Source organism: Lissotriton vulgaris, chromosome 7, assembly GCF_964263255.1.
Source record: "Lissotriton vulgaris chromosome 7, aLisVul1.2, whole genome shotgun sequence".
Lineage (NCBI taxonomy): Eukaryota > Metazoa > Chordata > Amphibia > Caudata > Salamandridae > Lissotriton > Lissotriton vulgaris.
Window position 1 is genome coordinate 179,917,983 of NC_141695.1, and position 72,089 is coordinate 179,990,071.

The 72,089-nt window shown below is 44.7% G+C and overlaps 1 pseudogene; it reads left to right on the plus strand.

Moving 5' to 3' along the window:
* Window positions 1-8,446: 8,446 nt before the first annotated feature.
* Window positions 8,447-21,659, plus strand: LOC147701137 (E3 SUMO-protein ligase KIAA1586-like; annotated as a pseudogene).
* Window positions 21,660-72,089: the final 50,430 nt, after the last annotated feature.

Here is a 72,089-nt window from a genome sequence, read left to right on the forward strand (position 1 = left end):
GCGTCAAAATATAGCAGCATTGATACTAGGCAATGCAAAAAGTGTAACTTTCTGATGATTACCTATCTATCTATCTATCTGTCTGTCTGTCTATCTATCTCTCTATCTCTCTATCTATCTATCTATCTATCTATCTATCTATCTATCTATCTATCTATCTATCTATCTATCTATCTATCTATCTATCTATCTATCTATCTATCTATCTATCTATCTATCTATCTATCTATCTATCTATCTATCTATCTCTATCTATCTATCTCTATCTGTCTGTCTATCTATCTATCTATCTATCTATCTATCTATCTATCTATCTATCTATCTATCTATCTATCTATCTATCTATCTATCTATCTATCTATCTATCTATCTATCTATCTATCTATCTATCTATCTATCTATCTATCTATCTATCTATCTATCTATCTATCTATCTATCTATCTATCTGTCTGTCTGTCTGTCTGTCTGTCTGTCTGCCTGCCTGCCTGCCTGCCTGCCTGTCTGCCTGCCTGCCTGCCTGCCTGTCTGTCTGTCTGTCTGTCTGTCTGTCTGCCTGCCTGCCTGCCTGCCTGCCTGTCTGCCTGTCTGTCTGTCTGTCTGTCTATCTATCTATCTAAATCGAATTAAAAACAAAGGTTAATGTGACGTGTTTGTTTGGTAAACCACTGCTAAGTGGATCACCACTAGGTTCTTCATTATTCAACGATGTATAATGGCTTAAAATCTTGAGTGCATTTGAGAAATAAACATCCACAACTTATAAATGGCATCTTTACAGAGTACTTGTCCAGAGCACTGTATTACTACTATGCATCAAGGGAACATGCCCGGACATCTAGTCAACAAACACTAGCTATTCTCACAGATTTTTTGTAACTGGCTTTGACATTAGGGCACCACCAAATTTGAAACAAGCCCCTGAAGCCCGTGTCAGGTGTACTCATCTTTTACTTTGTTTAACAGGTTTGTGAAAGGTATGCCATATAACTTTCAAAATATGCAACCAAAAATGCCCGTAAGACTTAAGCTATTTACATTCCATGAATCCATACGTGCATGCACAGTCACTTCTGCAGTATGGGAATCAACGCTGTTTACTAACAACTTTTTTTTTCAGAATTCTTTATTGAAAATGAAATAGTCTATAACCATTCCATTCCATTCAATAACTTGTTTTGGCCGCTAGGGCAATAAAAGGACATTTATAGAATAACAAAACCAGCAATAAAACACATAAAAATATATATGCTTACAATCATATATTACATATCTCAAAATTGGCTTCTTCAGCAGAGAATATGCAAACTCTGCAGAGATGTAAATATGAAAGTGATGGGGTCCTCAGACAATTTTAAAATCCAATAAAAGCAACTATCTGTTAAAAACACAAGCCAACAAGTTTACAAGATTAAAGGTATGTAAGCTGGGACAATGTACCCTAATCATGTTTACAATAATATTGACCTATGCAATTTCGACGCTTAATTCTTCCCAAGGGTACTACTTTAACAAACCCCGCCGTATATGCCACATAATCTTTAAAAAACGTGATACCACAAACACAATTGGAGGATGTGTGTCATATTTTTGAACTCTATAGGCCTCTGCACACCGCACAAAGCCTACATTTTTGCATAATTGGATTAACCAGCATTTGTGCGGCAGTAGGTATGCAGGGCAAAAGAACAGTACATTTATTTCAGACTCTACCTTGCAATTACAAGCAGGACAGTCACCCATATACCCTGTGGCCCATTTACTAATTTGTGCAAATAATGGAAGGTTCCCTAGTCTAATCATACAATTTCCTGACCATTGGAGGATAAATCACATCCAGGAAGTGTTCCTTACAACATATGTCTTTTACTTGTAGGAACTCTGCAGTCAACAGACCACTAGTGGGACTTTCCTGTATGGATAGTAAGTTGGATTGTCTATAATATAGAACTAGTTCCAAACTATAAATCATTGCACATGATGTCTCAGGTGTTCTCCAGAGGTCCAACCTACCTAGCCTTGAGGAGAGATCCCTTATGTGGCAGAGCCATGGTATTTTCTTAGTTGCAGAAATGGACAAAATCTCCTAAAGATCGGCTCTATAGGTGGACAGCTCCAGGATCACCCATACCCGGCACCAGAATGTGATGGGTCTAAGGGCAATCTCTAGATCAATAGGCCTAATGTACTAGTCCATGCGGAGGGATATTAGGGGGGTTACTACGGGGAAGGCCTAATCACTGCCTCATAAAATTGTTCTCCACGTTCATAAGATTAGAGGTAGAGCAAGGCCCCCACAGTTCTGCCCCATATAGTGTACCCCCCCTTGCTTGGGCTTTATATATTTCCACAACAGGGGCGGCTAGCTTGAATACAGAGGATCTGTGCAGTTTCATAATACCACCCACAGTCTGAGTTAACCTGAGTTTTGCTTTTGCCATCTGTGACCCCCCATTCAAAGTGCTCTGATAGGGTAACACCCAGATAATCAAAAATCTTCACCCTTTCCAAGTGTATACCATATAGGGAGTGATTTGGGCGGGTCGTCTGGAGGGGGATTGATGACCATATATTTGGTCTTTATTAAGTTGATTTCCAAGCCCCGCAACTTACAAAAGTCAGCAAAACCATCAAGGATGCGCTGTATACCCGTTGGCGATTTTGACAGTTAAAGGGTATCGTCCGTGAACATCAAGGCGGGAACCTTACCCGAGACTAGCTTAGGGACATTGTTATCCTTGATGTTTTTAAGATGATCGATGAGCCCGTTGATATAGAGAAAGAATAAAGTAGGGGCTAAAACACATTCCTGTAGTACCCCCTTTTTAACTGGGAAATGAGAGGAGAGCTCCCCATATTTTCCACATCTTTCTTGTGCATAATTTTCTGCCTGAAGACTCACTATAACATTGAGAAGGTAGGGTGGAATACTAAGGTCACTGAGCACTTTCCAGAGTTTCTCCCAAGGTACAAGGTAAAAAGTTGACTTCAGAACAACAAGTATTAGGTAGAGGCTGCCATCCTCTATAGTCACCGTTTTCCAGAAAAGTAGTTGTAATCTAAATATCTTGTCTACAGTTGACAGATTTGTTCAAAAGCCGGCCTGGTAGGGACTTAATATCTCCTCTTCCTCCATCCAACCTTGCAGGCGGTCCAAAAGGGCCCGTCCCAACAGTTTTTGAGTGATGTCAATTAAGCTGATTGGTCTATAATTTGAGGGTAGAAGAGGGCAGCCTTTTTTAAATATGGGGACTATCTTTGCCCCATGCCAGTTATTGGGGGGATCCATGCACTTCAGGATGGCATTAAATAGGACACACAAATATGGTACCCAAATTTTGGGTTCCTCTTGGAAGAGGTCTCCCTGAATTTTATCTAAACCTGGCGTTTTGTTGCGATAAAGTTTGTTGATAGCATTTCCCACTTCGGTCATAGTAATCTCCCTACCCCCCTCCAGTTGGGACTCCAGGACTAAACTGGGAGTAACAATAATACCACTGTCGCCATCCTCAATGGCGTACAGTGACCCGAAGTGTGTCTCACAGGCTCCGGGCGCTAATTTGGGCTCTAAGGCTGGTCTCCCTTTCCTATCACCTGAGCTCACTATTGCCGAGAAAGTTTTCAGATCTTTATATTTCAGAGCTATCCTGAGGACTTTCCACCTATCTAGTTTCCAGTTTTGCTTTTCGTGATGGATGGTCCCTTTATACCAGCCCCTTGCAAGTTTGATTTGTGGCTTATCCTTCTCCTTCACCGCATCCAGTAGGTTCTGCTTGGCTTTACTACAATTCTCATTAAACCAGGAGCATTTGGGTCGTTTTTTTTGTTACTGGTGCCGGTTTTGCAGCAGACCTTCAATATTGGCCCTCAGTAACAAAAGCAAAGTGCTTCACACTTCCACTCCCATTCCCTCTCCCCCCAGGGTGTAGGGGCGCCGGCTGTACAACATTTTCAGGGCTGCTCTGGATTCCCAGTCCAACCCTGGTTAAAGTTAATGATTGGCAGGGCATTACGCCTCATGTACGTGATTTTTCTATGTGACTGAGCTGCAAGACATTGCTGAAGGTGTGGCCGACATAGGAGATGTCCAGTGCTGCAAACAGGGTTCTATGGAAGAGCCTTTCAAGGTCCTGTTTGATTGAGGTTTTCGTAACCTGCTTTTTTCGGGTCTGAGAACGGCATGACCTGATTGTGCTTGTTCGCGATGTTCAGACAGCTAGTTGTCACTGCGAGCTGGGGTTCCATGGGAAGCCCTCCTCTTCAGAGATTGTTTTAAGTTGAGCTTGAGAGTAGACTCCAGTACCCCAGTGTCCTAATGTAGTATTTTCTAGGTCCTAGAGGCACGTGAGATCATGACTCCCAAGGACTAGCACCAGTCTCAGTCCTGCTCTTCTGGCCTGCCAAGAAATATTAAAGATTTTTTTGAATACAGCAATTTGGGGCTCCCTCGTTCTTCATTTTGTCAATGGACTCAGTTACTAAGGCCTCTGAGATGAAAGTAAATTGTTGGACCAAGAGAGGACAGGCTAGGCATTGATGGGATAATATGTTTGCTGTTCTTGAATCACTGGTGTAGAACTGCTTCACATAAGTCACCAACACCCAGTCTGCCATGCCAGTCTCCTCAGTGTGGACGAATTTGCTAAGGTTGGTTATGTACCTCCAGAGATAGAAATGGCTCTTCTCTTTTAGGAGGATGAAGATTTTAAGCTGTTCTGTTTCAGTTTTTTGTTTTCTACTGCCAGGCTGTCCATCTGTGGGTGGCTTTAAGTGCTGAGATCATTTAACCTTCGTGATTTTTGCCACCTCAGATTGAAGCCTTACATTGCTGCTTAACCCCTTCCATGCTCATGACGAGCTCAGCTCGTCATGAGGCACAGTTGAGCTGTGCTGATGACGAGCTGAGCTCGTCATGACACCAGCAAAATGGCAATTTCCAGCACAGGGGAAAAATAACCACAGCAGCAATGTGGTTAAAAGTCAGACATCTGGTACAAGACATTGGGTGATCATTTGTCTTCTTTGGCATCCTCCAATGCTTCTGATTTTTCATAGACTGCTTTCCAGATTCCAAGAAGCCTTTTGTACAGTTTCAGCAGTCTGTAATGAGCAGTCTAGTTGCTCATCATTTGCGGATCATCATTTTTCTGAATATACTTCTCTAATACCCAAGAACTATTTTTTACAGACAATAGGGTCTGTGTCCGAAGAGGAGTATTAATGGAGAGCACTGTTCCCAAGAAGCCGCGCGGCCGCGCGCGCGCACTTCTCTACCCCCGAGCACGCAGTCCCATGTTTGAAGCGCGCACAGAGGGCACAGAGGGCACATCCCGCGAGAGTATTCGCGCCGCCTCTTTTAAAAGGTGCGCGGCGCGAAAATCGGGCATTTCCAGATTGCAGGAGACGGCGGCGAAAGGAGCGAAGGTAAGTGTTTCCTTTGACCATTTGGTATTTGCTTTAAGTATTTCCCTGAAGCGCCTTTCTTTGCTGTATTGTTTTTGTAGTAACGAGAGGTTGCGGGGGAGATGGAGTGCTTTATTTAAGAATCCATGTTAATTGCAGCCCCTTCACGAGCGGCGATTAACATGGATATTTAAATAAAAGCACTCCATCTCCCCCGCAGCCTTGCGTTACTACAAAAACAATACAGCAAGTTTAAAAACACTGCGTGTATTTCTAGGCTAATCTGCCTTGTTTGCACACTTTCTGTATTGTTTTTGTAGTAAAGCGAGGCTGCAGGGGAAATGGAGTGCTTTATTTAAATATCCATGTTAATCGCTGCTCTTGAAGGGGCTGCAATTAACATAGATTCTTAAATAAAGCACTCCATCTCCCCCGCAGCCTCGCGTTACTTCAAAAACAATACAGCAAGTCTGCAAACAAGGCAGATTAGCCTAGAAATACACGCAGTGTTTTTAAACTTGCTGTATTGGTTTGGTAATAAAACGATTAAAGGATGTCAGATGCACTTCGCATCACACACACATTACACATAGACAATCAAACATACGTGTGTAAATCAGCGTATAGGAAATGCTACATAAGCCAAAGGACTTAAAGTGTAGGAGTCACATCATGTCATCCCTACTGGTAGGCCGTATAGTTTAGGAGTGCTTGGTGTGGAGAAGCACATACTCAGTCAATAAAAAAAACCAGCATAGTTTGGAGTTTTGTTTAATAAAAAGAATCGATTTCTATCCAAATTAACCCATTTTGTAACATTAATCTATGCTCTAATGTAAACTTTACAGTGTGTATGCAGTTCTATGATGAAAGTTAATGCCTCACTATTCGATATTACAACTTAGGTTTTAAATTGCAAGTAACAAAAGGATGTCTCTTTTAAAAGCAGTAACCTACTGATCTATTTACATTATATGCACTCTGTAACCTACATGGTACACGTTCTGTGCAGCAGGCATATTAACCCTCTGCACTACCTTCACAGAAGTTAAAACATGAACTATACAAAACTCCAATCTCTCTCCTGGAAGAAGATTAATCAAAGGAGTTAACTTGACTTTTTTGTGTGGCCTGGTAATTGCTGGAGGAAAGGAACATTGCTGCAGGTGCTTTAAAGAACATAATAAACTTGCAAATACAGCGCCCCCAGGAAGCCAGCACCCGGTGACAACATGCATTGCTTTAAGGTAGCCTAACTGAGTGCACAGTGCTAACCATGGGCCCTTCCCAGCCACATTCGCTGCTGCTGCTGTTCTCTACCCCAGCAAGTTTTTTTCTTCCCTGCCCCCGTGCACCAAGGTTTTCCATTTCTGCCACCTCCTGATCTGTGAGTGCAATACTTCCCTACCCACTTGTAGCAATGTTACCCGTTCCTGTCATCCCCGGGTCAGTCACTGAACTTCGTCCCTGCCTACCTGCAGCAATGTGTAGTTTTCCTGCCAGCTTTCATTTTTTTTAGCTGAAAGCCTTACACTGTTTGGTTTACTAAAGACATTTTTGAGACATTCAGAAAGCTGCAATAGGTATGCATTCTTCCCATTGCCTATCTTTGGCTAAGGGGTTTGTAACTAACATTGTCATGCTTTCAATTTGCTGGATTAATTTGGTTTAGGCTGTCCAGCTTGAGTTCGTCTCTCCGGTTGCCCAAACTTTATTGGTTCCAGAAACTCACTTTCTGTAAACAGGCCTTTACATCTTGGTCTTATCTTGTCACATTTGCGGTGCATTCAAAGACCAGGTCCAATGTCAAGCTCTCGCTTCAGAGTGGGCTTGGTGTTTACTTTTCTTTCTCTAACTTCAAAGTGAAAGAATGTATGCGACAATCCTGCTGAGCATCCATGTAAGAGGAGAGGGTGTAGGATTTTTTTCGTAGTACATAAAAACATTGACTGTTAAAACATTGCCATGGCAAAAGGTAAAGAAAATGCAGGAGAGTGGTTGGATTATGTGGGGAGGTGCAAATAAGTTTAGCCTAATCGATGCTTATAATGAAGCATAGGGGCATGTGCCTATTTGCCTAAACTGGAATCCCAGGTAACTATTTGGTTGTTTTTCCTATTGGAGTATCTGGGCAAGTCCCATTTATTGTTTGTAACTCTTAGAGCCTTTGCTAACCATCTTGTCTTCAATTGCAGGTTTGCAATCAGTAAGGTATTTGGATTTGAATGGTCAGGCGTGAGTACCCACAAGGCTAAGGTAATTCTGTTTATGTTCCACATTGGATTTGGGGGGTTCTGGGAAAATAGGGGTTCTGGGAAAATAGATTCACAATCTACACCAATTTTCTTTTGCAGGTTTGTGAGACCGTGCTACAAATACAGTTGTAAAGACAGACCTGAGTACAGGCAGAACAAACAGGTAATTGTTTGGGAGAGTTGAACTGTGGCACATGCTGTGTATTGTAGTATAACAACATACCGTACCCATGTTTTCTTGTGTTGTAGGTTTCAAAGACAGTATCCCTCACAGTTGAATGGGCATACGTGTGTACAAGCAGAGCAGGTAATTGTTTGGTAGAGTTAAACTGTGGTGCATCTTGTGTATTGTAGTATAACAACATACCTAAACTGTGGTGCATCTTGTGTATTGTAGTATAACAACATACCTTACCCATGTTTTCTTGTGTTGTAGGTTTCACAGGGAGTACCCCACACATTTGAACAGGCATACGTGAGTGCAAGCAAAGCAGGTAATTGTTTGGTAGAGTTCCCTTATGGTGCACATGGTATATTGCTGTATCACAAATTCACAATTTGCTAAAACAATCTTAACTTCTATTGCAGGCTCTACGGACAGTGCTACATTTAAGTTTGAAAGGGCAGGGCAGTGGACAGAAAAATCCAGGTAATTACACTCTACGTTTTTTCGGGGATGCCTCCGTATTATGTGACAGGTTGCAATCATGAGCATAGGCATCAACTTCAGACATGTTCCTTTATTTTGCAGGCTTTGTGGCATAGCAGGCTAAACCCAATTATCACAAATATGTTCAAGCGCAAAGCTGTACCTTCTGCAGAGTGTGATGCTTCACCACAAAGAAAGAAATGTTGCCTTGTATTCAAGGAAGAGTGGATGAAAGAAATTGTGGAGGCTGAGACACAGAAATCACGAAGCAAGGTTCGCGTGCAACTTGGGGAACTATTTCAATACAGTCCAGACGTGGGCTTGATTTGCAAAGCATGTGCCGAAGCCAAGATTGTTGGGGACTTTTCTACATGGAAGAAATGGAGTGATGGCTGGAAACTGGATTACCTGAAACGTCATCTAATTGGCAAAGTTCACGAGTCTGCCATGGTGACATTAAGAAACAGAAGTGCTGCTGCAAGGTTTGGTTTTGGAGTGCGGGCAATGCTGACAGAAACTGCCACTGACAAAGCCAATAGAATGGAAGTAGTTGAACGACAAAGATCCCTGCCTGAAATAAAGATAAAGATTCTCATCAACAATGTGTTGCTGGCAGTCAAGATGAATACGTCAATGTTATCTGTACAAGACATCCATGACCACCTAGCTTTGTATGTGAAGATACCAGACAGCTGGAGGAGTAAGAACTATTACAACAACAAAAAGTATCCAGGAGTCCCGACTCAGTGTTTTAACTCGAGACTTACCACTATGTGACTTAGACTGTGTGTTTATTCAAGTGTAAACCAACATTCAGTACGCAGCTTGGGTAGGAATTTTTCCCATCAGTTGCCGCTCTATACCACCATTATCACATCATTTGGGTCCTCCATACCCAGGAGTTTGTACACAGAACCGGTCACACTATGAATGGTGTGAGGACTATGTGAGTAAGGAGACCGATGTCATATGTGTTAGTTAGGTGGTGTCTTGAAAGTGATGTCGGCAAGGTTTACACCTGAGGGAAGCAGTGCAGTGAGGAAAAAGTGAAGGTGAGTAAAATTAGGTGGACCTGAGTAGAAAAAGTGATTTATTGGTTTCTCTCAGACCCCTAAGACTAAAAACAGGTGAAAAAAGTAGATTTAACAAAATATCTACAGGCAAGTGGTCAACATGTTTCTGCATTTACCAGGAGTGTTTCCTATGCATTCTTCAGGACCAAGATATTGCTACTGCTTGCTTACATAAGTGAGAGTAAAATAAAAAGGAAACATTTCACCTGAATATCAGGTGTAGAATCTCCGCCACAGTCTAAAACAAGTCACATAAGAAGAAAAGAAAAGAGAAAAACAACATGGAATTATGGAATGCACTACAGACATTGCGCTATTCCTGTGTTCACGTATATTCATTTTAGCACGAACATGGTAACACTCACCCAATGCTTGTGGGGAAGGCGCCTCACCTCAACTGGCAGGAGCTCAGGTAAAATAGGAGCACCGCTCTGTTAGCAAAAGAACAATGACAGGGACACTCAACCGATTCAATAGGACAAAGCAAGAAGAAAACAAGGTTGTTAAAAGTGTACTCGGTATCAGACCGAGATTAAGGATTTTACGTGTAACAATAGGGGCCGTAGCGGGATATTACAATTTACGCTGCCCGTATTGCTGCTCGAGAACGACTACCACAAGCACTCACCTCTCCGTCAGTGTCTCCAAACGTCCCTCTGGGCTCTTCTGGGGAGGCACCGAACAAGGGAAGTGGGCGGGTATATCAGTGGAGATTATCGGGCGAGTGTGGTGTATGATGGGAATTGTAGTTCCTCGATAGACGGTAAACAGTGGTATTGGTTTTTTGAGGAAGACTATGTTGTGTTATAATGACATCCATGGTATAGGTTCGTTAAGACCATCTTTGTCACTATTCAATTTGTACACCCATTTTTGCTCGATTCTGAACAGGAATTTACCGACATCTGGACAGTGATCAGGTATAGTGGGCTGTTCTAATATAGTCCATTGGAATTCACTCGGCCCATGTCCTTTTTCCAAGAAGTGTGCTGTTAAGCGAGTCGCTTGTTTTCGACAGCGGACTGTGCTTTTGTGTTCACCAATTCTTATTTTGGTTTTGCGGGTTGTCATACCAACGTACCTCTTTGAGCATGGGCACGTGATCATATAGATCGTATTCTCGCTGTTACAATTGGTGAACTTGCGCTGTTGCCATGGGCGCATGGTTCCGATGTCAACACTGGTGGATCTCGTGGTTTGAGGGCATGCCGAGCAGTTGCCACAAGGGTGGTGTCCTTGTACGGGTGGCATGTCCCATAAGGTACCGATCTGTCTTGGTGTTTTATTTCTCGGTCTAGTATGGACCAAGTGGTCTCTTATATTTGGTCCTCTTTTGAAGGCAAAAAGGGGCGGCGGTAAAGTATCTCCGCTGGTGTTTAGAATAGACCAATGTTTGGTTATAATCTTCCGAACTTCATTCGATCTTGTATGGAAAGTATTAACAAAAGTCATTCTCTGAGTCTTTTCTTTTTGAATGGCAACCTCCAGAAGGGCTTCTCTATTATTGTTAGAGGCCCTTTTCTTGGACTGACGAATGATCTTTGCCGGATATTTCTTTTCTCGCAAAAACTTGGAGAGTGTCTCTGAGTGTTTTTCAAAGGATTCCTTGGTTGAGCAGTTCCTTTTTAATCTAAGAAATTGCCCAAATGGCAAGTTTTCTCTTAGTGCTCTCAGATGGCAACTTTCAAAATTGAGCAGTGAGTTGCGTGCCATTGGTTTCCTATATAATTCTGTGTTTAGCCCGTCTTCTGTGACCACTATGAGAATGTCTAGGAAGGGCAATTCTTTCTTGCTGCATTCCAAGGTGAATTTCAAAAACTCATTACAATTGTTCAACCAGCTGTGGAATTCCAGAAGGCTGGTCTCTGAGCCCCTCCATACAACAAGGATATCGTCTATGTATCGCTTCCAAAGTCGGAGCGATACATAGTGAGGGTTGTCTTGATGTAGGATTTTTGTTTGTTCCAGTGCATGGACATATAAATTCGCCAAGATCGGCGCGAAAAGGCTGCCCATGCTGGTGCCAGACGTCTGGAGGTAGATGGTATCCTCGAATCTGAAGTAATTTTCCTTCATTGCCAGCTCTGCCAATTCCATAATGAAAGAGACCGGAGTGATTGTTTGTAGGTCCCTTTCTTGGAGGATGTTGCCCACTACTTCCAAGTCTCTGTTTGTGGGATCGATGTATATAGGGACTCTACATCGAAGGATACTAGTAGGTCCATAGTGGGATCAAAGTCTACAGTTGGAAGGAGTCGCAGCACGTCTTTTGTATCCTTAAGGTAAGTTGGCATTTCTTTAACAATAGGATTGAGGAAAAAATCCACAAATGTTGAAAGTGGCTCCAGAATAGACCCGATACCAGAGATGATTGGTCTCCCAGGGGGTGGTCTCTGTGGTTTGTGGACCTTTGGTAGGCAGTAGAAATAGGGGATTGTTGGATGGGAAGTGCACAGGAATTGTCCCTCTTGAGGAGTTATCCATCCTTGTGATGTGGCCTCTTCGACCAGATGGTTGATTCTGTTTTTTAATCTCTCTGTTGGATCGTCTTTCAGCGGTCGATAAGATCTGTGATCCTGTAGCTGTCTCAGGCATTCCTGTCTGTAGGTGTCTCTGTCCAAGATGACGATACCTCCACCCTTGTCTGCAGGCTTGATTATAATCGATTCATTGGTGGTAAGAGCCTGCAGAGCTAGTTTCTCTTTATTGGGTAGGTTTACATAAGATCTTGGTTTTTTGGTTTTAAAGAGTAAGTCAATGTCAGTTTCCACTGCCTCCTCAAAGGTTTGGACCCTTGTTGGTAGTCCAATTGTCGTGGGATTGAAGGTGGAGGGTCTTTTCAGACCAGTGTTGGCAACAGATCCAATGTTATCTCCAGGATTTTGTTTGGCGAAAAAGTAGTGGAGTCTCACTTTCCTAAATAATTTAGAGACCTCAACTTGAGTATTGAATTGGTCGCCTTCGTGGGTAGCCACAAAGCCTAGCCCACGATTAAGGAGATTCTCTTCATCATTAGAAAGTACATGGGAACTCAAATTGATCACGAGGCTGGTTGGTCGGTTGTCCCGCTCGTTCCAGCTCCCTCTTGTGGTATCCTCTTGCCACTCCTCAGGTCCATGGTCGGTTGTTGTACCGGAGTTGTCCACCGGACTTGGGGTCCTTGACCTTGTCTTCTTCTCCCTCTGTTGCTCCTCTGGCCATACCCTCAAAAAGGCTGTTGTCCTTGGATTTGTTGCATTTGTGTTGGGAAAAAGGGATGTCCCATTTGAGGGAAATTAGGGCCATACATCCACGGGCCCGGTTGCCAGAACTGTTGGAAGTTGTTCTGACCAAAGTTGTTGCCTCTGCGGCCTCTTCTGTTACCACGTCCTTTGAAAGGACCTCCACTTCCTCGCTGCGATGTATCGGAATCGCTGGAGTTGTCATCCGAGCTAGAGGTTGCATAGTTAGAGCCTCTTCGGCCTCCACTTTGATTGTACGTCGGTGGTACATACGAGTCGCTGGTATATGGATATACTTTCTCACTGGAGAATTTGGCCAAGTCTTTTTTAAATTTCTCCATTTTTGTAAAGAGGATTGATTCCTTGAACTCAGTGTTCTTCTTGTTGGTATCGTCCTGTCCAGATTTGAAAGCAGGATTTTTCAGGGTAGTCTTGATTTTTCCTTCTAGGAGTTGTATCTCAACCAGGATCTTGTCAGCTACCCCTTTGGCCGTTTTTATAATAAGAACTAACCAATCCCTGGTGCACCGCCAGGCAATTAGGGACCAGTCTTTAAGGAATTCCTTATCGTCCAAGAACAATCTTGGGCTGTTGGTCACAATGAGACCTGATGGTGCACAGTTCCCATGTAGATATTGTGCCATAATTATGCCGTGCACCATTGTTCTTGAATGGGATTTTTTTAGGACTAAGATCTTATTCCAGCCCTCGTCTGGAGTGTTTGTTACGAGGGGAACGTTCTCTAGTAGACTGGGATTTTCATCCAAAATATTTTGGATTTCCGCTTCCTCAAAAGCCAAACCACTGTTTGATGCCATTGTAAATGTTTATCAGTAGATCGCTTGCCAAGTTTCTACGTAAAGGGAGTGTCCTGTAATTGAAACTAACGTCAAAAACAGAGCTGGAAAACAGACAAAGAAGACGTATGTCCGTTATTTTTCAAAAGGAAGACCCGCAGCCGAGGCTGTACTTAATCACAAAAACACACTACTTAGGGGAGGGTCTAAGGGCTGTTTTATGACTCTACACTGGATACATGCCCCACTCGTACAGTTACAACAACAAAAAGTATCCAGGAGTCCCGACTCAGTGTTTTAACTCGAGACTTACCACTATGTGACTTAGACTGTGTGTTTATTCAAGTGTAAACCAACATTCAGTACGCAGCTTGGGTAGGAATTTTTCCCATCAGTTGCCGCTCTATACCACCATTATCACATCATTTGGGTCCTCCATACCCAGGAGTTTGTACACAGAACCGGTCACACTATGAATGGTGTGAGGACTATGTGAGTAAGGAGACCGATGTCATATGTGTTAGTTAGGTGGTGTCTTGAAAGTGATGTCGGCAAGGTTTACACCTGAGGGAAGCAGTGCAGTGAGGAAAAAGTGAAGGTGAGTAAAATTAGGTGGACCTGAGTAGAAAAAGTGATTTATTGGTTTCTCTCAGACCCCTAAGACTAAAAACAGGTGAAAAAAAGTAGATTTAACAAAATATCTACAGGCAAGTGGTCAACATGTTTCTGCATTTACCAGGAGTGTTTCCTATGCATTCTTCAGGACCAAGATATTGCTACTGCTTGCTTACATAAGTGAGAGTAAAATAAAAAGGAAAAATTTCACCTGAATATCAGGTGTAGAATCTCCGCCACAGTCTAAAACAAGTCACATAAGAAGAAAAGAAAAGAGAAAAACAACATGGAATTATGGAATGCACTACAGACATTGCGCTATTCCTGTGTTCACGTATATTCATTTTAGCACGAACATGGTAACACTCACCCAATGCTTGTGGGGAAGGCGCCTCACCTCACCTGGCAGGAGCTCAGGTAAAATAGGAGCACCGCTCTGTTAGCAAAAGAACAATGACAGGGACACTCAACCGATTCAATAGGACAAAGCAAGAAGAAAACAAGGTTGTTAAAAGTGTACTCGGTATCAGACCGAGATTAAGGATTTTACGTGTAACAATAGGGGCCGTAGCGGGATATTACAATTTACGCTGCCCGTATTGCTGCTCGAGAACGACTAACACAAGCACTCACCTCTCCGTCAGTGTCTCCAAACGTCCCTCTGGGCTCTTCTGGGGAGGCACCGAACAAGGGAAGTGGGCGGGTATATCAGTGGAGATTATCGGGCGAGTGTGGTGTATGATGGGAATTGTAGTTCCTCGATAGACGGTAAACAGTGGTATTGGTTTTTTGAGGAAGACTATGTTGTGTTATAATGACATCCATGGTATAGGTTCGTTAAGACCATCTTTGTCACTATTCAATTTGTACACCCATTTTTGCTCGATTCTGAACAGGAATTTACCGACATCTGGACAGTGATCAGGTATAGTGGGCTGTTCTAATATAGTCCATTGGAATTCACTCGGCCCATGTCCTTTTTCCAAGAAGTGTGCTGTTAAGCGAGTCGCTTGTTTTCGACAGCGGACTGTGCTTTTGTGTTCACCAATTCCTATTTTGGTTTTGCGGTTTGTCATACCAAGGTACCTCTTTGAGCATGGGCACGTGATCATATAGATCGTATTCTCGCTGTTACAATTGGTGAACTTGCGCTGTTGCCATGGGCGCATGGTTCCGATGTCAACACTGGTGGATCTCGTGGTTTGAGGGCATGCCGAGCAATTGCCACAAGGGTGGTGTCCTTGTACGGGTGGCATGTCCCATAAGGTACCGATCTGTCTTGGTGTTTTATTTCTCGGTCTAGTATGGACCAAGTGGTCTCTTATATTTGGTCCTCTTTTTAAGGCAAAAAGGGGCGGCGGTAAAGTATCTCCGCTGGTGTTTAGAATAGACCAATGTTTGGTTATAATCTTCCGAACTTCATTCGATCTTGTATGGAAAGTATTAACAAAAGTCATTCTCTGAGTCTTTTCTTTTTAAATGGCAACCTCCAGAAGGGCTTCTCTATTATTGTTAGAGGCCCTTTTCTTGGACTGACGAATGATCTTTGCCGGATATTTCTTTTCTCGCAAAAACTTGGAGAGTGTCTCTGAGTGTTTTTCAAAGGATTCCTTGGTTGAGCAGTTCCTTTTTAATCTAAGAAATTGCCCAAATGGCAAGTTTTCTCTTAGTGCTCTCGGATGGCAACTTTCAAAATTGAGCAGTGCGTTGCGTGCCATTGGTTTCCTATATAATTCCGTGTTTAGCCCGTCTTCTGTGACCACTATGAGAATGTCTAGGAAGGGCAATTCTTTCTTGCTGCATTCCAAGGTGAATTTCAAAAACTCATTACAATTGTTCAACCAGCTGTGGAATTCCAGAAGGCTGGTCTCTGAGCCCCTCCATACAACAAGGATATCGTCTATGTATCGCTTCCAAAGTCGGAGCGATACATAGTGAGGGTTGTCTTGATGTAGGATTTTTGTTTGTTCCAGTGCATGGACATATAAATTCGCCAAGCTCGGCGCGAAAACGCTGCCCATGCTGGTGCCAGACGTCTGGAGGTAGATGGTATCCTCGAATCTGAAGTAATTTTCCTTCATTGCCAGCTCTGCCAATTCCATAATGAAAGAGACCGGAGTGATTGTTTGTAGGTCCCTTTCTTGGAGGATGTTGCCCACTACTTCCAAAGTCTCTGTTTGTGGGATCGATGTATATAGGGACTCTACACCGACGTACAATCAAAGTGGAGGCCGAAGAGGCTCTAACTATGCCACCTCTAGCTCGGATGACAACTCCAGCGATTCCGATACATCGCAGCGAGGAAGTGGAGGTCCTTTCAAAGGACGTGGTAACAGAAGAGGCCGCAGAGGCAACAACTTTGGTCAGAACAACTTCCAACAGTTCTGGCAACCGGGCCCGTGGATGTATGGCCCTAATTTCCCTCAAATGGGACATCCCTTTTTCCCACCACAAATGCAACAAATCCAAGGACAACAGCCTTTTTTAGGGTATGGCCAGAGGAGCAACAGAGGGAGAAGAAGACAAGGTCAAGGACCCCAAGTCCGGTGGACAACTCCGATACAACAACCGACCATGGACCTGAGGAGTGGCAAGAGGATACCACAAGAGGGAGCTGGAACGAGCGGGACAACCGACCAACCAGCCTCGTGATCAATTTGAGTTCCCATGTACTTTCTAATGATGAAGAGAATCTCCTTAATCGTGGGCTAGGCTTTGTGGCTACCCACGAAGGCGACCAATTCAATACTCAAGTTGAGGTCTCTAAATTATTTAGGAAAGTGAGACTCCACTACTTTTTCGCCAATTAAAATCCTGGAGATAACATTGGATCTGTTGCCAACACTGGTCTGAAAAGACCCTCCACCTTCAATCCCACGACAATTGGACTACCAACAAGGGTCCAAACCTTTGAGGAGGCAGTGGAAACTGACATTGACTTACTCTTTAAAACCAAAAAACCAAGATCTTATGTAAACCTACCCAATAAAGAGAAACTAGCTCTGCAGGCTCTTACCACCAATGAATCGATTATAATCAAGCCTGCAGACAAGGGTGGAGGTATCGTCATCTTGGACAGAGACACCTACAGACAGGAATGCCTGAGACAGCTACAGGATCACAGATCTTATCGACCGCTGAAAGACGATCCAACAACGAGATTAAAAAACAGAATCAACCATCTGGTCGAAGAGGCCACATCACAAGGATGGATAACTCCTCAAGAGGGACAATTCCTGTGCACTTCCCATCCAACAATCCCCTATTTCTACTGCCTACCAAAGGTCCACAAACCACAGAGACCACCCCCTGGGAGACCAATCATCTCTGGTATCGGGTCTATTCTGGAGCCACTTTCACCATTTGTGGATTTTTTCCTCAATCCTATTGTTAAAGAAATGCCAACTTACCTTAAGGATACAAAAGACGTGCTGCGACTCCTTCCAACTGTAGACTTTGATCCCACTATGGACCTACTAGTATCCTTCGATGTAGAGTCCCTATATACATCGATCCCACAAACAGAGACTTTGGAAGTAGTGGGCAACATCCTCCAAGAAAGGGACCTACAAACAATCACTCCGGTCTCTTTCATTATGGAATTGGCAGAGCTGGCAATGAAGGAAAATTACTTCAGATTCGAGGATACCATCTACCTCCAGACGTCTGGCACCAGCATGGGCAGCGTTTTCGCGCCGAGCTTGGCGAATTTATATGTCCATGCACTGGAACAAACAAAAATCCTACATCAAGACAACCCTCACTATGTATCGCTCCGAATTTGGAAGCGATACATAGACGATATCCTTGTTGTATGGAGGGGCTCAGAGACCAGCCTTCTGGAATTCCACAGCTGGTTGAACAATTGTAATGAGTTTTTGAAATTCACCTTGGAATGCAGCAAGAAAGAATTGCCCTTCCTAGACATTCTCATAGTGGTCACAGAAGATGGGCTAAATACGGAATTATATAGGAAACCAATGGCACGCAACGCACTGCTCAATTTTGAAAGTTGCCATCCGAGAGCACTAAGAGAAAACTTGCCATTTGGGCAATTTCTTAGATTAAAAAGGAACTGCTCAACCAAGGAATCCTTTGAAAAACACTCAGAGACACTCTCCAAGTTTTTGCGAGAAAAGAAATATCCGGCAAAGATCATTCGTCAGTCCAAGAAAAGGGCCTCTAACAATAATAGAGAAGCCCTTCTGGAGGTTGCCATTCAAAAAGAAAAGACTCAGAGAATGACTTTTGTTAATACTTTCCATACAAGATCGAATGAAGTTCGGAAGATTATAACCAAACATTGGTCTATTCTAAACACCAGCGGAGATACTTTACCGCCGCCCCTTTTTGCCTTCAAAAGAGGACCAAATATAAGAGACCACTTGGTCCATACTAGACCGAGAAATAAAACACCAAGACAGATCGGTACCTTATGGGACATGCCACCCGTACAAGGACACCACCCTTGTGGCAATTGCTCGGCATGCCCTCAAACCACGAGATCCACCAGTGTTGACATCGGAACCATGCGCCCATGGCAACAGCGCAAGTTCACCAATTGTAACAGCGAGAATACGATCTATATGATCACGTGCCCATGCTCAAAGAGGTACGTTGGTATGACAACCCGCAAAACCAAAATAAGAATTGTTGAACACAAAAACACAGTCCGCTGTCGAAAACAAGCGACTCGCTTAACAGCACACTTCTTGGAAAAAGGACATGGGCCGAGTGAATTCCAATGGACTATATTAGAACAGCCCACTATACCTGATCACTGTCCAGATGTCGGTAAATTCCTGTTCAGAATCGAGCAAAAATGGGTGTACAAATTGAATAGTGACAAAGATGGTCTTAACAAACCTATACCATGGATGTCATTATAACACAACATAGTCTTCCTCAAAAAACCAATACCGCTGTTTACCGTCTATCGAGGAACTACAATTCCCATCATACACCACACTCGCCCGATAATCTCCACTGATATACCCGCCCACTTCCCTTGTTCGGTGCCTCCCCAGAAGAGCCCAGAGGGACGTTTGGAGACACTGACGGAGAGGTGAGTGCTTGTGGTAGTCGTTCTCGAGCAGCAATACGGGCAGCGTAAATTGTAATATCCTGCTACGGCCCCTATTGTTACACGTAAAATCCTTAATCTCGGTCTGATACCGAGTACACTTTTAACAACCTTGTTTTCTTCTTGCTTTGTCCTATTGAATCGGTTGAGTGTCCCTGTCATTGTTCTTTTGCTAACAGAGCGGTGCTCCTATTTTACCTGAGCTCCTGCCAGGTGAGGTGAGGCGCCTTCCCCACAAGCATTGGGTGAGTGTTACCATGTTCGTGCTAAAATGAATATACGTGAACACAGGAATAGCGCAATGTCTGTAGTGCATTCCATAATTCCATGTTGTTTTTCTCTTTTCTTTTCTTCTTATGTGACTTGTTTTAGACTGTGGCGGAGATTCTACACCTGATATTCAGGTGAAATTTTTCCTTTTTATTTTACTCTCACTTATGTAAGCAAGCAGTAGCAATATCTTGGTCCTGAAGAATGCATAGGAAACACTCCTGGTAAATGCAGAAACATGTTGACCACTTGCCTGTAGATATTTTGTTAAATCTACTTTTTTTCACCTGTTTTTAGTCTTAGGGGTCTGAGAGAAACCAATAAATCACTTTTTCTACTCAGGTCCACCTAATTTTACTCACCTTCACTTTTTCCTCACTGCACTGCTTCCCTCAGGTGTAAACCTTGCCGACATCACTTTCAAGACACCACCTAACTAACACATATGACATCGGTCTCCTTACTCACATAGTCCTCACACCATTCATAGTGTGACCGGTTCTGTGTACAAACTCCTGGGTATGGAGGACCCAAATGATGTGATAATGGTGGTATAGAGCGGCAACTGATGGGAAAAATTCCTACCGAAGCTGCGTACTGAATGTTGGTTTACACTTGAATAAACACACAGTCTAAGTCACATAGTGGTAAGTCTCGAGTTAAAACACTGAGTCGGGACTCCTGGATACTTTTTGTTGTTGTAACTGTACGAGTGGGGCATGTATCCAGTGTAGAGTCATAAAACAGCCCTTAGACCCTCCCCTAAGTAGTGTGTTTTTGGGAGTAAGAACTATGCCTTTGAGTTCCTTGAGGCTATCAATAGCATGATACACTGTGAAGGTATGGCAGAACTTCGTAACGCTTTGTATCACACATTGATAATTGATGAGAGCACTGATATTTCTGTTACAAAAATGCTCATCCTGTACTTCAAGTTCCGACCTGTAACCTCAACAGAGCACAAAACACTGTTTGGGGGCATAGTGAAGCTGACTAGTTGTAATGCTGAGGCTATCACTGCTGCTGTGAAAGAATTCTACACTACCAATGAACTGGACCTTATGAAAATGGTCATGTTCACATCCGATGGTGCATCTGTGATGCTGGGTAAAAATAATGGTGTTGCTACTCGCCTTAAACAATCCATTCCCCATTTAGTTGAGCAGCATTGTGTTGCTCATCGAGAAGATTTGGGAGTTGATGATGCCTGGAAGAGGGTTCTAAAGATTAAAGAGATGGAGACATTATTGAGGACTGTCTACGCTGTGTTCTGCAGATCTCCTGCAAGGAAGTCCAAGCTGGATGAAATGGCATCGGTCACTGATTGTGAAGTGGTCTCTTTTCGACCATTGAATGAAGTCCGGTGGCTTTCAAGGCATTTTGCAGTTGGTGCATTAATTCGGAATTACAAGGCTGTTCTTAAGTACTTTGAGCATGAGAAAGTTGAAGAGAATGATCCAGTTGCTAAATATTGTTACAAAAAGCTATCTGACTCTAACTACCATATTTCCCTTGCTGTACTTAATGACATTCTGAGTGAATTTGCATCTTTGTGCAAACTGTTCCAAAAAAGTTCTTTGACTACTGTTGAAGCTGTACAGTATGCAAGAGCAAAGATTGGCCAAATTAAGGAACAGTATTAAGGGGATACTGTCTTTTGGAGCAGCAATGTAAGAGATATGATGTTGTTGTACACGGAAAGGCAAGAGTTTGACAGTGCTTCTATTTTGCCTTTTGTTTCCCTTCTTTGTGAGCACATGCAAAAAAGGTTCCCTGAAGATGAGCTGAAAGAATGGGCAAGTTTTGAAATCCAGGCAATAGCAACACAATCACATTTTGATTTTGGGACTGAGAATATACAAAGACTTGTTGAAAAGTATAAAAATGTCTTGGTCATGGTTGATTGTGAAACACCAGAAGATGTTGTCCGACAATGCAGAGACTATAAATGTGGTGGCAGAACATGTAAAGGGTGGGTTATTTACCACCTTTCAAGACATGGTGAATTTTACTGTACGCAATGCTGCTCAGTATAGTGTGGTGTCTCAGCTTGTTGATGTCTGTGCAACATTTCAAGCATCTAGTGCAGATTGTGAACGCGGATTCAGCCTTATGAATACTATCAAAAGTAAATTGATGAATAGACTAGAGCAGAAGCATTTGGATATGCTGATGAGGACAAAGGCCTACCTCCTGAATGGGAAAGTTGACCTAGATAGAGTTTATCAGCACTGGAAAAATGGCAAGGATCGCCGTGAGAAGCAACCCTGTCACCCATCTAGTGATGCCACTTGACATGTCTGAACGGCCCTCTCCTACAGTCCATGTTTGCCTGGATGTCGAAGTTTCACAAACTATGTCTGGTGGGATAGCCCAACATTACTCTGTAGCTTTCAGATCAAATTGTAAATATGTTATGTAATTGTGTAACTTATGGTGCATATGTGATATTGTGTAGGCTCTCAACATTTCCCCACCCAATGAACAGTGCTTCAGTTAAGAATATTTAGTAAAAATCTTATGATTGTACCACCGTTGGAGTCTTTTGCTTTTCTAAACCTGAAGTGTACTTGCCTGTGTTACCAATTCATGTGATGGCATGCTTATCCAATTTTCAAACCGGCCTTAAGACCCTTAACGTGGCACTGTATGTGTGAAAATGCACCATCTTTTCACTTTTATAAGTAAACATTTAGAGTGACATTTGGGGCTGCACACGTGTGTGGTCTGGTTCTTGGCGCACATAGCCTTGGTTGCAGTGCACGGAGACCCTCTACTGCCGCACACAGAGGAAAATAATTAGAGGGAACATTGATGGAGAGTGATATGTTTTGCTCCCAGTGTAGTTCTAATGTTGGCCTATGTGTGCCATATGTTTTAAATTGTACCATATGCAACTCAATTATTGGGAGCAATGATGAGAGTGAAAGGGGACTGACTGTGCTCTGTACAGCTATATATTTTCTGTCTAGGTACATGGTTGGCAGTAGTTTGATGTTACACCTGTTGTGTATGCAGTCATAGTTGTTTTATCTTCTAACAATAGGTTGGTTCTTTTTATTTGAAATAAATGTGCTGTTTTATCTGGATGTATTATTTTTTCCCTTCTGTGCTTTATGTGTGTAATCTGTTAATTGGGGAAATATAAAAAAAATGGGTGTAGAGCTTCATGCTGATAGCCCAGTGGCATTTTACTGATGATGTGGGTGGACTTATTTTTGGCTGGTGGTGTGTGTAAACAGACGTTTGGCTGACACAGCAATTACAGCCATCAGGTGGTGTTGTTGTTACGTCAGTCCTGTGGGCATATGAAAATGAAGGGCCCCTAAATTGAGTCATTTGCTGATTTTGAGTGTTGTAATGTGTTTTGCCGGTGGCTGGTTGTATGAATTGTTTTGTGCTTCTGTGACACATGAAAGGTGTTTGAATGGCCTATAGAATGGTTGGTGTCTTAAATTTCTTTACAGCTCACAAGCTGTGAGTCACTGGTTCAGTACTGTCAAATTTAAATTAACTGTGATTTCCAAGTGTTCCTATTTTGAATTTTCACTTACCTTCATGCCAAATCCAACCAATATGTTTGTATGGGTGAGTGATAGATAGTTGGGCAGTTGTCTTTTCTGTCCCCCATCAACAGATTGTACATTGTCTCTTCCTATGAACCCCAGATATTTTTGTAACCTAGACACCGGAGGACTCTGGGGTGGTGAGTATTGAGAGGGTACTACAAGGTTATCTCGCCAAGAAGCACTTGCAAACCTCAAATATAGGCTGCAAAGCACACATTTCCTCATAGTTCTGTGAGTAAAAATACTGAAATCTGTGGGGAGCCACACATTTCCTACCACCTACTGTTTTCCACATGTCTTTCGAGGCATCTAGTTTTAAAACATTTACAGGTTTGCTAGTTTTCTCTAGGAGCTCATTGAGCTAGGAACCATAAACCCACATTACAAAAAAATTGTGTTTTCAGTGAAAACATGTGATGTGTTCAAGTTGCATTTTGAGGTGTATGTTCCTGTTAGGGGCACTAGGCCTACACACACTAGTTAGGTATCCTCCTTTTTGGGAGACTTGGGAGAGTGGTATGTTGTAGGATCTGAATGGTTCCCCACAGATTACAAAACAGTCCATAACAGAAATGTGCAGAAAGTTTGCTTTTTGAATCAAAGTTTGAGGTTTGCAAGGCATTCTAGGTAGGAAAACCTCGTGAGAGCCATGAAGGGCACCCCACTCTGGAGCCCCCCTAGGTTTCTTGTTTCTAAAATGTGCAAGTTTACTAGGTTTCCCTAGGTGCCTGCTAAACTAGTGCTCAGCATCCAAACTACCTACATTGCAAAATAAATGGTCAGTTTTCAGTAGAAAAATGTAATGTGTGCCTCTTGGAGCATTTACTACCGTAGGTACTAGGTCTATCCACACAAGTGAGGTATAATTTTTAGGTCGAGACTAGCGCAGTGCGCATACGCTGCACTGCTTGACTTTATGTAAGGGCTGTGTTTTTGTTAGTGTCATAGTGTATTGGGCTTTGTGTGCTTTATTCTAAGAAAAACAGCAAGCAATTGGGTAAAGGCGGGTGCATGTCCAGCCTTTGCTCCGTCCATGACCTATTGCTTGCGGTTACCTGCACAGGCCACATCTATTTTCAATTATCGTGCCCAGACACTGGCGTGACAAATGAAAACAAATCGCTCGCTGTGGCGCGTGCGCGCGCACGACTCGTATTTCGAACTCCGCTTTCTTCTTGTCTTTGCCGTGTTCGTTATTGCATATCTGATGATTATGCAACATAAAGGCCACTTTACAGACTCCTGCACAGATTTTTTTTTTTAAGTGGTTTGCATACTTCTAAACGTGCAGCCTTTACGTACTGTCCCTGAACTAGCAATAACTCAGGAATGTCGATTCAGTGAATCCAGCTAAACGTGTGGTCTGGCACCCCTGCTGCTCTTTAAGGCAACCGAAAAGGAGTTTGTGGCTTCTGACGTCAAAATTTATGGGGTGTGCGTGGGGAGCACTCCTACTCTTATAATACTTAAACTTCTAATCCAACGGTGCTGTGACTGATAAGGGTTGTCACTCCTTGGTTATACTTGGGTTAAGACTAGCCTGTGGGTTAGTCCAGTCATGCACTGTTCACGTGGTGTTATCTCACACCTTCTGATTTTCTCAAACTTAACCAATGAATATTACAAACACTTTTCATTCATTTAATTACTCTTATTTGCATCAGAGTTCATGTTTTCAATCACATGTTATAAATCGCTCATAAATCATTTTTAGAACACAGTGTTTACATGAGATCAGTAATCATAATTCTTTTTCAACAAATCCAATCAATATTAACACATAACACAACTTAATTGCGAGCCCGATGCATTTCGGTACCCGAGAGGTACCTTCCTCAGGGGCCTTTCTAAATGAAAAAATATAAGAGCATGATCAGTGTTGTGTATGCCCATGGTTGCTACAACTTGTTCTGAATATAATGTATGTCGTCATACCTTAATGTAGCTGATGTATATAGAGTGTTGTCTGTAATAAAGAGACATCTTAATCAGCCTTGTCATTATGATCCTTGTAAGTCATGCTAAGCGATGACTTATATATAATATAAAAGAACCTTACCGATATAACCTTGAAGGTTTCAGCTCTGTGTGCTGTAATTAAGAATACACAAGAGTAATCTATTGTTAATGTGCCTAGAGGCAAATTGCCACACGTACCGATAATATGAAAAGATTCTTTCTCAGAATATCTGTTTCCATACCTGATTAGCTCGGAAGGTAAGCTTTCACCTGAAAGTCAAGTGGTAAACAAGAGGTGCCTTAGATAAATTATCGTTTCATAAAGCTTAAATATCACTCTACCTTGCCGGAGAATGCGGCTGCATACCTGTTGTGTATTATGTTCGCGAATCTGCAAAAAATGCAAAAACCCGTTAAGAATATGGAATTTATTGCTCCAAGAGCGCATGAAAATCGTTCTGCCGTTCTGCCGTTCTGCTCCGTACCTGATTGGGCTGTCTGTCCGTCTTTCTCCGATCTCGAAACGTTTCAAACCGCTGTTGTTTGACGCCATTGCAGTGGGTTCTGTATATACGTCTGTTGTGCTACTCGCATAGAAAACGGACGGTTCTCCAAGGTGAAAATGTTAGAGGCAACAACACGGTCGCCATCTCAAGATGGTGTTTTAGAATAATGGAGTGGGTTACAATCCACATAAAAACACTGTGACAACGTATGTGGAAGATGGTGTTGATGTTCGTTATTTACCAAGAGATTAAGTATCACAATAATGTTGATGTATTTATTTAACCGCGGTACGGCTCGATTCTGTTAACTATCGTCGTATGTCTAGACGATGATATTGCGCCTACAACTTAAACTGAAGCGTAGTAATAATTACTATGGAGTGTGTCTATACATTATAAGACAACTAGGATCCAATATTTATGATGTGGATTAACTGAAATGACAATATAAAAATAGATGTTGCTGAAATGTGTCAATTGAGTAGTCCTAGATTTATTATGTATATGTATGTTGTATAGGAATGTAGAATGGTCACCAAAAAATAAGGTGTGTGTGTTAGATTTCCCTGTGAGCCTGCTGTGATTGTGTGTTGTTTGAACAGTATCACATGTTTAGCTGAATATTATGTTGTATATAATAAACACAATAACATTATGCATATGAAACTTTACATTACTGAAACATTATATGGATCCCGTTCTCCTGGTTGTGATTGTTCTCCTGAATTTGTTTACAAATAACATGATAAATCATATTTGTCATTGAGCCCTATTGAGGACATTGTTTTCAAATTTTTGGTCCAATAAAGTTCTCGTTGGAGTAATTTCTGTCGAATGTCCATTCCCTGTTTTGGTGTGACCGTCTCTATTATAAAAAATCGTAACTGAGAAAATGAATGATTTAAGTCTTTCCAATGTACCGCCAATGGGGATACCAATGATTGATTCCTGATTTTGCTTTTATGCTGAGTGATTCTTATTTTTAATTTACGTTCAGTTTTTCCCACGTACATCATGCCGCATGGACATTTGATGCCGTAGGTCACGTTCTGTGTATTACAATCACTTGTATGTCTCAATTTGACGAGGCTACCTGTTGTAGGGTGATCCAAATTGCATTCATTGTGATAATGTTATTACCGGCAATACGTTTAATCACCCTACAACAGGTAGCCTCGTCAAATTGAGACATACAAGTGATGTGTGATGCTAAACGGTTGTCGTACCTTGCAGCTTTGCAGTGTCTCGAAGAGGTGAACTCCTCCTTAATGAGCCAATCGGAAGTGGGATGTTTTACATTCTCATACTAATGCATTATGGGGCCTGGAGTCCATTCAAAATGCCCCAATGGTTGAACATTTTGTGTCTGCAAACCATAATGAAACAGACTTCACATGGACAGTCCTGGCCGGTATAGACCCACAGCACAGATCGCCTGATGTGGAGAAAGCGCTACTACTAAAAGAGGCCTATTTGATACTCCGGTTCAACACTATTAATATCGGTCTGAACTCTATGAGTGAAGTTTCTAGATTGTAATTTGGCTTCACAATTGAATGGACTCCAGGCCCCATAATGCATTAGTATGAGAATGTAAAACATCCCACTTCCGATTGGCTCATTAAGGAGGAGTTCACCTCTTCGAGACACTGAGGGAACCGAAACCACATTCACTTTGTGTGAAGGAATGAGGAAGTGAAGAACGCTGCAAAGCTGCAAGGTACGACAACCGTTTAGCATTAAGCTAACCGGCGGTTCTCGGCAGCGCGATGTCTGGACAACATAGAATAACTTGAAATAGCATGACGGCTTTCAAATCCTTGTTCGTAAAACCGACCCAGATAGTTTCAGGGCGCGGCTCGTTTAAAAACACTTAGCGCGCGCATCGTGCCCCTGTAACTGACGATATTGCTCCCGAGTGATTTCTAATCGCCGCCCGTGCTTTTTCCAAACAGAACCACGGCACCGGAGGGCGCTCCAGAAGGGCTACCGGCACATACCCGGTCTCTTCTTAGAACTAAGGCAACCTTGAATTTTGATGAGCAGAACAAAACAGAGTAAGTGATTACCTGCCAACATAATACAACATCTGGGAGCTCATTGGAATCCACATTGAAACAAGCGAGTAATATGCCTGCTTTACTTGCAGTTAACTATGTGGAAAATGAACAACCTATAATCTGAAAATTGCAGCAAAATATTGATTCTCCTTGCACCATACATCCAGGTATGAGAAATTTGGCATTTTTTACCGTCCATGTAAATTACAAAACCAATGCATATGATCGGCAACTCATAAAAATCCCCCCGGTTTTCTTAGAAAAACGCACAGACCCTACAAATCTTTACAAGTGGGTTGGATGAACAGAATCACCTCAATTCCCCAGAGGTATGTGTCATTTTAAAGTTGTATATAAGAGAAAGCGAGAGCAGGTTGAGGGGAGCAATTGGTAACGAGTGTCCCCCCCAATTTTTTTTTGTGTCTTTATTAATAGGTTTAACAAACGGGGAAAAGAATTCATTTGGCCCTGAAGAGAGTTTGAGAAGAAACCTCACAAACTCGAAACGCGTAGGCGGACAGGATCAAGTCCTCAGTTCTGATAAACAGTTTAGATTGCTAGGAACTATAAGCCTGCTAACATTTCTACCGAGAGGTCGTTTTGTTCTTTTGGAGACCCATTAATAGGCTCCTTGTTGGTCAAATTTAATAATTTTTCAATATTGTCATGAAAAAATATGGTTATAATTCCCCCTTTTTTGTGAAACAATATCACATGCTTTTTGTATATTATATTGTTTATTAGTTGTATGTCTCTACAATCTGTTTTGTATGTTGCGTTAAATTGTTGTGTTACGATGCACTTTTTGATTTAAGTTTCTTGTTGTACGCTCATGGTGAGTACGTTCAAGATATTGAGATTTCTCTAGACTGAAGTGACTTCTACTTTTTGATAAAATTGATAAATAAAACGGCGCAACTAATCGGCCAGATAAACATATTAAGCTTTGTTTATCTTCTTTCATCCCAAATTTAAATGGTGTGAAACTTATTGAAGTGTGGGTTCCTCTCTCTTTTTCATAATGTATAGGTAAACTAGCAGGACAAACGGTGGACACATAGGTAGTAACGAGCGTAGAACATCAACATCATCAATTAAATTAATGGCAGTGAGAATTGGATACGAATCCAAAATAATATCACAGCTAGGCTAAGCTCTCATTGCATGTGGTCCAATATGGACAGAAGTCAGGGTGCCTGTATAGGTAAACTAGCAGGACAACCGGTGGACAGCCACTTACAGGGCCAGGTGTTCGATGGATTGAAAATAGGGAAAAACATAAATTACCAGAATGGGTCGTGAGAACCATGAATGTTGGATATAAATGGCTGGCACTTAGATCAACAAGGATCCAGGAATAAATATAAACATGAAAGATAAATAGAAAGGACATACCACAAGGTCAGAGAATGTCCGCGTGGTCTTTTAGTAATTTAAAGCAATGGCGGTGTCTGAATCTGCACCTAAAATAAGCATGCCTCGATTAGCGCAAACCTTATATATAGGATAACAATATTAAACAATGGGTTTTAAAACCGGAGTACTGCTTACCGAAAAACGGCGAAGCAAGATGGGCCGATATTCAGTCAATTAGGATATAGTGGTGATAGCATCCACGGTTCAATCTAATGGAGCAAAGATAAAGGGGTTAGCGATGCTGGGGAAGTTACCGCCGATCACCAGTAAGTTAATCAGGACTAGGGGCAGAGCCGGAGGAGACATGTACTCACTCGTCAGTATACAGTCTGAATGCTCCGTACGAGGGCAGCCGATCAGCGCGGCATTTCCTGGTTCGGTAAAGTAACCATGGAAACGGATCACGTGGTGATCACTGAGGTAATGGAACATGAAAACAGACTTGCTGATGTTAGACAGACAATTGTAACACATTGTAGAAGAGACTGCGGGCATAACAATCGACCGCTATAAGTACATTACAAGCAGATAACCACAACAACCTATTTGGGGAGAGATGTGAATATACATCAAGTAATTGTAGATACAGGGCGTACCTCTCCAGCATGAGGGTAGGGCCCCTACGGTAAATACTGCAATTGTTAGATTTTAAAATCATATGATACGGACCAATGTAAACAATTAAATGGTAGCGTTCTAAGAAATTAAGAAATACACACCAATTCAAGAGATTATTATTTAGCGATAGCGTACCTATCAAGCATAAGGGTAGAGCCCTTGAGATAATCAGTTAAATCATTGGAATTTCAGATCCTATAGTACACACCAATTTAGATACTTAAAAGGTCGCGTACCTCTCAAGCATGAGGGTAAGGCCACCATAATGAGACCAAGTAGTAATGTGATTGGGTGTTACTGGGAAAGTTACAACCTCCAGAAGCAGATATTATAGCAACTCACTACTGAGAGAGAATGGATCTGATGTATACAGATAGATCAATCATGGTAACGTGGCCAATTGGGAGAAAGAGCTGTCATATTCGTTGAGGCCAGTTTCAATTGAGTTGAAAAAGTATATCCATTTCAACTCTCGAATGTTTAAAATGTCAGAAATGTTACCACCTCGTGGTCCTAGTGATGTTTTCTCTATGACCAACCATTGTAGACTTTCTGGGGGATGAGCATTTAGCTTGAAATGTTCCACAAGAGGTGCGCCTTGAACATCGCATCGAATTCAACTCATATGTTGTAGGATACGAGCTTTAATTTTTTGCTGAGTCTGCCCAATATAGATCTTGTGACATGGGCATACGATTGCATAGATGAGGTTGTTGGAGTTGCAATTGCTGAAAGATTTCAGTTTGACAGTTGAATGAAGATGCACAAATTATTTCGTTTGAATGGCTAGATCACAAGCCTTACAGTGGCCACATTTAAAGTGACCTATAACTGGTGGTAGATTCCACAAGGTGTTGATAGTGGGTTGGCTGTCAGGGGATAGGAAAGAGCACACAACAAAGTCCTTTATGCTCTTGGCTTTCTTAAAAGCATGAAGTGGAGTCTCAGATTGTTTGATCTCATCGGATACCAGGTGCCAGTGCTTGTTAATGATCCGTTTGATGCTGTTGCTCTTCGTGTTATAGGTCGTAACACAGACAATCCGGCTCTCTTCACAGTTGGTTCTGTCTTTAGGAGTTAAAAGTTCTTCCCGTGGATAAAACCATGCACGTTTACGTGCTTTCTTTATCAAATGTCTCGGGTATCCCCGGTTGAGCAGACGATTAGAGAGATCTTGGGATTCCGAGAAATAGTCGTCTTTGTTTGAGCAATTTCTTCGTATCCTCAAAAATTGCCCGAAGGGTAGATTGTCATGGAGAGCTCGAGGGTGATGACTGTTGTAAGCCAATAATGAGTTTCTCTCAGAGGGTTTGCGAAAAAGTTTTGTACATAGTCTGCCAGAGTGATGATAGATGGTGACATCCAAAAAATTGATGGTATTATTATCCGATTGGATCGTGAACTTGACGTGCTGGGATTGTAGGTTTAACCAGGTGAAGAAGCTGTTTAGTTGATCACTGTTGCCATTCCAAATCATTAAAATGTCATCTATATACCTCATCCAGAGGTCAACATGATCTCTGAATGGGTTAGATTGGTTGAGTATAGTGTCTTCTTCAAGTGCTGCCATACATAGTATAGCTACATCAGGAGCAAAAGGAGCTCCCATGGCTACCCCGGAAGTTTGCAGGTAGAAATTTTTATCAAACATAAAGAAATAACGGGTCATGGCTATTTTGAGCAAAGCTACAATAAATTCTGAAGGAACCTGGACAGGTGCAGGGTGTTTTTGCAGACATCTGGATATCACAGTAAGTGCCTCGTATAGTGGGATACAAGTGTAGAGTGAAACTACATCACACGTAGCTAGTATCTGGTTAGTTGGGTCATATGAAATATTTTCAACTATATTGATAGCGTGGATCGTATCTCGAAGGTAGGACGAGGTGGACTCGGCAAGAGGTTTGATGAAAAAATCAATATATTTGCCCAATGGTTCCAATATGGAGCCGCAACCAGATACAATTGGGCGCCCCGGGGGGTTGGTCATGTCCTTATGGATCTTGGGCAAAGTGTATATTGTTGCCAAACGAGGGTGTTTATTATTCAGAAACTGAAATTCATTTTCAGACAAAAATCCTAAGTCAAGACCTTCCTGAGTTATTTCCAAAATCTCCGTTGCAATTGAACTGGTGGGATCAGACCTCAATAATTGGTAGCAGTGAGCGTCCTGTAATTGGCGTAGAATCTCCGACTTATAGCTACATGAATCCTGTATAACAATGGCACCGCCCTTATCTGCAGGCTTGATCACGACTTGAAGATTGTTTGCCAATGATTGTAAGGCTGCTTTTTGGGATTTACTGGTGTTATATCGAACAAAGGTTTTGTCTTGGAGAGCTCGTTGCACATCTCGCCAAACGACCGTCTCATATGCTAGAATCTGATTAGACATGGAGTTGGCATATGGAACAAAAGTTGAAGGGGGTTGCAGGCCTGTAACAGATGACTTGAGCTGTATTTCAGAGTTGCGAAAAAAATACTTAAGTCTGATTTTTCGAAAGAACTTGTAGAGTTCAGATCTTATGACAAAATTGTCTGGATTGTATGTAGGCACATAGGATAGTCCTTTGCTAAGAACTCCTAGTTCAACATCGCTTAGTGGTTGCTTGGAGATGTTCACCACAGGATTTAGGGTGTGATTCAGGTCTACCAACGGTAGGTCTTGTTGCGAGTCACTCTATCGCCATGCTGTTCGGGTTGGAACCGAATTTGTTTCGAAGATTGACCTCGTCCTGAGTCCCAGTTGGTTTGGTTCTGCTGGGAACCACCTTGATTCTGCCCGCGGGGCCATGAATTGCCTCGTCCTCGTGGAGGTCGCCAAGATCCCCGACCTGGTCCTAAAAAAGGAGAGAATTGTTGAGGTGGATAGTTATAATCAGGATATTGGTATTGGTAGCTGGGCCCAGCTGGTTCCTGTTCTCCCTCAGAACTGTAGGACGAGTCAGAAAAAGTTGGAAAGTTGCGTCTCCCTCTGTAAGTTCCGCGCCCTCTGTTAGTGAATCGACCCTGAGTGTATTGACGGTAGTAGTCGTCTTGTAGATATGGATACGTCTTTTTTTTATCGTAGAGACGAATATCACGAGCCAATTTTTCAAGTTTCCGTGTTTGGGTGGTTAAGTCGAACTCCTTGAGTGTAGCTTCCAAATTGGTTAGCGTATCCTTTGCGCTGGCAAAGTTAGCGTCAGCAGCAATTTCGGCTTTTAATGTTTTGATTTCCGCAGTGAGTAATTGAACTTGATAAGCAGCGGTTTCAACGCCCAGCACCATCCAGTGGCGCGAGCAATTGTTGGAGATGTGGCTAAATCCTTCTCTAAATTTAGGAACTTCAATGAAAATAGCCGGTTCTGTTTTGATTTGCAGTCCAACCGGAATTATGTTCTCCTTGAGATACCTAGTAAGCAAGTGGCCATGCCACCGTGTCCGTACCAATTTCTTCTCCAGGCGCTCTAGACGAGAAATGTTATCCTTTAGTGAGAAATCAATTGATGCGATATCAGATTGAAAGAAAATGTTATCGGGATTTTCCAGTAATTTGTCTATATAGTCCTCAGTGTAGGACAGAAGTTCTCTTTCTACCATATTGTGATGTAGAGGAAATGAATTCACAGAACGGGAAGAGAAAACCTCGCAGACAGCCGTCTGCTCAAAGTAATTAGTATACAAGTTACCCAATAAAGTCACTGGGACCTGGGTTTAGCAAGTACTAAGAGGAAGGGGTCCCAGTGTGAACAGGGAACATATAAAACATTTTCACAAGAATTAATCCAAAGCAGTTGTTGGGATCCACAAAGTTTTATTCACTATGGGATCAGGTGTAATTAATACACATATCATAGCAAATAGTCAAATGTATTAAAGGTCATACAGTGCCCCAGGAAGGAGAGAAGGGGTGATAGTGTGGAGGTAGGGGAGTGATAGGATTATGTGACAGTAAAATCAGCAATTCCTGGGGCACTGTATGACCTTTAATACAGTTGACTATTTGCTATGATATGTGTATTAATACATGTTTAATATATGTTCCCTGTTCACACTGGGACCCCTTCCTCTTAGTACTTGCTAAACCCAGGTCCGAGTGACTTTATTGGGTAACCCCCTTGTATACTAATTGGAGGAATGATGTCACAGTGCCTCTCAAAAATAAACTGACGTCATCATTCACCAAGGAACATTCTAAAATAACAAATGGTGTTTATCAGCGATGCAGGAATGGTTACATATACCAGTTTTTCTACACTGAATTGCATTCTTGAGGCTTCGTTTGTAGAAACTCCACTCCTGAGCTACTGATTAGGTCCGAAACTCACAGCACTGATTAAGCCCAACAATCCCTGTTACAGCGATCGCCACACGATTATTATTTTTTGAGCTAGTGACGGCCCTGAGGTTGTCACGTGACAGACATAGGAAATCGCAGAGTGAATGCATTCTTACAAATATGGACACTCTTAACAGAAACACTGGTTAGCAAAGTCTGCAATATTCTGTTCACTTCTCTTAAACTATGCTCGGACAGGTTAGCTTTTTTTTTATCAAGACAATAATATGACTGAAGATCTCAACAACAATCATTAGTACCGTGTATGTATGGGAGAGACTGGCCCAGCCAATCACTGCTTGCAATGCCCGCTCTACCTCAGAGCAATCTTGATTCTTAGGTGGGAGCATTAATTAGAATGAATGATTACGTCACATGTGGGGTTGTCTCCTTTCCCACAGAAAAAAACTAGGGGCCTCATTTATGAGAAATGACGCATCGCTGCGTGAAAGCAGCGATGCGTGCATCACTTCTCAGTGCGCACTCCTTGCGACATTCCTGATGCGTCATATTTAATGTATGACGCATCATGTTGCAAGGAGTTACAGATACGTCAGTATTTCTGACGTATCTGTAAGCGCAAATGTGACGCATTGCTGGAGTGTGTCACAAAAGTGACGCAACTCCAGCAATGCGTCCTTTCACATGGGGCAAGCCCCATGTGAAAGGGCCTGCTACAGTCTTACGCCTGCTTGGGGGCCCGGAGGTCTTCAGTGAACCAGCTGGCTTTCTTGCTGGTGTGGCTTTTGGAGGGTTTCTTGAGTGGGGTGAGGGTGTAGTTGCAGTTGTTAATTTACTGTCTGAGGTTGCGGGTGGCAGTGTCTGGGTTGGTGGGGTCGACAGGTGGGTTCTGGGTGAGGGTGGTGGTTAGCTGGTCTTCGGTGACTTTGCTCCAGCAGCGGTGGGGCATCTGTTAGGTGCGGTGGTGCGTGGTGTGTGTTTCTGGAAGGTGAAGTGGATGCAGCAATGGTTGGTCCAGTGGAGTTCGGTGGTGTGGCTGAAGGTGGGGTCAAGGGTGTGGCCGGCGGAGTGTGTGGGTGTTTGACGAGTTGTCTGAGTCCGAGGTTGGCGAGGTTGGCGATCAGGGTGGTGGAGTTGGTGTCATTGTTGTTCTCAAGGTGGAAGTTCAGGTCCCCGAGGAGGATGTAGACATGGAGGCGAGGGCGTGTGAACTGTGGTTGGGGCCCGGGGTGGTCTGTAGACAAGGGTTCCTCTGAGAGTGGTGTTGGGGTCCGTGTGGATCTGGAAGTGCACATGTTCGGCGATGCTGAGGGTGTCGTCGGTGTTGGTAGAAATTCTGAGAGTGTTCCAATGGACGATGGCGATTCCTCCTCCTCTTCCGTTGGTGTGGTCCCTACGGGTGATCTTGTGGCCGTCCGGGATGGCTATGGAGATGTTGGGTGCTGAAGAAGAGTTCATGCAGGCCTCTGTCATGAAGGCGACGTCTGAGGAGCTTGAGTCAAGCAGGTCCGAGAGTTCGAAGGCGTGCTTGCGGGCTGAGCGGGTGTTTAGAAGGATGCAGCTGAGGTGGTTGGGTTCTTTCCTGGTCGAAGGGTTGTTGGACCAGATGCTGGTGAAGCTGCAGTTCCACAGGAGAAGGGTCCTTGGGTGCGCTTCGAGGTGGCTAGGCAGCAGGTCTGAGCTCGTCAGGCGTTGAGTGTGTGGAGGGTGCTGGAGTCGTAGCTGTGACGAACGTCGTAGCATTAGCCGGGGCCAGGGGTTCTGGCGCTGGGCACGGTCCAGGTGCAGACGGGCACAGACGGGCTTGCCTTTGGGACGACTTTCGGTACAAAAGGGGGTGGTGATGGAGGGAGCATCTGAACCAATCAACCACTCACACCGTTCTTTAGCCCACTCTGCCACCCCAGTTCAGACATGGCGATATGCAAATCAGTCCGACCCTGTGCCTCATGGGAACAGTCCAGCCCGAACTGCCAAGCCATGCCTTCCCTGGACCAGAAAAAAGCTTCCTAGGACCGTTTCTGCCATTTCAGCCGTCTTCAGCCAGGCTTGCTTGAATCCACTGGCAAAGTGAGCACGGGACTCACGTCTGAGCATACCCTGCCAACCTATGGCGAACAAAGCGGTACAAAAGGGGGTGGTGATGGACGGAGCATCTGAACCAATCAAACACTCACACCCAGTCAACAGATCTATGTTTAATCCATCACCGTTCTTTAGCCCACTCTGCCACCCCAGTTCAGACATGGCCATATGCAAATCAGTCTGACCCTGTGCCTCATGTGAACAGTCCAGCCCGAACTGCCAAGCCATGCCTTCCCTGGACCAGAAACAAGCTTCCTAGGACCAGTTTCTGGCATTTCATCCGTCTTCAGCCAGGCTTGCTTGAATCCAGTGGCAAAATAAGCAAGGGACTCACGTCTGAGAATACCCTGCCAACTTATGGCGAACAAAGCGGTACAAAAGGGGGTGGTGATGGACGGAGCATCTGAACCAATCAAACACTCACACCCAGTCAACAGATCCGGGTTTAATCCATCAACATTCTTTAGCCCACTCATGAATGAATGAATGAATGAATGAAATAAATCTTATAACGCGCTACTAAGCCCAAAGGCATCAAGGCGCCTAACATAAAAACAATCAAAATGACCAAATAACCAGCACTACGGGTACACCTTTGAGAATAGCCACGTATTAAGAGCTTTCTGGAACTTCAGGACAGACAGTTGGGATTTAATTTCCAGGGGGAGGCTGTTCCACAGCTTGGGGGCTACCGTTGAAAATGCCCTCCGACCCTATTTACTTCTTCGAACACAAGGCACCGCCAGCAAGCTCTTAGTTGAGGAGCGGAGGTCTCTGCCCGGTGCGTAAGGAAGCAACAATTTCCTCACACCACCAGCCCCCTTGCCAGAGAGTGCCCCATAAGTCAAACAAAGAGTCTTGAAGGCGATCCTGGACTCAATAGGAAGCCAGTACAGACTTTTCCTAGCAGCTGTGGCGGAAGAGAGTCTTGGGGCATCCAGTACAAATTTAGCCGCCGCGTTCTGGGCAGTCTGAAGGCGCTGCACCAATCCTTTATTAACGCCAGCTTTCAGAGCGTTGCAATAATCAAGTCGCGAAGCGACAAGTGCAACGACAACCTGCTTACGAGCCTGAGGGGACAAATAATGTTTAATTTTCCGAAGAGTCTTAATAATGCCCCAACAGGTAGCAACTGTCCTATTAACCTGCTGTGCCATTGAGAGAACAGGATCGATCATCACTCCCAAGTTCCTCGCAGAATCTATTGGTGTGGGGCAGACTCCCAGCGAGGGGGGCCACCATTCGGCCGACCAGATGTTAGTGTTTCCGCCGAAAACCAGAATCTCGGTCTTCTCCCCATTCAACTTTAGTGAATTGTAAATCATCCACTTAGAAACCGCCTCCATGCAGTTTCTAAAGTGAAGAACGGAAGAGTTCATCGAGTGAGAGAGGGACACCAAGATCTGGGTGTCGTCGGCGTAGGAGACTACCTCCATATCAAACGATCTCACAAGCCTGGCAAGTGGGGCCACATAGATGTTAAACAGGGTCGGACTTAATGCCGACCCTTGTGGAACCCCACATTGCACAGGGGTGGGTGGAGATAGATATTCACCCAGCTTGACCCTCTGCTCCCTCTGATCCAGAAAAGAGGCCAATAGACTCAAGGCCACGCCCTCTACCCCTATCTCCCTCAGACGAGATGTGAGAACCGAGGGAGACAGGGTATCGAAGGCGGCTGTCAGGTCTAATAGTACCAGAAGGGAGGTGTGGCCCTGATCGACCTCAGTGCGGATGTTGTTAAGCACTATCGTAAGGACTGACTCCGTGCTATGGCCTCTCCTGAAACCGTGCTGGGACTGATCTAAAAGACCCGAGGAATCCAGAAACGCCGCCAAATGCTGGTTTAGACGGGTCTCCAGCATTTTTGCTGGTGCTGGGAGCAAAGAAATGGGGCGAAAGTTTTTAAGTACCTCAGGGTCTAATGTAGGCTTGTTAAGGAGGGGCTTAATAACCATAGCACTCTTCCACTGGAGGAGAAAATACCATCCTTCATTGCCCTGTTCATAATATCCTGAAGCGGAGGCAGCAGGGTGTCTCTACAGTCCTTGAGAACTCTGAGAGGACAGGGGTCTAAAGGAGACCCTGACCTCATCTTGCTTAAAAGCAAGTCAAGTCCCTGCAGGGAAAGTGGTGAAAACACAGACAGACTCACTGTAGTAGTTGGGGCATCAGCTTCAGGGGGAGAGAAGACCGAACTGGGAGGGGGAGGGGCATTGAGGCCTTTTGTAATTCGAGGGCCAAGTAAATATCCGCTATTTTCATGTGAAAATATCCTGCGATTTTATCAAAGAGGTCTTGTGAACACACTATGGGATCAGGCATCTGTAACGTGCACAATGAGTTGACTATCTTAAAGAGTTCTCTCGGGGAGGTAAGAGTGGTCGTTAAATGGGCGAAGTATTCTTGCTTCACCTTAATAACCTCCGCCTTATACTCCTTAAGGAGAGATTTGTGCTTTTCCCTCTCTTGAGGGTTCCAGCTCACCCGCCATAGCCTTTCCTGCTTCCCACACCCCTGCCTTAAGAGCCTTAAAGGCTCGGTAAACCACGGGGCTGATGGTCTCTTTCTGGCAGAGTATCGAAGAGTTACAGGAACCAGCAGCCTGCTGCCGTAATGGCATTCGTTAGCTCGGGAGCGGCTGTTTCAACATCTTTGGCTGAATCAATAGCGGCTTTCTGAATTAGAGGGGCAAGGGAAAGGTTAGTAACCCTCCTAAAGTTTCTCCTAGGTTCCATTTTCTGGGACCAGTCAGCTTAGGGTTCCTAGGGAGAGTCTGAAGTTCCAGCGGAACGGCCAGATGGTCAGACCAGACCAATGGAATAGGTGGGCCCATTTTTAACCTGGGGTCATTTGAAAACACCCCATCCAAGATGTGACCCGCCTGGTGGGTGGGAAATTTAACCAGCTGCTGAAAGCCACAGGCGGACAAAGAGTCCAGAAGGGTAAGAGAGTATCTGAAAACAAGATTGTCCAAGTGAAAATTTAAGTCCCCCAAAACCGTCAATTGTGCACAACCAAAGTAGAGTTCCAGGATATTGAGCAAGGACTGGCTGAAATCTGTTCTGGGACCCGGGGGTCTATAAATCAATATGCCCTTAAAAGGGGCAGCATGTCTTGACCAGAAACAAGCTTCCTAGGACCGGTTTCTGGCATTTCAGCCGTCTTTAGCCAGGCTTGCTTGAATTCAGTAGCAAAATGAGCAAGGGACTCACGTCTGAGCATACCCTGACAACTTATGGTGAACAAAGCGGTACAAAAGGGGGTGATGATGGACGTAGCATCTGAACCAATTAAACACTCACACCCAGTCAACAGATCTGGGTTTAATCCATCACCGTTCTTTAGCTCACTCTGCCACCCCAGTTCAGACATGGCCATATGCAAATCAGTCTGACCCTGTGCCTCATGGGAACATTCCAGCTTGAACTGCCAAGCCATTTCTTTCCTGGACCAGAAACAAGCTTCCTAGGACCGGTTTCTGGCATTTCAGCTGTCTTCAGCCAGGCTTGCTTGAATCCAATGGCAAAGTGAGCAAGGGACTCACCTCTGAGCATACCCTACCAACTTATGGCGAACAGCAGTAAGACCGCGCAGCAGCCACCATAAAAAGGGAGGTGGGAGGGAGGAGGCAGCTGGGAGGGGGGGCGGATGAATGGGAGTGGGGCCGCAGGGGACGTTGCGGTGGGAAAACAGGACCGGAGAAGGACACAGAGGGCAAAAAACAGGCACAACAAAGCAGGGGGAATGAAAGGCGGAGAGAAACGAGCACAAGTAACAATTTGAGAATCAGGCGACAGCAGTAAAAACAGACGAAGGACACAGAAGGCAAAATGGGTAAAACAAAGCAGGGGGAATGAAGGGGGGAGACAAACCAGCACAAGTAACAATCACAGATTCAGGCAGCAGCAGCAAGAACGGGCAAAAAGCGAGAGAGCAAACCCAGGCCCTATCCCTGGCCACCAGGGATGAGGTGCAGGTGGTAGCCTGTGGTTAGAGGTGGCCCTCGATCTACCAGCAGCAGCTGGGCTAGGACACGGGCACAGGCTGGTGGCAATGGCCGGCGTGGTGAGCGACCTACCTGGATCAGGGTCAAGGGTCGCTCCTTTCACCGCGCAGCTGCCGCCATAAGCAGGGGAGGTGGGAGGGAGGAGGCAGCTGGGAGGGGGAGCGGACGAATGGGAGTGGGGGGGTGGGGCCGCAGGGGACACAGCGGTGGAAAAGCAGGACCAGAGAAGGACACAGAGAGCAAAAAACGGGCACAACAAAGCAAGTGAGTGAAGGGGGCGAGAAAATGAGCACAGATAAACAAGTAGGGAAACAGGCAACCACAGCAGCAAGACAGGCAAAAGCGGGACCGGCGAAGGATACAGGTACAAAAGCGGGCACAACTAGGAATGAAGCGAGGAAACAAACGAGTACAAGTAACAATCACAGATTCAGGCAACAGCAGCAAGAACGGGCAAAAAGCGAGAGAGCAAACCAAGGGCCTACCACTGGCCACCAGTGATGAGGCGCAGGTGGTAGCCTCCGGGTGGAGGTGGGCCTCGATCGCCGAGCAGCAGCTGGGCTAGGACACGGGCACAGGCTGGTGGCTCTGCACAGCGTGAGGGGGGCCCTGCCTGAACCAGGGTCAATGTTAAGAGTAAAGGCCTGAGAGGAAAACAAAGTCAGAACATACAACATCAGGCAGCAAATTGTATTCTTCTGTACTAACAAGACTTTATTACTTCCCTAACAAAGACTACTTTGCAATCTAAGAATAACACAGATTGGGAAAATATAAAGATGTAAACCCATGTCTTACAGTTTGCATGCAGCGCCTTGTTGATAGTAAATAGATCACTGTACTGTATTAGAAGTATTTAAAATTATAAACTGGAAGTAACAAAATGATCTCAGGGTCATTAGGAGTAACCCACTTACCTAGCTAAATGATCTGTGAGCTGCATGTTACACGGTGTGCCTTGCAGCAGACACATTAATTCCCTATACTACTTTATGAGTCAAAACTGTGAATGGGCAAAACAAATAAGCTCTGAGAGCTGTGTTAATCACTAGAGTCATCTTACTAGTATAACCCCCTCAAAATTGCTGGGAAGACAGAGATCCCGCATCAGGTGTGTTAACCATGTAAAATATGTTTTAAAGTAACCTCTTTGTGACCAGTTACGTCATCTAGAACAGATTTAGTGTCACATATGTGTTTGATTCCAATTTCAGTGCAGAAGATTTATTTTGAAATACATTTGTAAATTGACTGTCAGACTTTTGATTTCAAGTTCTGGCCATCATGAGTTAAAACCCCTTTCCTCAGCCACACATTGAAGTATTTGTTTTTCCAATTCCAGCACTTCTACTCACTGACAAAGCAAACGAAGACAAAACAATTATTACAGAATATCTATATAAAGTGTGCACACAGGTGCACAGTCATGTACGAGGAACACATATTGGAAACGCTTCTAAATTAAAACTTACTGCAGGCAACATTGGGAGATTATGTCAGGCTTCATTTCAAATCAGTGTTAAATCTAGGTAGGCACTGTGCCCTTTAGAATTCCACTCTGCAAGGATTCCTTTTCATTTTTGCTTACCTGTCTGTTTCTGCAAGTCTTGGATGGCTCCATTCAGCTTTTTAGAGCTGCGCCATGAACGTGTTGCTCACAGCCGTATTGGAAATCAAGTTTGAGATGATGGTTAACCATTTCATTTTTTCACCCCTGCTCTATCTTGACACCTGATAGGACTTGGGGCGATTTTGCCTCACAGCCTGTGCATGCATCGTTTCTTGAACAAGCTGTGCTGCAAAGGGCATGCGCAGCATGTCTATGGCAGTGGCGGCAGATGACATTTGAAAGTGGTAGGTGTAACTATTGTAAGCAGGGACACGCAGACAGGGTTACTTGTTTGATCTTCTTCTTTATTTGAGAGTAGCAAGTAGTACAGCAACATGAGCACAGGACCTCCTCCGCCTTCCCCTCCAGTAACTGACTCCCCCCTGCATTCTACAAACAACCTTCCACGCACTCTACACTCGCACGCCATACACGCGCCACACACACACACGCGCCACACACACGAGACACACACGCACGATACATGCACGAATACCACAGTAACATTATTGTTGTACTGCACACGAGCTTGCTCGAACAGCCTACAGGTGATTTTGGAGGTAACCCCCCAAGAAAGTTTGTAAAAAAGAGTGGACAAACAGTGCATTTTTAAGCACATTTGAGGAAGCAGTAAGGTTAATAAAGCAATTAGTGCTGGGCCTAATAAACATAGATCAGTCACAGCACCTCCCCTCCCCTCACTTCACACAACTTTGCTTTTGTACCTTTACCCAGCTCCACAGAGACCCATGCACACTCACAGATGTACACACACTTCTCTACTGGGGATTGCCAAGTAGACAGACAAGTACACAACTAACAAACAGACACAGCTCAGTCTTGAAACTGTAAAGCAGAGACACCCAAATGGATCTTATAATAGGGATTATAATGCAAACAAATAGCCAGACACTCAGCCCCCCCCTCCTTAATCTCAAATGTTCAAACTTGTACCTCTGAAACACCATGCTGCCTTCTGAAAATCAGGAAGTAGTTAGGGTTATGAGGCATTAAAATATGTTTAAAAATAAATACAACCATTACTTTTCCATCAACATATTGCATGTTTTATAAAATGGTGCACTGTTAAACAGTCAATACAGGTACAACCCCTCAAGTCTTCCTATTTCCTGCCCATTCTCTGGCACATGGTTATACCAAATCACTCCACAAACACTGGCAAATATGAAACATTATGCGATTGTATCAGGATCACACCTTGCATCAATTTGGAACTGAGATGGTGTTGTTGTACAACTTGTTAGCATCGCAAATAGCAACCATACTTTGTACAACGAGACAGGTGCACAAAGTATAAATCCTCTCAAGGAACAAAGTCAGAGATTTTATGAGGATAAGTACTGCAATGCTAAACCATTTTAGAATTGTGTTCCTTTCACGGAACCACAGCAGTTTCAGATAAAAGGGAAAAAAATAGGTGTTGGTAAACTGGTTTACTGAACAATCAATTACGACAGAATGGAAACCGAATACGCAGAGCTCAACTATGAGCACAGCAAAAAATCTCGGCGATGATACATTAGCAAATATTTCACAGAGCCTGGAAAAAGACATTTGTTAAATGCCCTCATAAGACAGCCTGCCTTTTATGAAGTGTTGCTTTTAAGTTAAAAAATCAGGACTGTTCTGGTGAGGTTAAAATGTTCGAGGCAGATGTGGAAATACAGACTCTGACCTCATCCCACCAGCTTGCATAAATCAATACCATCGGAGCGACGGATAAAAATCACAAGCAGCCGCTTCCAGGTCCCAGTACAAAAGGTGGCAGTACAATCTGTGCGACTTGTTTGTCTGGGTGTAAGCTGTGATTGATTGTGATGCATTAGTGCACCTAACAAATTCTTACACTCTGTGGAAGCAAACTTCACATGTCCAACCAAAAGAAAGGTAAGACGTAAGAGAAGCTGATGCAAATGAAACTCTACACATTGTACATTAAAATATATATCTATTTGCTAAGCAGTGGTGTGAGGGAGACATAGCTCCATCAGTGTGAGAATCAGTGTGAGAGTAAACGTTATGGGTATCTTTCACTCACTGGTCATATCTGTCTGCCTACTTACCAACTCACACACCAACACGGTCACTCCTCTGATTATCCATCCATCCAACAACGCATCCGTCCTTCAACCTGATCCCACAAATCCAACTATCTATTCTGCCAATCGCCCTCCTGTCCCTTCAGCCACCCACCCATCTATCGGTCCGTCCACCCACCCATCCATCCAGCCATCAAGTAATCCCATCCGTCAATCCATTAACCAGCCTGCCCTCCTTACTCAGTAACGACGAGCTCAGCTGCATGCTGAGAGGAAAGTCAGAGGCGCGGCCATTCTTTTCAGCAGCAAGTGTAACTTTGAACAAAGCTTCACAGAGAACTCTCCTATCAGGGGTGTAATGTCCTTGACTGCTGGTTAGCAGTCTAGTTAACCGCGGACGTAGGCATGCACATACGCGGGCGTGATACGTCACGCGGTGTGAGAAGGGGTTGGAGCCCATCTCTGGCATGTGGCATGTGCCATGACATATGCCACAGTATGCCACATTTTGTGTCTATGTTGTTTGAGGTATAATTGTGTTATAAACCCCCTTAAGTGCTAGTGGAATATTTTTAAGATATATCTTCCATGTGGATTAAATTTAAAAAAACATAATTTTAAAAACGATTTTCCCCAGCTGGGAATTGAACCCTGGTCTAAAAGCACTCATCGAGGCTGTGAATTGCCCCTGTACTAACTGTTCTGCATGGTTTTTTCAGCCCAAAGCCTTTATTTCTTTCAACAAGGGCGATGTCCTTTTTCTCTTTCAACGCTGGTTTACTTAGAGCATGCCACAAATGTACACTTGATTTTCGTTATTTATAAACAAAGAGCCCTTCCTTCCTCCCATTCTGGCACTTGGCCCATGCATTTAGTTTTCTTACACAACCATTCCCAAAGTCTCATTCCACAAATTAAGGGATTTATTTCATAGCAAACCTGCCTCCCATTCCACGTGCCAGTGCATGTCACAAATCTCTGACATGCACTGGCTTGACTAAAATTACACAAATCTCACAGACACTGATAGGGGTGATTTACAAAAGGTAATCTTTCATTTGTGGAATTTAGAAAATAAATTTAAAAAATAAATAAAAAACGTTTTTCCCCAGCTGGGAATTGAACCCTGCTCTAAAAGCACTCATAGAGGCTGTGAATTGCCCCTGTACCAACTGTTCTGCGTAACTTTTCTCAGCCCAAAGCCTTTGTGCCTTTCACAAAGGGTGATGTCCCTTTTCTCTTTCAACGCTGGTTTACTTAGAGCATGCCACAAATGTACACTTGATTTTCGTTATTTATAAACAAAGAGCCCTTCCTTTCTCCCATTCTGGCACTTGGCCCATGCATTTAGTTTTCTTACACAACCATTCCCAAAGTCTCATTCCACAAATTAAGGGATTTATTTCATAGCAAACCTGCCTCCCATTCCACGTGCCAGTGCATGTCACAAATCTCTGACATGCACTGGCTTGACTAAAAAGGACACAAATCTCACAGACACTGCTAGGGGTGATTTACAAAAGGTAATCTTTCATTTGTGGAATTTAGAAAATAAATGTAAGAAATAAATAAAAAACGATTTTCCCCAGCTGGGAATTGAACCCTGGTCTAAAAGCACTCAGAGAGGCTGTGAATTGCCCCTGTACCAACTGTTTTGCATAGTTTTTCTCAGCCCAAAGCATTTGTGTCTTTCAAAAAGGGTGACGTCCTGTTTCTCTTTCAATGCTGGTTTACTTAGAGCATGCCACAAATGTACACTTGATTTTCGTTATTTATAAACAAAGAGCCCTTCCTTTCTCCCATTCTGGCACTTGGCCCATGCATTTAGTTTTCTTACACAACCATTCCCAAAGTCTCATTCCACAAATTAATGGATTTATTTCATAGCAAACCTGCCTCCCATTCCACGTGCCAGTGCATGTCACAAATCTCTGACATGCACTGGCTTGACTAAAAAGGACACAAATCTCACAGACACTGCTAGGGGTGATTTACAAAAGGTAATCTTTCATTTGTGGAATTTAGAAAAAAAAAAAAAAAAAAAAAAAAAACGATTTTCCCCAGCTGGGAATTGAACCCTGGTCTAAAAGCACTCATAGAGGGTGTGAATTGCCCCTGTACCAACTGTTCTGCATAGCTTGTCTCAGACCAAAGACTTTGTGCCTTTCAAAAAGGGTGATGTGCTTTTTCTCTTTCAACGCTGGTTTACTTAGAGCATGCCACAAATGTACACTTTATTTTCGATATTTATAAACAAAGAGCCCTTCCTTCCTCCCATTCTGGCACTTGGCCCATGCATTTAGTTTTCTTACACAACCATTCCCTAAGTCTCATTCCACAAATTAAGGGATTTATTTCATAGCAAACCTGCCTCCCATTCCTCGTGCCAGTGCATGTCACAAATCTCTGACATGCACTGGCTTGACTAAAAAGGACACAAATCTCACAGACACTGCTAGGGGTGATTTACAAAAGGTAATCTTTCATTTGTGAAATTTAGAAAATAAATTAAAAAAATAAATAAAAAACGATTTTCCCCAGCTGGGAATTGAACCCTGGTCTAAAAGCACTCACAGAGGCTGTGAATTGCCCCTGTACCAACTGTTCTGCATGGTTTTCCTCAACCCAAAGCCTTTGTGTCTTTCAAAAAGGGTGATGTCCTTTTCCCTTTCAACGCTGGTTTACTTAGAGCATGCCACAAATGTACACTTGATTTTCGTTATTTATAAACAAAGAGCCCTTCCTTTCTCCCATTCTGGCACTTGGCCCATGCATTTAGTTTTCTTACACAACCATTCCCAAAGTCTCATTCCATAAATTAAGGGATTTATTTCATAGCAAACCTGCCTCCCATTCCACGTGTCAGTGCATGTCACAAATCTCTGACATGCACTGGCTTGACTAAAAAGGACACAAATCTCACAGACACTGCTAGGGGTGATTTACAAAAGGTAATCTTTCATTTGTGGAATTTAGAAAATAAATTGAAAAAATAAATAAAAAACGATTTTCCCCAGCTGGGAATTGAACCCTGGTCTAAAAGCACTCATATAGGCTGTGAATTTCCCCTGTACCAACTGTTCTGCATAACTTTTCTCAGCCCAAAGCCTTTGTGTCTTTCAAAAAGGGTGACGTCCTTTTTCTCTTTCAACGCTGGTTTACTTAGAGCATGCCACAAATGTACACTTGATTTTCGTTATTTATAAACAAAGAGCCCTTCCTTCTTCCCATTCTGGCACTTGGCCCATGCATTTAGTTTTCTTACACAACCATTCCCAAAGTCTCATTCCACAAATTAAGGGATTTATTTCATAGCAAACCTGCCTCCCATTCCACATGCCAGTGCATGTCACAAATCTCTGACATGCACTGGCTTGACTAAAAAGGACACAAATCTCACAGACACTGCTAGGGGTGATTTACAAAAGGTAATCTTTCATTTGTGGAATTTAGAAAATGAATTAAAAAAATAAATAAAAAACGTTATTCCCCAGCTGGGAATTGAACCCTGGTCTAAAAGCACTCATAAAGGCTGTGAATTGCCCCTGTACCAACTGTTCTGCATACATTTTCTCAGCCCAAAGCCTTTTTGCCTTTCACAAAGGGTGATGTCCCTTTTCTCTTTCAACGCTGGTTTACTTATAGCATGCCACAAATGTACACTTGATTTTCGTTATTTATAAACAAAGAGCCCTTCCTTCCTCCCATTCTGGCACTTGGCCCATGCATTTAGTTTTCTTACACAACCATTCCCAAAGTCTCATTCCAAAAATTAAGGGATTTATTTCATAGCAAGCCTGCCTCCCCTTCCACGTGCCAGTGCATGTCACAAATCTCTGACATGCACTGGCTTGACTTAAAAGGACAAAAATCTCACAGACACTGCTAGGGGTGATTTACAAAAGGTAATCTTTCATTTGTGGAATTTAGAAAATAAATTAAAAAAATAAATAAAAAACGATTTGCCCCAGCTGGGGATTGAACCCTGGTCTAAATGCACTCATAGAGGCTGTGAACTGCCCCTGTACCAACTGTTCTATACAGTTTTTCTTAGCCCAAAGCCTTTATGTCTTTCAAAAAGGGTGAAGAAAAAAAAACAATTTTCCCCAGCTAGGGGTGGGAACTCGGGTCTACAAGCACTAACAACCGCTCTGAACTGCCAGCGAGCCATCCAATGTACTGGGATTTTCTTTAGCCAAAAGCCTAATTGTCATGAAATATTGATGTCAGTTCCTTCTCTATTTCTATGGTGTTTTGTTTAGATGCTTGAAATGCACTATGACTATGGAGGACATAGTTGTCATTGGAAAATGATGTCAGTCCCTTCTCTATTTCTACTTCAAGTTCAAGTTCAGGAATTTGTATAGCGCACTACTCACCCAGAGGGTCTCAAGGCGCTTGAGGGAGGGTGGATGCATTACTTATCGAATAGCCAGGTTTTTAGTTGCTTTCTGAAGGAGAGGTGTTTCTGTGTAAGTCGGAGGTGAGTGGGGAGAGAATTCCAGGTTTTGGCCGCTAAGTAGGAGAAGGATCTTCCTCCCATGGTGGATCTGTGGATGCGCGGAATTGCGGCGAGGGCTAGATTGGATGATCGTAGTTGGCGGGTGGGTGTGTAGAAGGACAGTCGTGTGTTGAGTCATTCGGGTCCTAGTTCGTAGAGGGCCTTGTGTGTGTGGGAGAGGAGGCGGAACGTTATTCTCTTGTTGACGGGGAGCCAGTGGAGATCTCTCAGGTGACCGGAGATGTGAGCATGACGGGGAATGTCCAGTATAAGTCTGGCTGAGGCGTTTTGGATGCATTGGAGTTTTTTCTGTAGTTTGGCTGTGGTCCCGGCGTATAGGGTATTTCCATAGTCCAGTCGGCTGGTGACCACAGCGTGGGTGACTGTCTTTCTTGTTTTGGTGGGGATCCTGCGGAAGATTTTTTTAAGCATGCGTACTATGTTGAAGCATGAAGATGAGACGGCGTTGACTTGTCTGGTCATCGAGAGGGAGGAGTCTAGGATGAAGCCCAGGTTACGTGCGTGATCAGTAGGTATGGGTGCTGTGCCCAGGGACGGTGGCCACCATGAGTCGTCCCAGGCAGAGGGGGATGGTCCTAAGATGAGGACTTGCGTTTTGTCCGAGTTATGTTTTAAATGGCTGTTCTTCATCCATTCGGCTACTTTTTTCATTCCTTCATGTAGATTGGTTTTGGCTGTGTTTGGGTCTTCAGTGAGGGAGAGGATCAGCTGGGTGTCGTCTGCGTAGGAGATGATGTTGAGGTTGTGTTGGCACGCGATGGATGCGAGGGGACTCATGTATACGTTGAAGATGGTGGGACTGAGTGATGATCCTTGTGGAACGCCGCAGATGACTTCGGTGGCCTCTGATTTGAATGGGGGGAGGCGGACTCTCTGGGTTCTTCCGGCGAGGAACGAGGTGATCCACTCCAAAGCTTTTCCTTGTATTCCGATGTTTTTGAGGCGTTGTATGAGTGTGCTATGACATAGTGTGTTGAAGGCTGCGGAGAGGTCGAGTAGGATGAGGGCAACTGTTTCTCCGTTGTCCAGTAGCGTTCGGATGTCGTCTGTAGCAGCGATGAGGGCGGTTTCGGTGCTGTGTTTGGCTTGGAAGCCGGACTGTGAGGGGTCGAGGGAATTGTTGGATTCAAGGAAGGCGGCGAGCTGACTATTGACTGCTTTCTCGATGACTATGGCCGGGAAGGGGAGGAGTGAGATAGGGCAGTAGTTCTTAAGTGCAGAGGGGTCCGCTGTGGGTTTCTTCAGAAGGGCGCTGAGTTCGGCATGTTTCCAGCTTTCTGGGAAGGTAGCGGAGTTGAGGGAGCAGTTGATGACATCGCGGAGATGGGGTGCGATGATGGAGTCTGCTTTGTTCAAGATGTGGTGGGGGCATGGGTCAGTTGGTGAGCCAGAGTGGATGGAGTTCATCAGACGGATGGTGTCTCCAGTAGTGATTGGGTTCCAGGCGCAATGGTTGTGAGAGTGCTGTTTTGGTTCAGAGGTGGGTGGTGTGGGTTGTTCTTCGGACAGGTTTTCAAAGCTGTTATGAATGTCGGCGATTTTGTTATTTGTTACAAAGCCACAGCTTTCATTTGTGGAATTTAGAAAAAAAAAACAATTTTCCCCAGCTGGGGATTGAACCCTGATCTAAAGGCACTCATAGCTACTGGGAACTTCCAGTGAGCCATCTATGAAGCTGGAATTCTCCCCAGTTAAAAGCTTAATTGTCATTGGAAAATGATGTCAGTCCCTTCTCTATTTCTATGATGTTTGGTTCAGATGCTGGAAATGCACTAGAACTACGGGGGCCATAGTTCTCCAAAAATACTGCTAGGGGGGGATTTACAAAGCCACAGCTTTCATTTGTGGAATTTAGAAAAAAAAAAGATATTCCCCAGCTGGGGATTGAACCCTGGTCTTAGGGCACTCATAGCTACTGTGAAGTTCCAGTGAGCCATCTATCAATCTGAAATTTTCCCCAGTGAAAAGCTTAATTGTCATTGGAAAATTATGTCAGTCCCTTCTCTATTTCTATGGTGTTTGGTTTAGATGCTGGAAATGCACTAGGACTAGGGGGGCCATAGTTCTCCAAAATAATGCTAGGGGGTGATTTACAAAGCCACAGCTTTCATTTGTAGAATTTAGGAAAAAAAATGATTTTCCCCAGCTGGGGATTGAACCCTGATCTAAAGGCACTCACAGCTACTGGGAACTTCCAGTGAGCCATCTATGAAGCTGGAATTCTCCCCAGTTAAAAGCTTAATTGTCATTGGAAAATGATGTCAGTCCCTTCTCTATTTCTATGGTGTTTGGATTAGATGCTGGAAATGCACTAGGACTACGGGGGCCATAGTTCTCCAAAATACTACTAGGGGGTGATTTACAAAGCCACAGCTTTCATTTGTGGAATTTAGAAAAGAAAAAAAAAACAATTTTCCGCAGCTGGGGATTGAAGCCTGGTCTCAAGGCACTCATAGCTACTGTGAAGTTCCAGTGAACCATCTATTCAGCTAGAATTTTCACCTGTTAAAAGCTGTATTATCATTGGAAAATTATGTCAGTGCCTTCTCTATTTCTATGGTGTTTAGTTTAGATGCTTGAAATGCACTATGACTATGGGGTCCATAGTTATAAACAGATAACCCTCTGTTTCACTCTGATACCAGCCCATAAATGTTTGCTTATCACAAACTCTTTCTTTATAAATTCTGCCAACATTTTACATGGATGTTAAATGCCTCAAGGACAATTGCATTTCCTGTCCTTCTTTTCACTGTGCCACCAGTCCCCACCTTTTCAATCTTAATATGTTTTTGTTTTTACTTTTCAAGTCTCTTAACTGCAAAATTGTCCTCTATGCATTGTATACAATATGGTTTCTAAACATTTTCAATTATGTAAGAAAATCTCATTTGCAATATTCCACTGGTCAGTCTAGAACCCTGTATGACCATCAATCAGCTTTGTAGTTCTTGTATTTAGTCACAGTATTCTATGTGATCCCTCATCGCTCCTGCCCTGAGAGGTCGCTCCCCTGTCTCCCTGCCGAGACGCGGTATTGTAGCTCTGTGCCAGCCCTGTATATCATTGTGCTTTGTGATTTCTGCGCATCAGTTACTGTGTGCCTACTCTGTGTCTCAGTGTGACTTGTGATTACAGCACCTCATTTTCTCTGTGCCTAGTCTGTGTTTCCAATAAGCAACTAAGGGTTGGCTCTAATCAGTATGGCTGAGCCGTCATAGTAAATAACAAAAGGGAATTGCCAGTACTGATAACACAGCAGTAACATGAATTCAGACACAGTACTTGAGAAAACATTCAAGACTGGGGGCTAGTCAATAGCTTTTATTCTTATTTATGATTTTATCAAGGAGAACTTTTTTTCATATTCAAAAAGCAAACATATAAAACATATTTGACAAGGAGTCAAAAAAGGGAGTCATTCATCATATCAAACATATCACAACCATACAACATGCAACCATTCATGGGGAGAAGGGGGTACACTAGATAAGAGAGCTACAAAAGTTACCAAAACATGCAATATTTACAATATAATACCAAACATGAGACAAAAAAGCCAACGTCTGCAAGACACTTAAACAATATTTTCATTTGGTGTTTAGTCAAATATAACGTACATTCCTATGGTCAAGTATCAAAAGTACTTTGTAAATCATTAGAAAAGGATAATGTACACAAATTAGTGATAAGCAACAATAATCATGACATTAACGCTTATCACTAAGGCAGACAGTAATATGGCTGGGGCCTACGCGTTTCGAATCCCATTGACTTGTGGGGATTCTCTTCAGGGCTTTTGGTATTCTCTGCATAAATAAAAAAGAGAGGGAGGGGGGAGGAAACAAGAATTAGAAAAGACTCAGACAGGCATAGTTAGTTTAATCACAAGATCAACATCAGTCACGTCACTCAGTTACCACCCTCTTCTCCACAGACTTACCACTAGGCAAAGATGCAAAGGGCATGGGGGCCTCAACTGTCTAGTATGGGGTGTTCCAGAATCTGAAAAAGTTTTTATAATGAAGTCAGCAGGTTGGGGGGTGGACGAGCGGTCAATTAGAGGAAGGTAAAAGCTATTGACTAGCCCCCAGTCTTGAATGTTTTCTCAAGTACTGTGTCTGAATTCATGTTACTGCTGTGTTATCAGTACTGGCAATTCCCTTTTGTTATTTAGTCTGTGTTTCAGCGCGAGGTCAGCGCGAGGTCAGCGCCTCAGTTGCTCTATGCCTGCTCTGTGTATGTTTTACGATTTCAGCGCCTGAATTTCACCGCGCTAACGTTACCTGGTTGCCGCTTGCTGGCTTGCTCCATTTCCGACCTGCAGCTCCTTCAGGCAATATCCCCCGGCGCCCTGCTCTGCTCCCCCCTCCATTTTGTTTTTGTTGTTGTTGTGGGGCTCCGTGTGCCTTCCCTGAGCTCGCCCCGCCTCCCAGCTGAGCCGCCCTCGCCCCGCCCCGCCCCCTTCCCACCATCCATTTATGACAGCAGCTCATGCGCGCAGCGTTCACGCGCAGCGACCGCGCCCCATCCGCGCCGAAGGTGCGCCAAAGGTAAGCCCGTCTACGCCCGTCCGCGCCTGGACCGCGCCCAGCGCCAGACCCCCTGGCCCTCGCATTGCCCAGCCCTCCCGCATTACCTACGATGCCTTCACCCTCCTAGCCCTTAACCCCGGCCGCTCCCCCAACTGCGTCCAAGCCGCTCCTGGACACACCCATGGACCTTTCTCATGCTACTCCTGCAAATTCATCGACACCGACAACAACTCCGCTACGACCACACCACAGATTCCCGACCCCAACCACCTACAATGCATCTTGCTCAACACCCGATCGGTCCACAGGCACGCCATTGACCTATGGAATCTACTAGACACCATCTCTTGGGACGTCGCCTTCCTAACAGAAACATGGATGAACGCCTCTTCTGCCCCAGACATCATTATTGCCATCCCAGATGATTATAAGATCATACGCAAGGACCGTACCGGCCACACAGGAGGAGGAATCGCTATCGTCCATAAGAAATCCATCCACATCTCAACCAGCTCTGACGTCAATCTCGCCAACTCTGAACACCTTCACTTCCAGATCCTCATCGACCCCAAGACCACACTCAGAGGCACCCTCCTTTACAGACCTCCAGGACCCCGCGCACAATTTAGTGAGGACTTCACGGACTTCATCACTCCACACGCGCTCCCTTCCAAAGATTACATCCTTCTGGGAGACCTCAATTTTCACCTTGAAAAGAACTACGACCACAACTCCACCACCCTTCTGGACAACCTCGCCAACCTCGGACTTAAACAACTGGTCACTTCCCCCACCCACATCGCAGGTCACACACTCGACCCTATCTTCACCTCCAGCAATCATGTCTCCTTCAGCCACACTACGGCTCTCCTCTGGACTGACCACAGCTGCGTTCACTTTACCTACAACAAGCCCAAACCCAACAACCACCCCCAACCAACTCTGCAAAGAAACTGGAACAAAATCACCATCGACCAGATCTCCTCATCGCTTCTTCTAAACCCCCCAGCCCACTCCTCAAACCCCGACCAAGCTGCCACCAACCTCACCCTATGGTTATCCAACAGCGCCGACATCCTAGCACCACTGAAAAAACGACAAAACAAACTTGGCAGCAAGAAGGCCTCCTGGTTCAACGATGATCTTAAGAAATCCAAGAAACTCTGCCGCTCCCTTGAGAAGGCCTGGAAAAAAGACCCAACCACCAGCACCAAGGACGCCTTCAAAAACGCCTCCCCCATACACCACCAACTGATTCGAAAAGCCAAGAAAACCGCCTTCAAGGACCGACTAGATAACAACGCCCACAACAGCAAGGAACTTTTCAACATCGTCAAGGAATTTACCAATCCCTCGGCCAACTCTAACGACATCACCCCCTCTCAAGCCCTCTGCGACTCCCTAGCCTCATTCTTCCACAACAAAATTGCAGACATCCACAACAGCTTCGACAACCAACCCGGAGACCAACCCATCCAACCATCTGCTGGACCTTCACCCCCCTCGAACATCCTTAATGACTGGAACCCAATCTCCACTGAGGACACCATCCGCCTGATGAACTCCATCCACTCAGGATCCCCCACAGACCCATGCCCTCACCACATCTTCAACAAATCAGACTCCATCATAGCACCGCACCTCCGAGACGTCATCAACTGCTCCTTCTACTCCGCCACCTTCCCGGAAAGCTGGAAACACGCTGAACTCAGCGCCCTTCTGAAAAAACCCACAGCGGGCCCCACCGAACTCAAAGACTACCGCCCCATCTCGCTCCTTCCATTCCCGTCCAAAGTCATCGAGAAAGCTGTCAACAACCAGCTCGCCGCCTTTCTCGAAGCCAACAAATCCCTCGACTCCTCACAGTCCGGCTTCCGAGCAAAACACAGCACTGAGACCGCCCTCATCGCAGCAACAGACGGCATTCGAACCCTACTGGACAATGGAGACACAGTCGCCCTCATCCTCCTTGACCTCTCCGCAGCCTTCAACACAGTCTGCCATAGCACCCTTCTACAGTGCCTCAGAAACATCGGAATCCAAGGAAAAGCACTAGAATGGATCACCTCGTTCCTCACCGGAAGAACCCAGAGAGTCCGCCTTCCACCATTCAAGGCAGAGGCCACTGAAGTCATCTGCGGCGTACCACAAGGATCTTCACTCAGCCCCACCCTTTTCAACGTATACATGAGCCCCCTCGCGGCCATCGCCCGCCAACACAACCTCAACATCATCTCCTACGCGGATGACACTCAACTGATCCTATCACTCACCAATGACCCTAGCACCGCCAAAACTAACCTACACGAAGGAATGAAAGAAGTAGCCGAATGGATGAAACACAGCCGCCTGAAACTGAACTCAGATAAAACAGAAGTCCTTATCTTAGGTACCGCCCCCTCTGCATGGGACGACACTTGGTGGCCAGAAGCCCTTGGAAAAGCACCCATCCCGACAGACCACGCACGGAACCTGGGCGTCATCCTGGATTCCTCACTCTCGATGAACAGACAAGTCAACGCCGTCTCTTCATCCTGCTTCAACATTCTTCGCATGCTCAAAAAAACATTTCGTTGGATCCCCACCGAAACTAGGAAAACGGTCACCCACGCTCTGGTCACGAGCTGACTGGACTATGGAAACACCCTCTACGCCGGTACTACCGCTAAACTCCAGAAAAAACTCCAACGAATCCAAAACGCCTCAGCCAGGCTCAAATTAGACATCCCGCGTACAGAACATATCTCTAGCCACCTGAAAAACCTCCACTGGCTTCCCGTCAATAAGAGGATCACTTTCCGGCTCCTAACCCACGCACACAAAGCACTCTACGAAATCGGACCAGAATGCCTCAACACTCGACTGTCCTTCTACACCCCCTCCCGCCAGCTACGATCATCAAACCAAGCCCTTGCCACTGTACCTCGCATCAACAAAACCACCATGGGAGGTAGATCCTTCTCCTACCTGGCAGCTAAAACCTGGAACTCACTTCCCACTTACCTTCGCCTTACCCAGAACCACCTAGCATTCAGAAAGCAACTTAAAACGTGGATATTTGACAAGTAATTCCCCACCCCTCCTCAAGCGCCTTGAGACCCTATGGGTATGTAGCGCGCTATATAAATTCTCTGACTTGACTTGACTTGACATGGCAGGACCGGAGGCTTCTGATTATGCTTTCTCATTTCTTTACTGCAAAAAACAGCAGCCAATGAAAGTGAAACTACAAATGTAAAAAACAACATTTCCCATGAGGCTTTGAACCACGCCTCTCTTACAGCAACCAATCATAATGGCAATAAGCATATAAAGTATAGAGACACTAATCTGGCCTCCTCTTTCTTTGCTGCTCCGCAGCCCAGATAAGTGCTCTATACTTTATGTACTTTTTCCTATCTGACTTATGGCCTATGCCTTATGTAGCACCTTGGCGCGTTGTTATGCACTGTGATTTCCTGTTTGTTCGCGCTTTGTTCGAGCTTTAGTTGCTTGCATTGCTTGCATTGTTTTAAGATTGCTCGTGCACTGTCCCACGGTCGCGGACTGTTTGGCGATTTCATTTATTCCCCTCTTCCCCGTCTGACCTTTAGCTGGGGATTGGAGCTTCCCCGCTCCGCATCCCGACTCCTTGGAGGCGCGTGTTGCGCCCGTAGGCCCCCGCTCACTCCCTCTGTCTCGCTGCTGCCAGCGGCCACTTGGATCGCGGTGCGTGATAGTGAGGGGTTTAGCCCCCACCCCCCTCGGGGAGGGAGGCGCACGCCGAAGCCCGGGGAGGCCCTGCGTGCGTCTTGACGGTCTCGCGCGCGTCGGTGTGCGCGCACAGATCTCGAAGGTGCCTGCTTGACGCTCTGCCCCCGGCTGAAGTGGGGATCTACGCAGCATTGGCCAGGAGCCGAGGGCGATTTCTAAAATCTATTGGCAGCATTCTTGCATCGCTTTGGGCACCGGAGCTTCCAGCATTTAACCCTTTGCCTCCCAGTGAGTGAGGAGGCAAGCTCATAAATTTTGGAACCCCCTTTCTGATCTTCAGTAAGGGTTACTTCCTCCATTAGTCCTAGATTTGGACTTTATTCTTCATTCTTACCTTGGTATTACCGGCTCCTGCGCCTGGCACTCCCCAATTTCGACGCCCTCGCCTGGGCTGGTACCTGAGCTTCCCTCTGGGGACTGGAGTTGGAATTGCTGATTCCTTGTAATTATGGCAGATAATGAATACTGCGATGAGGAGGGTGCTGCGTGTGACTACCAGGGCCATGAGGAATTCTATGAAGTTGAATCAATGGAAGATATTATTGATAAAAAATTGGACGCTAAATTAGACAAAGCCCTTTCCTCGGCCCTCCTTCCTTTGGCCAAGAAATTGGAACTATTAGTCCCTGGTAAGCCTCTTTCCCTTCCCAACAAGGAATATTCTACCCCCCCACCTAAGAAGGTGGCACTTGACCCGGCCTGGCCCCATGCCCAGTCTTATGAAAAGATTTATAAATCTAAAGAATCCTCTTCTGACAAAGCTCTGACCTCACATCCCCCTCCCTCCCCCTCCTAATGACACCACTACTGATACTGGCACCGATACTGATTCTTCGAATGCCCCTCCCCGCAAATGCACTAGAAAGCGTAAGCATGCCTCTCCGGTCACTCCATCTCCCTTCTCTTTTGACCCAATAGACATTGTCCACCCTTGGTCCTCAGATTGGGTCCCCCCCCTGCTGTGGCGGAATACCTGGAGGCCCACCTCCGTAAAGGATTTGATAAAGAAGTAAGTCCGAATGCCCCCGTCCCGATTTACCTCACAAGGTGGCAGTTACCCCGGACATCGACCCCTCCATGACCACTTTTTTAAAGAAATATAAGAAAGACCCCAAAAAGGGGATTGATCGCGCACTCAGAGCGTGCCAAGATAAGGTCCTTGACCTTTCAGGACCTTTGGCCAAGATCCTGGAGTTGGCCCTTCAGGCCCAAGAGACTGGGTATGCCATCCACCCGGAAGTCCTAGCGGGTTAAGCTCAACGAGCCATTTGCATGCTGGGAAACGCAAACTGCGCTCTTGCCTCGGAAAGGCGGAAATCGGTCCTTCTGCGGATCGACCCTCAGTTGGTAGAGTTGGCTTCCTCAGAGCCGGGTCCCTTGGCGGAAGGACAGTTGTTTGGGGACAACTTTGTGAAGGACATTGAAAATTTGTCAATACGTTTGCATCCCTGGATAAGTCTCAAGCCTCCTTGAAGAGGGTGTTGCATAAGGTCTCTAATAGGGCCGGACGTGACAGAGGACACTCGACCGGCCGCTACTCGAATTCCAGTCCTCAAAGAGGGTACGCCCCTAGACGTGGCAGAGGGTACACGCAGGAACCGGACCAAGCCGGTTTTTACCCGTCAAGATCCCGCGACTTCAGGGGCCGATATAATCGAGGGGTTAACAGAGGCTACAAAAACTTCGATAATCAGTCCTCTGGTAAGTCAATTGTTTCCTTTGGTCCCGCTAGGGGGAAGGTTGCGTCATTTTGTCAGGAACTGGCCAAACCTCACTGCAGATGCTTGGGTCCTTCAGACCGTCCAGGGCTACGAGATAGAGATGGTGGACTGCCCCTTGCAGCCTTTTCCCCCGCATCCTCTCTTTTTTCCCCGTCTCAAACAGAGTTTTATAGACTCAGAGCTAGATGAAATTTTGACAAAACTGGCCATTGCTGTAGGACCCTTCATTCCAGAGGGCTTCTGCAGCAACGTCTTTCTTGTGCAAAAGAAGGGAGGCGGTCAACGCCTTGTCTTGAATCTGAGGGATTTCAACCCCTTTGTTACATATCGCCACTTCAAGATGGAGGGTGTCCATCTTTTACGAGACCTCCTGTTGAAGAACGACTGGATGGTCAGACTAGACCTAAAAGATGCCTATCTGACATTCCCCATCTGACCATCTCATCAAAGATTTTTGCAATTCCCTTTGAAAGGATGTTGGTTTCGCTACAAAGTGCTTCCCTTCGGCCTGTCTTCAGCCCCTTGGGGTTCACCAAGCTTCTCAAACCTGTGATCTCTCGCCTGCGAAAGATGGGAGTGCGTCTTATTGCCTACCTAGACGACATGCTCCTCCTGGCCCAGGACCGGCCCCTCCTTCTCACTCATTTGGAGTGGAAGACATCCTTGCTGCAAAATCTGGGATTCGTGATCAATAGCAAGATATCGGTGATGATACCGAATCAGCAGATGGAGTTCCTGGGCTTCCAGATAGACTCTGTTTCAGCCCAACTGCTCCTTCCCCTTCACAAGATCAGGTCCATAAAGAGGGAGATAAAATCCACCTTGACCAAGGAGAAGATTTCCTTGCTGGTACTGGCGCGGATTGTGGGCCTTCTGGCCTCGTCGATCCAAGCCATCTTTCCCGGCCCCTTGCACTACAGGGCCCTGCAGAGACTGAAAATCTTTTATCTTCAGAGGAATTTTCACTACGATCATTTAATCCCTCTTTCCCCCGAGGCTCGGGAGGAACTTCAGTGGTGGCTGGATCACATGTCAGCCTGGAATGGCCGAACCATCTTCGGCGCAGCCCCAGATGTGGTAGTCAAATCGGACGCAAGTCAATGGGGCTGGGACGCTCGCTGTGGAGAATATACCACAGGAGGAAGGTGGTCAGCAGACGAACTCTCACTTCACATCAACTGTCTAGAGTTGTTGGCAGGGTCTTTTGCCATGAAGTCTGTCTCACCGCTGAAGAGCAATTGTATACTCCTTCGGATGGACAATGTCTCCGCGGTGAGATACATCAATCGACTAGGGGGGACGAAGTCCCGAATGCTGGTCCGCATTGCGAAGGAATTTTGGCACTTCTGCCTGGATCGCAAGATCTCTGTGGTGGCGGAATACCTTCCGGGGAATCTCAATCAGGTGGCGGATTGGAATTCCCTATTTCTCAGAGACTTCAGCGATTGGAGGCTCCATCCATCGCTGTTCTCTCAGATCATGACTATGCGAGGCCCTTGCCAGATAGACCTGTTTGCCTCTCGCCTCAATGCCCATCTACCCCTTTTTTACAGTTGGAGACCGGACCCGATGGCGATGGGGACGGACGCTTTCCTTCACCATTGGGGGCAGCAGAGGAATTATGCGTTTCCACCATTTGCGCTGATGCCGAGAGTGGCGGCATTGATACCCCGGCAGATGGCGACAGTAGTGTTGGTGACCCCATTCTGGTCAACTCAGTCATGGTTTCCCACACTGTTGGAGTTATCAGTAGATCCCCCTTACGGCTCCCAGTCTTCCCGATGCTTCTGCAGGACCCAGTGGGAGCTTGCTATCCATTGGTCCTGCAGAACTCTCCGGAGACATGAATGCCTTGCAGGCCTTTTACGAGAGGCTTCCAGCTTTATGCAGCAAGCGTGGGCTCCTTCCACCCGGAAACGATACTCTGCATCTTGGAAGAAGTGGGTGGGTTGGTGCCTTTCAAAGCAGGTGGATCCCGTAGGATCAAATGTGACAGATGAACCTAATTTTCTCTCTGAACGTGCAGCCTCAGGCCTGGCTTACAGGTCGGTTAATAATTTCAGGTCTGCAATTTCTGCTGGTCATGACCACATCGACGGTAAGCCTGTGGGGATGCATCCCTTGGTTTGTAAGTTGCTTAAAGGTGTGCGTGTGGCCAACCCTCCTCGGCCCAGGTATTCCACAATGTGGGATGTTACTAAGGTGCTTAATTTGTTGGAATCCTGGCCCAATAATGGTGATTTGTCTTTAAAACAGCTCTCTGCCAAGCTTACCATGCTGTTTTGCCTCATTTCATGTCGTAGGGTTTCAGATGTTAGGGCTTTAGATTTGGCTGGTAGGATGTTTTCTCCTCAGGGTGTCTCCTTTGTCATTACACGGCGTACTAAGACCATATCACCCTCAGTAGAGTACCCAGCCTTTCCACATAACAGCACGCTATGTGTTTTGCAGTGTCTCAAAAGTTATGAAGAGCGTACTATTGCACATAGGATTGACCCTTTGGGGCAGTTGTTGATTTCTGTTCAAAAGCCCTTCAAGCCAGTCGCTGCAGCTACTTTAGCCAGATGGGAAAGCGGCTGATTGGTCTTCAGAATCGATGTTTAAAGTGTTTTATTATAAACCTATTCCTCATGTTTCTGATGCTGTGATTGATGAGCTTTAATTGTTGAGCTTTGAACCAGCATAATCAGAAGCCTCCAGTCCTGCCATAGAATACAAAATTTTCTAGCTATCGCGACAAGAATTTTAGATTCTATTAAGGACACAGAGGCGAGGATTATCCCACCCGTTGAGACAGTTATATAACTGTTTTGTTGTTATTACATGATGTTGTTTAACAACTTTGTACCCACCCTCTGAGAAATGTTGGTTGTGGGTGTCTTTTCTCAAACTCTCTTTTCTGTTTCAGGAAATGACTCCAACAAGAGTTAATTGCCTCCTGTGGATTCGGCTGCTGTCCCTTCCTGTTGGAGGATGATGCCTTATGGTTCTGGATTTCTCCGTTGAGAATTGCTGATGGAACTGTTTCTCTCCGTTAAGAGTTAAGACTTTTGTTCACTGTAACGAGACTGTTCACGCAAAGAAAGAGGAGGCCAGATTAGTGTCTCTATACTTTATATGCTTATTGCCATTATGATTGGTTGCAGTAAGAGAGGCGTGGTTCAAAGCCTCATGGGAAATGTTGTTTTTTACATTTGTAGTTTCACTTTCTTTGGCTGCTGTTTTGTGCAGTAAAGAAATGAGAAAGCATAATCCTCGCCTCCGTGTACTTAATAGAATCTAAAATTCTTGTTGCGATAGCTAGAAATTTTTGTATTCTTCATACAATCACATGACTGTAGTCCCTTTTCCATTTTCAATGTGTAGTGAAATTCATTGATAGGCCCTCCTCTAAACCATGTGACACCACTTGTTTTCCAATATATTGCCATACAGTGGAATAATCTCCCTTATCAACTATCCATTTCTACCAGCTTAACCATTGAAATTTGCAGTTTTTGTCACTCATCCTGGGAGAACTGCTGACAGATACAGGATTTTGACAAAGCCACTCCACTTTTTGCCATTAAGATAAGGTAAGCAGAAGCATGGGCCTTGATCTGGGGCTGTGTGGGTCTTAAAGATTACTGTCCAAAACCTTTCAAATCATCAAGTACTTTCTGTGTAATATGTATTTGTCCTAAATGTGATCCTATCACACACATGTGGTAAAATTGAAACAAACTGAAATGTACAGGTCAGTGCTTCATTTTACTTTATGGCATGAGGTGGGGTCATAAAGCCACTTTCTTTTTAGTTAAAGGGAAACTATTTTTAATTGGGCTTTGACCAAGGAAGGAATCTGAAAATCCAAGGAAGGAATAGAAACACAGGAAATAGTGGGAAAGAGAGAGTGCAAAAATCAAATTGTTGTTTAGTTCAGCTGTATTGTCATGATACATGGTGATGTATAGAAAATCATAAGGAGAGCACTAGTAGCAGTGCATAATTTGTAAAATACTGAGAGCTGGTAACCGCTACTTTTATGAAAAGTCCATGTGACATCCAATTAAAATTTTGTGCGTCCAATACTAAATCTGATAGTCTTAATATTCATGATGCATCTTTATTTCACTGACAGATATATCTGCCCATTTATTTTACTCTTGTCTCTCCTGCGTGTCCCCTTTGTGATTTTCTCATCTTTCTCCATCTCCATCCTTCCCCTTTTTTCCCTCTTTTCCCACTTGAAATGATAGATGTGGAAAAAGAAGTGCTGGTCCTCAAACATAAGTGCTAGTGCCATATCAATTGAAGCACTAACTGGTAGGAGGCTAGTCTTCCTTTAGGTATCACACAACTATCATGGGGCAATGAATGATTTATGAAAAGCAGCTTGCCTAAGCCAAGCGGTCTATAATATACTGCCCAAACATATAACTTTATGGAATGTTACATTTTAAGGATGACACACAACAGAAGTTAGGCAGGTTTAGTATCTTATGTTGACAAACTTTGTACTGCATGTACACAGATTTGCTAATCATTCACATTCATGATAAAGTGTGCAAATAACACACAATATAGGAATGATTGCACACATTGGCATTTTACTAGCATTTGTATTCTACTTCCTATTTTACTTATTAAATCTAGTTTGGCTGATTATTTATACCATGAGTTACGATTCTTGTCAACATATTAATTTAATTGTTTACATGTTTACAAGCTACATTCATATTGGAGCTTGTAATACTAAAGCAGCGCATAAAAAATTCACACAAATCCTGTCATACATTTCGCAGATTGTTGTTTTCTTTGTTTAGAGTTGTAATACTATCAATATAAAAAATACATTGAATTTGAGCTGAAGTTCACAGGGGACAGGGCTATTAAGAAAGTGTTGGAAATTGGGTATCTAGTGTGCAGTGGTTTGCACCTGTCCAAGTACAGACCATCACTCTAGTCAGGGAAGGGGGATTACACTGCTAACATAACCCCTGCCCACCTCCTTGGTAGTTTTGTGCGAGCAGTCAGACTTATATAAGAGGTAATGTGTAAGGCATTTGTACATACAAACACAGTAACACAGTGAAAACACTACGAAAGGACACCACACCAGTTGACAAAAATAACCAACATTTATCTGATTAAACCACCAAAAATCCTGCCTATAAAGTAAAGATATTACTTTTAAAAGGTTATAAATTGTTCAGTCCATAGCAATCAGGAACTTTAAGTACAAAGTACTTGTCATGGGCTACAATCAATGACGAAAACAGGCTCAGCTGAGGTGGAGCACAGTAAAAGCAAAGGATTGCATTGCTTCCTTACTACCAGGCAAGGTAATGCCTCAGTTCCTTACTGCCAGGGGATGTGATGTGTCAGTTTCTAACTGCAGTGCAGGGGAGATAATGCATTTGTTTCTCACCGTCAGGGAAGGTGATGTGTCTGTTACTTACTGTCAGGGGAGGTCATGTGTCGAACACTTGATACACGGCCTCGGTTCCTTACTCGGTTCCTTACTGCTGTGCCATGTTGATGAAGAACTTGGCTCAGAGAGACGATGCAAACAATGCCCGCAGTGTCAATGGGGAGGAGCAAGCATTGCATTGATATAACAGCTGCGAAGCATGTAATGTGTTAATTTCTGTAGCCGCGCATCAGGCCCAGATTTTGCGCTTGCACCACGGACGTCTGTTATTTATTTAATTTTTAAAATATCTTTATTACATTTTATCTTTTCTGTTACATTAATCATTAAGCATTGATACATACGGTGTTGGCAACATCATCCCTTGTTCCTTAACTATGTGCATATAAATCTAAGTATTTCTTTATCACATTTACAGTGTCGTCCATGTCTGCAATGTAAGGTTGCTCAAGCATTTATAAGTCGCCTTGGGCTTCCACAGGCCGTACATTCTGTCATCTCCGACTGATCAAAGTGAAGGTGTTTAGTATTTCTCTGCATGACAGTGAACAATCCGTCTTGAAAACCATCAATTCATACAGATAATGGCTAATCATATTGGGACTCCGCTCTTGGAGTTCTTCACATAATGTTTCATAAGCAATTGGGTCAATACATATGTAAACGTTGAATCCGTACATTACATATTATTTTTTTATAACAAGTCAACCATATTTATTTATTTATTTATAAAACTTATATAGCGCACAAATACCGATTGTTGTCTCAGCGCTGATACCTACAATTGCAGAGAGGATACTTGTCAGTGTTACTATTTGAAAAGCCAAGTTTTCACCTGTAACAGTAACATAATAAATCAATCAAAACAAAACAAAAGAGACTTCAAATAACTGAGGATGTATGTACCCAGCATCTAGTGTGCTATCTTGGTGCGGTCACAGCTAGGCTAGCGTGCTAGTGTTGCATGTGGGCTGCTGCTTCTGTTTTCCATGTGGTTGCATGGTCATTAAGGCATCGCCTTTTAGGAGCTACTACCATATAATGTATTTTAAGTAATGTGAGGTCGTTCCCTAGTCTAACAGCTGCAGTGGTGGTGACACCCAGACGCAATGCATCGCTAGTGTCCAGGTAACTTATAGGGTGTTAGTTCACGCCCTTGCGCAGGATGTGTTTGCAGTGTGGCCGTAGATTGTATGAGAGTCCTGAGCATATTCTCCCAGGTCTGTGCAATGGTATACTTGCGCATCCCTGTCGCTTCTTCCCTGTTTAGGGATTGTACTCTCCGCCTGTGTCCAGACCCCAAAGGACTTTGCCCAGTGTGATACCTCTGGAGGGTCCCTGTGCTTCCATCTTTTACTGATGAGCCGCTTTGCTGTTATGATGCCCAGGTCTCGAAACTTTGAGTTCACCTTGTTGGACTAGGTCCTCCTATAAAACCCCAGTATGCAGACTTACCATGTAGTAGGTACCTCAGCGTTAGTGCAGTTGGTAAGTGTTTCTGAGATCACGGGGCAATAATGTAAAAGCAGGGGACAAGACCACAACATGTGTAACATGCCAGCACCTAGGTGACGGCACCTTGGGCATTCCTAAGTATTGATGTTAAAGTATTGATTGATCTTGGCTGCTGAGAGATACGCCCTGTGTAATATGTATGTTTGTATGAATCTTAATTTCGAATTTTGCAGTATGTGCTTGGCACTAGCTAAAACGCGTTCCCACTCTTTATCATTCCAGGGACGGCCTCTGTCTTCAGTCCAATATGTGCAAAGTCTCTGCAGAGGCTTCAATACATGAACGAGCAGGGCCTGGACCAGCCAGTGTATCACATGCAATCCCTCCCCCATCATATGCTGGTATTACAATAACTGGTGTGTCGGCGGCTTGTTGGTCATGTCGCCCCATGCTAGCGCAAATGTTCACGTAATGGTTCTGTTTAGAAGGAACTGGCCCGCTGGTAATCCAGTATCTGCTGTTAGTGTCGCAAAATGCATTAAAGTGCCGTCCACTTACAGGTCTCTGAGAGTCTCCAGTTCCGCTTCAACCCAGGGCGCTAATGCCATGTCCGTTATGGGGTCTCCGGCTCTGGGCGTCCTGAATAGTGGTAGTACCGGGGCATATGGAATTATGTCTTTTGTGAAGTGAAGGCTTCTCCTAAAACACCTATGCACCAGCTCAGCATGCATTTGATGTCTGGCGAGGAAGCTTCGCTAGCGGTTGGAACAATCTGCATATCTGTATCTGCGTCCAAGCTGTCTTCTAGATCACCGTGTCTGCCAGATTCCTGCTGCTTAGCCACTTTGCAACCCACTGTAATTGTGCAGCTAAATAATACAGTTCCAGATGAGGAACCACCAAGCCTCCACTTTCCGGGGGTGCATATAGTTTCTGCAGCGCTATCCTGGGCTGGCCTGCATTCCACATCATGCCACGTATCAACCCTCCAATTCTCTAAAGAACCTCATTGGGACATACACCGGAAGATTCTCAAAACAGTACATTAACCTTGGCAGCACTATCAATTTTGTCATGGTGACACGGCCCATCACATTGAGCGGTAAGGCCCTCCAGAACTGCATCTGTGCTCTTAATGAGGAGATGGCGCGAACCAGATTGCCTTTCAGTATATCTGTTGAGACCTGTAAATATATATTCCTAGGTACCTAAACGTGGTTGGATACCAATCAAGTACTATTACATTGATGATTATATCGGTTGCAACTACATCTTTGCGAAAAGAGTAACCACCTGACTTAGCCCAGTTTACCCTGAGTCCCAATATTGCCTCGAATCTACAGAACAGTGGCGATATCTCTTGCGGCACGGTATGAAGGTCACGTACGTACAATAACAGGGCGTCCGCATATAGGGACACTGTATGTAGACCATTGCTCAAGGGGATGGCCCAGTCTTCTCCTCCCTCACGTAGGAGAGCCGCCAGTGGCTCCATAGCTAAGGAGAGAAGTAACGTGGACAAGGGGCAACCCTGTCTAGTTTCTCTTCTCACCCTGATTTCGTCAGATAAGAGCTTGCCGTACAACCCCGAACTGTGGAACGCTGATACAGCAACTGCACCATTTTTAGATAGTCATCACCCAGCTCATATTTGCGTAAGACCGCCGCAAGATAGGGCCACTCCAGTGAATCAAAGGCCTTCTCCAGGTTTAACACTAGACAGCCATATCTGGGCCATTTTTCCATTGCATACTGTTGGATTCTAAATAGCCTTTGAATATTGATCGAGGTGCTTCTAGTGGACACAAATCTGTTCTAGTCGGCATGGACCAGAGTCGGCACAAATGGGTCAATGCGTTTGGCCAGGACTGATGCGAGTATTTTATAGTCTGTGTTCTACAGGGCCAGTGGACGGTAAGAGCCTAGGAGTTCAGAGTTCCTACCGGCTTAAAAGAGAGACCACCGTTGACTTGTGTTGTGTTGGGGTGAGTGTTGAATACTCCAGTGTCGCCTCATATACTCACAGCAGTTCCGACACTAGAACCTCTGAGTATGCCTTGTAAAATTCAGCCGGTAGTCCATCAGGACCCGGCGTCTTTCCATTTGACAGAGAGTAGATACCATCCCTTATGTCTTCTGGTAACAGAGGAGCACCCACTTCCCCTTTCTGGTACTCTGTTAGCAGCGTTAGTGTGGAGAGGAAGTCCTGTATTTCTGTGACCGTGGCTATTAAATAAGATTTGTATATTGTAGATTAATGTTCCACAAAACCAAGATGTATATCGCTTTGGGTATGCATAGTGACAGCCTGCGTATTCTCTATTGATGTTACTGGCACAATATCCATGTCTTGCCGTATCAGCGACGACAACAATCTACCTGGCTCGTATCCCATATGATGGGTGCGCGCTGAGTGTGCGGCATAGTTTAGATTACGGAGTCGGTCTAATAATCTAGAGTGTTCCTCACCCGAGCGTTCCAAATCCTCAGTATCTCCCTCCAGCGCCTCTCCCTCCCCTTGGAGCAGGTCAGTTTCAAGGTGTTTAAGACCTGCCTCCAACTGTCATCGCATGCCCGCCTGGGCACCGAGGCAGGCACCGCTCATCACAACCTTGAACATGTCACACTCCACCTGAGGCGTCGTGGCCATCCCGACATTATCTTTAAAATACTGAGTGACATTTGCAGCCAGTAGGGTACGGAAGGGTGTGTCCAATAGGAGATCCGGCTGTAGCCGCCATGTTGGGGATTGTCAGACAGGGGGGCGCCTACAACATTTCCATGACATGCGGGTTGTGGTCAGAGTGCATCCGACCTAAATATTGAACTGCTGTTATGTGGGGGAGCAGTGCGTCTTAGAGCATATAGCGATCTAACCACACATTCAGGTCATGAGCCCCTGAATAATAAGAGTGTACTCTATCATTGGGATGACGGTGTCTCCAGGTATCCTTCAAATGCCATTCTGTTTCCCAATTCGTGAACGCCTTCATAGCATGGTGTGTGTTTGTATCCAGAAGTGTTGGAAAGGACCCATCCACTGACACGTTAAGGACGCTGTTGTAATCACCCCCTAATGACATGGGTATGTTGAGCCATGGCGCAAAAATGTGTGATATCTTGTCGACAAATGCAGCCTGCTCTCTGTTAGGAGCGAATATCTATGCAAGTACTGTTTGTCGGCCATCCAGCGTGCCGCTAGCTATCACACACCTCCCCTCTGTGTCTACCAGCAACTGTGTAATTGTCAACGGAACACCTGCCCTCACCCATATCAGCACGACCCGTGCAAAAGCCGAATATCCTGTGGCAAACAATTGGCTGCGCCAGCGACGTTGTAAACGTTGTATCTCTATTTTGGTTACGTGGGTCTCTTGCAGTAGGGCGATTTCTATATGATGTTGCTTGAGTTATGAGTAGATCTGATAACTACGTGACTGCGAATGTATACCCCTCACATTCCATGTACCAATCTTAACTGTAGACATTAATCCTCCAACGCATCGGGTAAAAATGTGTACGTGGCAGTCCAACATCCATGTGCATTAAAAACAGCTCATCATTACATATTCCACCGAGCTCGCTGACTCGCAGCGTGGGACGCTGTATGAATTTTCTCGTAACAGATGACGCCTCCCAAAAAAACTCAGAAAAAGATAGATGCATGAATAATACCAAAAGGGTGATAATGCAACCAGCAATCGTCCAAACTCCCAATCCGAGATAACAGTCAAAACAATCCTGGGGTTTGCGCTGCAAACTGCTATACTTTAGAGTACAGTCCTCGTGTCTAGCGTCACAGGGGCTCTCCGTGCGCAGGCAACATACAATATAGTTGGGGCAAACTGCATATGTTAACTCAGGAACATTCCACAAATCAGCAATAAAATATGCGTTTGACTCCTACCGCCTCCCTCGTGTATTTCAGTATTGAACACAGTAGGGAGAAAATACTGTAGAGTCATAACAGCGTACATTTAAGGTGTCTACGCATCCAGCAACAGCACACATACACCCCAATACCTCAATTCGTAGTCCATGCAAATACAGGAGCTTGCAGCGTTTATGCAATCAAGTCCGCCGTCTGTGGGGTGACATCCTGTTGTCCTTTTGAGTCCTGCGAATTCTGTAGCCCATATATCTGTTCGTCATCACTCGATATGTCTCGTTGGCTGGAGTTAGATAAATTTTCGTCCTCGGGGAACCGCTGCTCCTGCCACTGCCTGTATGGTGTCTTGCTGTCTGCTCAGGATCAGCTCCTAGCGTGGACCCACAAGTGGCAAAGGCGGTGTCCCTATTCTCGTAGACCTGCGCTCTCTCTGCTGGTGTCGAAAAGGGCCTTTCAGTTTTGGTAGCCTTGTGGTTGCAGCCCTGTCCCGAGGCCCCACATTGGTGAAGGTGTCCAGCCAGTCCTCCGCCTCCTCCGATGTGTTAAAGAAGTGCGTTTTTTTGCTGGCTACCACACACAGCCGCGCAGGTAACAACAGAGAATATTTCAGGTTATTTTGTCAAAGATGTTTTTTCACTGCCATGAACGCAAGCCTCTGGAGCTGTACCAGGATGGTATAGTCCAGGAAAAACATTATCTATTATCAATGTGGATATCCTGGAGCTTCCTGGTTTTCTTCAAGACGGCGTCTCGATCTCTCGAGTTAAGGATCTGAAGCAGCAAGGGCCGCGGATTCAATCCCATAGTAGGTGGCCTCGTCGGGACCCGATGGGCATGCTCTATTACGAAGTGTGGTGATAGGGACCCTTCTGGCAGTACATCTCTTAAAAAAATTCTCCATGTTCAGTGCATGCTGTGCCCCTTCCCACCGTTCCGGTACACCTACTATGTGGACATTGTTTCGTCGTTCCCTCCCTTTGTCATCCTTGGCTCTGTCTTCCAGGAATTCTACACGGTTTAGCAAGTCTTGTACATGTTTATCCATTAGCGTCACCTGTGGTTTGGTGTCAGCAAGTGTGGATTCCAATGCAGTGGTGCGGTCCGTTAATTTCTGATGGTCTGCGTGTAGATCAGTGAGGTTGATGGCCGCCTTATGTATTTTGTATTCCAGGGAAATGTGGGTTTTATTGATGGTTTCCTCCAGACGGTCCATTGCAGCAAGTACCACATCTAACTTGCTTGCGGTCTGATCCGCCGACCACTGCTTCGCCATCTTGTCCAATTTGGCCCTTGACAGCGGCGGCATGGCTTGAACTCCACCAGTACAATCCACACTTTACTACCCCCCCCCCCCCGAAATCCGGTGCAGGACCTATTCACCTAAATTGCCTTTTCGCTCAGGGAGAACTCTGCACGGCACCACCAAGTCTCTGTTATCGATATCGTCCCCTCCTCAGCTATGACCGGTTGCAACCAGCAGACACTCCACGTCACGTTCACTACTTCCTCGTATACTTTCCGCAGCTCCGTCGTCAACCATTTGCTCCCAGCCACTCAGGTCTATTCGGGTAGAGGCGCCATGGTGTGCTCCCTGGCGTGAGACCACGCCAGGCTAAGATTGGTGACGCATCTATCTGTATACATCAACAAACTCACCTCTCAGAAGGCCACTCAGGTAGAGCATGCTGGGCGTGCAGACGTGCCCTGGCTGGGCAGCAGTGTTTATGCTTTGACTTTGTAGTGGATGCCAGGACAACGGGAGAGAACTTGTAGTGTAGTTCCTATATTCCCAATAGGCTCTGCGCATTGTAATAATATATACTATAGTTTAGACGTAGAACTGAGGTCGACTAGCTCTCTATCGAATATATTAAACTTAATTGTGAGTGCCAGTTAGCTCAGAGGTCACTAGAAATGTTCTTGAATTCACAAGAAGGGATTAGTTTCTGACAACCACATGAACATGGCAACTTTGTTTTCCAAGAATAAGAAATCAATCTCTAGATTTGTGGAAACAATAGATAGCTATTTTACTCAGTCAATCGTGCATGCTTCGTTTCACCAGAGGTTCTGAGAAAATAGAGAGATGGGCGTTTTCAATAAAAGGTATAAGCATAAGAAATGTACTGCTACAATCTTAATACTGGTTATAAACTACAATCCATAAAGTACAAAGAATTTTATGAAATAATACTGTAAAAGCATGGTATGGATTGTAAGCTATTTAAAATAACATATAATACATACATTACTAAATAATGACTAAAAGTACTCAACTGGTGCTTCTAATATAAGCTGAACCAGTGTACCTAACCTAGGTCTAGTACAAGGGAAGAAGTAAGTGTGGTGTACCTTAAGTTTAGTATTCTTTTGCCTAGAATCTATTCCAAGAATTCTCTAAGGGTCTAATCAGCTCCGTACCTTGTTTGTAGAATGGAGGAGGTCTTGTATCTCTCTCTCAGGACACGATTTCCCAGCAACCCTCAAGGGTAGCGTGGAAACACTGGAGCTGGATTTCTCTGCAGGAGAAAAGACAGCGTCTCTCAGTGCGTCAGCTGGAGGGTCTGCTTCCTTCGGCACTTGCTACTGCAGGGTGCGTCTGGCAAGTAGATAGTCAAACTGCTCCAAACCACCGTGTGTTTGTCTGGGCAAGTGTGGGCATATTTATACCTTGAAGGTGCCGAGTTTGACTTAAGGTTGGACATAATAACATCATCAAAGACTCAGTTCTTTGAAAACTCCAGGATTTCTTGGATAAATCAATATTCAAGCAGGGGGAAGTCCCTGACTGCTGAAGGCGGGTTTCTCCAAGAATTCGTTGTGAATTCTCGGAACTACTGGAAGTAGCCTTGCCGAATTTGGACTGCATAGGCTAAGTCTAAATATGGTTATGATTTCTATGCCTATATAAGGATAGGGTGATTTTTACCTAAATATGGGCATGAATCGAGAAAATTACACTAGGGTCCTGAAATCCTACACAACAAACACAACAAACTTACTGCTGCTCCAGGGTGCAGCAGAATCAGCTTCAATATCGTGCCTTGGCTCCTGCACGATAACAGCTCCGTACGGTCATCAGCCTCGTAGTCTTCCTGTGGCAGGTGCAACAAGGTTGGATGGGTCCAGTATGGCAACTCTTTGGCTCCCGGGGGGCAACAGCAGGGCATCTCACCTGGGGCGATTGCAGCAGGGGCTCACTACATCAGCATACCCGCCAGTGCCACCCACACACTCAATATGTTGATGTGCCTGGTGCGGGCG